General features: G+C 41.6%; 1 pseudogene across 1 annotated transcript; it reads left to right on the top strand.

The window, feature by feature from the left end:
- The first annotated feature begins 1,791 nt into the window (after positions 1-1,791).
- Positions 1,792-41,548, top strand: LOC306956911 (3'-5' RNA helicase YTHDC2-like; annotated as a pseudogene). The gene is made up of 30 exons: positions 1,792-1,990; positions 2,197-2,287; positions 7,348-7,544; positions 9,494-9,693; positions 10,155-10,321; positions 11,801-11,903; positions 13,086-13,242; positions 14,726-14,833; positions 15,449-15,597; positions 17,710-17,845; positions 18,190-18,316; positions 19,793-19,858; positions 21,206-21,384; positions 21,566-21,662; positions 21,745-21,832; positions 21,914-21,994; positions 22,886-22,968; positions 24,055-24,160; positions 24,275-24,394; positions 24,731-25,003; positions 25,458-25,584; positions 26,080-26,285; positions 26,820-27,015; positions 31,031-31,137; positions 31,708-31,991; positions 32,461-32,635; positions 33,735-33,934; positions 38,438-38,523; positions 38,704-38,795; positions 41,385-41,548. The product of its transcript is annotated as a 3'-5' RNA helicase YTHDC2-like (transcript).
- The last annotated feature ends 20,548 nt before the right edge of the window (positions 41,549-62,096 follow it).

Raw genomic sequence — 62,096 nt, forward strand, 5'->3', positions numbered from 1 at the left:
ATGAATTTTGTGGGTTTTTATTCTTTATTCTCCTTAGATCCTCTCAGAGCATCAGAACTGAAAAAAGGGAATAAGCTATGGGAAAAAACAGATGTATGGATATAGACAAAAAATGAGAGAAACAATCTGTGTGCTTAATTTGGGCTGAAGAAAAACTATACCGTTGTTAAATATTGCCTAGCACGCATGCCAAGGATTAATATTTGCTAAAGACATAAACAGTTCAGAGTCTGCATTTGATACAATTAAGAAGGAGTCAGAGGAATATATTCAAACTTCTGTTTTCTGAAACCCTTGGTGTTGTAACATGAGTTAGCTGCCCAGTCCTTACGTGAACATCAAACTCAAGAAAGGGATATAATCAGACAGGTTAGGTGGAACTACTCAAGTTGTAAAGGCAGTAGAGTTAGCCAGTGTGTTTTATTGTCACAGAGTGATCTCCAGATCTGCCTGTGTGCATGACGGGGAGACAGCGTGCCCACAGGCCTAATGGCCCAACAAAAGAAAAGGGGGGGCGGGGAGGAGAGGGGAGGATGTCAACCGTTTACAGGCTGGTTTGTGCCAGTTGTGTGACTGGTGGGGCATGGGACCCACGGACCCTCACCTCGAGAAAAGGGGGAGGGGAAAGGGGGGAAGGGGGAACGAACGGCAGGGAGACGGGAGATGGGCCTAAAAACAGGACAGCAGCAACAATGGCCCCAAGTTGCACCAGAGGATATTCAGATTAGACATGAGGAAAATCTTTTTCTCTCAGAGGGCGGTCAGGCTCTGGAATGGCTGCCCAGGGAGGTGGTGGAGTCGCCATCACCGGCAGCGTTCAAGAGGCGTCTGGATGAGGAGCTGCGAGATATGGTTTAGTAGCTTGTGGTAGCAATGGTAATGGGAGGATGGTTGGCCGAGGTGATCTTGTAGGTCCTTTCCAACCTTGTGATTCCATGATTCTATGTTAGGGAAGGGTTCTTCACTAGAGGGCAGTGGGCTTGGAGCAGGCTGCCCGGGACAGCGGGCATTGCCCTTAGCTGCCAGAGTTCAGGAAGTGTTTGATCCACGCAGTCAGACTGTGAATTTTGGGTGGTCCAGCGTGGAGCGAGGAGTTGACCTTGGTGATCCTTACAGGTCCCTTCCAACTTGGGTTACTCTTTGATTCTAGAATTCTATGATTCTAACCCCTAACCAATACTTAGGCATCTTCACAGATGCCTGCATGGGCACACCGCACTGCTAACCGTATTCAAGATACCAGCAAGGCCCTCTTTTGTGCTCTTTCCCAGTTTAGCAAGGTGGGTTACCCCGGCCAGTCTCAGTGAAGTGTCAGTGCTGACAATAATAGTACTAAAACTCCCGCCCCTCATACCGGCGCCCCTTTACTCCTGAAGGAACGTTTCAGTGATTCTACTCCTTCTGTCAAAAAGCTTCCAGTGCTAGCGCTACGAAGGGCCGAGACAAAAGCCACCCGCAGCCGTGTGGCGGCCTTTCTACGACCTGGGAGAGGCTCTTCAGGAAGGGAACAAAGGCAAAGCAGCCGGCCGCTACCGGCAAAGGCCCTCGGGCCGCTAAAGACCAGGCGCGCCCCCCGCCCAGCACGGCCTGCGGGCGAGAGGCGGGGCGCTACGGCTCCTTACTTGCGCCCCGCCTCGCGCGCTGACGGAACGACGCCGCCCGACTCCGGCGCGCAGGCGCTGGTTTAGCCGTTGCCGGCGGCTCGGATGCGTGTGATTTTGTGGTCGTCGCCGGCGTTTGCGTCGTGTCCGTTCCCACTGACTGCCTGGGTCTCTCTCTCCGCAGCGAGCCATGTCCTCTCCCAGGAGCGCCTCCCCGCAGCAGCACGACGGGGCCGCAGGGTACGCCTCTGCCTTCGCGTCTGCACGCTCGGCCGCTTCCTCCTCCGCGTCGGGCCGCGGCAAGACGTTGGCGGATGCCCGCGTCTGCGAGGAATTGGAGATCGCGTTGGACCTGGCGCTGGAGCGGTTCTTGTGCAGCGATGATCAAGGTGGGGTTCTGGTGGAGGTGTCGTGTCCGCGGGGCGCGGGCCCAAGCCTGCGGGCGGCAGCATTGGTTTGCGTCTGCGCGGGTGCGGTGTCTCGAGTTGCCGCCGTCCTGCGGCGGGAGGACGTAAAGATGAGGGGCTCTGAGAACTGGCGCCTTCGAGGGAGTGTGGTGTAGGTGCTACGTTTGTTTTCTTCGTTATCTTTGCAGAGATGGCGTTTCCTTCGTCTTTTACTTCTACCGAAAGAGCCTATGTTCACCGGTTGTGCCAGTCTCTTGGTTTGATATCTAAAAGTAAAGGGTGAGTTGGCATCCAGTCTTGTTTGCTGCAAATGTGTGGAAACTTAACTGTAAAATGCTGCACCTAATCTAGTGTATCCTGCATTGTTACAGGGCGTAGTAAGTCTGGGAGGAAATATGGAATGTTTATTTGCACTAAGTTACCAAAGGTCCTGGCATGCTTTTTTTGAGGTGGCTTGTCTTGTGGAGTTTGTAAAGTCCTCACGCAGGACTGCTCTGTGTTACCTATGCCACTTGTTACGTCCGAGAGTTTTAGATAGTGCCTGACTACCTGTTGGATAAAATGCAGCATAGAACAGTCTTCCAGAAGAGAGGAAAGGGCTCATAGGCAGGTGTCAATATGTGGCATTTTCCCCCCTTTCATTTTGCCCTCCTGTGATGTTTTGAAGAAGAAATTGATATTTATTGACCACATGAACTTATATGTAAGTGCTGAGAATCCGGTGGCCGAGGAAATTAAGGTGGAAAAGCAATAGAAAAGGGAAAGATGCCCAGGAAGAACCTGGGTAGAGGAAGTGTCATGTCATATCTGACATCTGTATGTGCAAGCTGCTGTCAAACCGTAGTATTGCTGGCTGTTTCTTATTTTTGGTGGTACTGCCTGATCCTTCTTAATGGTGTGTAAAATGCTGATTTTTGGAGCTGTGTCAGGTAGAGCAGACTTAACTTGTGCAAGATTAACTTATTTCTAATTAGTGAGAGAGTAAGAAAGGGAAAACTAAAACGAACAATCCTTTTCCTGCACCTTATTCTTCCCTGACTCAACTTCAACTTCAGTGTTGGTTTCAATTCTTCTTCCTCCTCCGCTCAAGCAAATCGTGTGAATAGAGAATGAAGGCTGCTTTGTCTCCGCCATTCCTCCATGGTTGCTTGCTGCTCCTGCTCCACATGGGGTTCCTCCCATGGGATGCCATCCTTCCTGAATTGGTCCTGGGTGGCCTTCCCCCAGGCTGCAGCTCCTCAAGCACTGCTCCTCCATGGGCTTGTTCAGGGCCTGGAGCCCCTCCTGCACTGACCTTGGTAACTTTAGGGCTGTTTCTCTTAGATTTTTCGCTCTCTCCCAGCTGCTGTTGTGCAGCAGTTTTCCTTCTCTGTAATCCCCTCTCCCAGAGCACACTCAGCAGCAGTCATGGCTCGGCTCTGGAGCTGGCTCTGATCTGACATGGCACAGCTGCTAGTTCTGCTCACAGAAGCCCCCTGCTGCCAAAACCTAGCTGCGTAAACCCAGTACAGTAGTAAGATATCTGTTTACATATGACTGCGTTATGGGTATCTGTACAGAGGCAATTAAGAGAAGGACTGGATCTGTCTGGGGTAGAGGTAACTTTCCCTGTGGCAGCCCATGTGGTGTTCTGCTCGACGCCTGTGACTAGAGCAGGATTGGGCAGTGCTGCTGTGGGATTGCACTGGCAGATTACAAAGGCTCTCTCCAACTGGCAGACTTCTGGTGGGCAAAAGGACTGGGAATTGCCTTGTCCCTGCTCCAGCAAAGCCACCGTGCGTGTGGGAGGCGATGAAGTCATCTTGTGGAAGGGGCTGGGGAAGGCAGGTTGCTCCTGCCTTGTGAAAAGGCAAACCGTTTTGGGACACTGTCTTTGCTTTTGCTTCCCTTGGTGGATGATGTGGAAGGATGGGGACGTGAGGTGTGTGCCTCACGGAGCCTTGAGAGAAACAAATGTGTTTTCTGAGCTAGGTGTTGTAGGAAGGCACTGAAGAGCTGGTGACAGGTCAACTTTGCAGGGAACCAGGTGGGTGTAGCAATGACTTAAGTTTAGGCTGGTGTTGACATTTAGAAATCCAATGCGCTGTTGCTCCCGAGCCAGTATGTTGATGGACGAGGCCGGAGTCATTGCTAGTTCTGCGGACATTTTGAGAGAGGCCCACTGAATGGGAATATTGTATGCATGTATTAGTTAACAGGCAGGGAACAACGGTGAAGAAAAAGCTAAATCTTTATGTGGGAAGTAAGGATGATGAGAGGATAGAGATGTCCTAAGTGAGGTCTGTTCAACGTGTGGGGTGCTAGTGGCCCGGGACAGCTAGTAATGTGTCCCTATGTGATTGTAAACATTTAACGTTGTTATTTTTAGCAGTATTTTCATGAGCGATATTTCCTGATGCAGCCGGTAAGAAAGTCTAAAAGGGGATGTGTCACGCTAGACCTGCTGTTTGCAAAGAGACAATGAGTGGTGGAAGATGTGGAGGTTGGTAGGTGTCTTGTGCGGAATGACCTTAAAATGGTAGAGATGTTGATTCTTGGTGAAGCCAGGAGAGGGACCAGTAAAACTGCTGCCTTGGACTTCCAGAGGGTGAACTTGGAACTGTTCAGGGTACTGATAGAAGGGGATGCTTGGGATTCAGTCCCGAAGGGTAAAGGGGTCTGTGTAGGTTGGCTGCTCTTCAAGAAGGAGATCTTGAAGGTGCAGGAGCAGGCTGCCATTGCCACAAGAGGAACCAGTGGGGAAGAAGGCAAGCATGGATGAACAGGGAGCTTTTCCTGAAGCTCCAGGAGAAAAAGAGAATCTACCCCCTGCAGAAGAAAAAGAAGGACAACTCTAGGAGAGTACAAAGAAGTTGTTAGGATGTGCAGCAAGAGAAGCAGGAAGGCTTGAACTCAACTTGGCTGTTGGGGTAAAGGAGAACAGAAAACTTTTTTTCCCAAATACATTGACAGTAAGAGGGGGCTAAGGAGAATCTCCGTCGTTTAGTGGATGCAGCAGGGATTTGTGAGCATTGAAGAAAAGGGAAAGACTGAGGTTCTCAGTGTCTTCTTTACATATGTTTTTAAAGTCAGACCAATTATCCTCGTGGTGCTGTGCCTTCTGACCTGGAAGTCTCAGATGGGGAGCAGGATAAAGTGTCCACAATTCAGGTGGAAACAACTAGAGACCAGCTGTCCCACCTGGACTGTTGCAAGTCCATGAGGGTGGATGGGATTCATGCGAGGGTGCTGAGGGAGCTGGCAGAGGTGACAGCCAAGCCACTTTCCAGCATCTAACAGTATTCCTGGTCTACAGGAGATGCTCCAGAGGACTGGAGGCATGCCAGCGTGACTCCCGTGTACAAGAAGGGTCGTAAGGAGGATCCGGGAAAGTACAGGCTTATCAGGCTGACCTCTGTGCCAGGAAAGGTTATGGAGCAGATCACGCAGAGACTGCACAGCACGTGTGGGACAGCCCGGGGATCATGCTTAGCCATCATGGGTTCCTGAAAGGCAGGTCCTGCTTGACCAATCCGATCTCTTTCTGTGATTGAGCGACCCACCTGGTGGATGAGAGAAAGGCTGTTGATGTAGTCTGCCTAGGCTTCAGCGAAGCATTTGGTATGGTCTCCCTCAGTATTCTTCTGGAGAAGCTGGCAGCTCATGGTCTGGCCAGGTACGCTGTTTTCTGGATGGCTGATGTCACAGAGTGGTGGTGAATGGAGTTAAATTCAGCTGGTGACCAGTCCTGAGCGTTAGCTGGGGGTTGGTATTTTGTGTCTTTATTGATGACCTGGCTGAGGGCACAGAATGCACGCTCAGTAGGTTTGCAGATGACAGCAGGTTGAGAGGAAGTGTTGATCTGCCTGGGGGTAGGAATGTCCTGCAGAGGGACCTGGACAGCTGGGCTGAAGTCGATGGGCTGAAGTACAAGACCAAGTGCTGGGTTCTGCAGACAACGGTGCAGACTTGGGGCAGAGTTGTTGGGAGACTGTGTAGAGGAAAGGGACCTGAGGGTATTGGTTGACACTTTGCTGAACAGGAGCCAGCAGTGTGCTCAGATGGCCAAAGAAGCCAATGGCATCCTGGCTTGTATCAGAAGTAGTGTTGCCAACAGTGGAGCAGGGAAGGGATCATCCCTCTGTAATCAGCGCTGGCGGCGCCGTACCTTGTGTTCATTTTTGGACCCCTCACTGCAAGAAAAACCTTGAGGCCCCTGGAGTGTGTTCAGAGAAGAAGAGTGAAGCTGGTGAGGGGCCTGGAGCACAACTCTTATGAGGAGTGTCTGAAGGAGCTGGAATTGTTCAGTCTGGGGAAGAGAAGGCTCGGGAGAGACATTATTGCTCTGTATAAGTATTGAAGGGAGGTTGTGTTGAGGTGGAAGTTGTCCTGTTCTCCTGTGTAACTGATGACAGGACTAGAGGGAATGGCCTGAAGTTGTTCTAGGGGGATTCAGTTTGGCTGTGGGGAAGACTTTTCTGAAAGCGTGGTCAGGCATGGGGTTGGACTGCCCAAAGAGGTGGTGAAGTTGTCAGTCGTGGAGTTGTTGAGGAAACATTTGGCTGTTGTACTGGAGGGCATGACTTAGTGGGAAATCTTGGTGATAGATGGGCAGTTGGACTGTATGATCTTGGAAGTCTTTTCCAACCTTGATGCTTCAAATGATTCTGAGTTGGCTTCGCGCAGTTCAACTGCAGATTGCATATCTTGGCTTTTCATTTTTTGTAATTAAACTGCCCTTAATTCCAACCCATCCCTCTTGTTGTTTTGAACAGTGAGAGTGAGAGAAGTGTGATGGGGTTTAACTTGCCATCAGTTTGAAATCTCTGCAGATGTCTTTTAGGTTTGCTGGATATGAAGTTACTTTAAAAAGTATGTTTCTGGATTTGTTTAAGGCTAGGAATATTCATAGAGGGCTGCTTGTTTTTCTGTTACTTGTACTCAGTGATTTTTTTTTTTCTCCCTTACGTGTTTCTGTAAATCAATTCTGTATAATATCTCTCAGTATTGATTGATACAGTGATTGATGGGACTTGCTATCTCATAGACTGTGAAAATAGCAGTCAGTGTTTAAAAGGAAGTTAGCAAAACAGTGTGACGTTATGAGACTGTGAGGTTGTGCTGAGCACAGGCATCCCAGTTATGCAGTATGTCATGCTGACTTATGGTAATAGTGAGTGGTTTTGCTGTTGCGTACTGAAAGCCCTTTTCTTAGAAGTGTTATGCGTAAGATGCTATTTGGACATTTGTTGATCGTGTTTTATTTGAAACTAATCTGACAGCTGTTTTGAAACACTTTTAGTCAAAGATCTTTACAGAGAGTTGAAGAGATTACTTATTTAGAACTTTTTCTCTCTCAGAAAAGGATCGAGTCGATATCTAACTGTCAGGAAAAAGAATGGATCGCAAGTAGCTCATGCAGAGATGACTTGCTGTTTGACTCCCAGAACGAAACAGGCTGTTCACAGTTTAATTCAAAGATTTCCTCTGACAAGGAGAGAACGAATAGAACTTCTGCCGAAGAAGCAGCGAGGAAATGCTTTTGCTGTTGAAACTGGTACGTGCTGTGTGTGATTTGAGCATCAATACTGCTTACGGGAAAAAAAAAAACAAACAACCACAACAGATAAAAAACACCACAACCAAACTGCACACACAAAGTTTTTTTTCCACCCTTAATTCTTAATACAGCATGTTTTCAAACTGGTTTCATGAGGAAGTGTAACTTGGGCATTAATGCCACTCATACTTGAATGTCTTGCCTGTGCTAAGTTGCTTTTGAATCTAGCCAGTTCAACACAAATTTACTTGAAAGGACATTTTTCGTATGTGGGAGCTCCTGCATGTTCTGTAAAGTGGAGCTGAAGAGAGAAATGCTATCAAGGTCACTGTGTAAGAACAGCCTGTGTGAATATAAGGCTGTTTGTTCTGCTCGTGGAAAGTCCTGTTTTTGATAAAATGAGAAATTCTGTTTTGTTTTGTCTTCTGGCAGTAGACGTGATCCCTCAGAATTTACTGTTCAGACTTCTTGATTTCCAGAACATGAAAGAGTTTATCAGAAGGCATACTTCGGATGTTTTCTGTCATTAAAGAGAATCTTTGAATAAGATGTTTGCCTTAACGGCCTTATATGAAGGTTTTGTTATGTTTCTGTGCACAAGGATGGGTGCCGTGCACAGAAAACATGTCTTCTGTAATTCTCTTTTTCACTGGTTTGTGCTCAAAGTGCTTCCTCTTCTAGTTCTCTTTATATGATGTTTCAGTTTCCCAGCAGGTTAGCTATTTGGGTATTCAGGTCTTTTAAACTGTGAGGTTGTGTCTAAACTGTGATTGCTTGGTAAGGCAATACTTCTTGCAATTAAGTATGTATGTCTGTTAATCGTGTTATGAATATGTCATTGAATTTACAACAAGCTTTTAATTCTTCTGGAACAAAAAAAAAAAAAAAAAAAAGGAATTTTAGAATTTGAAGTATCTCTGAAGAGTTGCAGCTGCTATGAATGCTTAAGTCTTGCTTTCTATTAAGTGGTAGTGTGCTGTCTATGCCTAGGGGTCTAGATCAGTCCTACTGACTAGAACGTCATGTAAAATAAGACTGACTTGAATGAGGTAATACAAGACCACAGAGAATGTGGAGGAGTGGATGTGAATCACAGTCAAGTTTTTTTTTTCCCCTCCGAACTTGTTAACAAACCTGTAAGGAGTTGGAAGGGACCTCTGGAGATCATGTAGTCTAACGCCACTTCTAAATCACCCTTCTTTTTAATCCGCCCCATGCTACCATTGGCCTTCTTTGCCACAGGGACACTCTCCTGGCTCACCGTTGACCTGTTGTCCACCAAGACATCCATGTCCTTTGCAGAACTCCCTTCCAGCATTTCAGCCCTTGACTATACATACAGTTACACCCCCCCCAGCTATAGCACTCTTCGCTTGCCCACGTTGAACTTGATAAGGTTCCTTTCTGCCCAACTTTTCAGCCCATCCAGGTCTCACTGAATGGCAGCACAGCCTTCTGGTGTGTCAGTCACGCTTCCCAACGTTGTATCATCAGTCTTGCTCAGGCTGCATTTTATCCCTTTTCCAGGTCATTGATAAAGGCAGCGGAGAAGACTGGATGCAGGATTGCAAGAGAATCCCCTATGGCTATACTGAGAAAACTCTCATTTTCCAGTTGGGGTTTCTTAAGAGTTCTGTTCATTTAACTCTACAGTGAATATTTCTAGGCAAACTGTGGAGTGTAAATGTGATCAAAAGCCAAGAAAATAAGTCTAGATTTGTTCAAAATGTGTTTGGAAGCTGTAATTCCTCTGAACGGTATCTGTTTCAAACGCCGTGGCAGAACACAGTATTATGAAAATTTCTTGTAAATACGTGATGGGTTCATCGCTTCATGGGGGGGATGCATGCCAAGTCAGAAATGTTCATTTCTGTGATAGCTAAGTGATATTGCGTGTGTAGCAGTTCCTTTGTATCTATGGCTAAATTGTCCTGTTCTCTCCACAGAAAACAAAGAAGTTGGGAAGACGAGCGGAAGGCTTAGCAGTGGTATTCCTCAAGTCCCGCTGAAAAGAGGGGAGTCGGAATATGACTCCTTTAGGCAGTCATTGCCAGTTTTTGAAAAGAAGGAGGAAATTGTCAAAATAATAAAGGAAAATAAAGTTGTTCTCATTGTAGGAGAGACTGGATCAGGAAAAACCACTCAAGTATGCTTTCTGTTAAAGTAAAAGATGTCAGTGTTCATGTGAAACTAATGCGATTTTAGAAGATGTTTATGTAAGAAGGGACTTAATTTTGCTAATTTTTAGACTGTTGTTTTCCTGTAGAGTGAGGTGTTGTATTTGAAATGCAAGGAAGTGAATTACAACACCAGGTCAGCAGATAGTTATTAAAAATATAAGGTTCTGCATAATTTTCTGATGAAATTCTAGCTTTTCACTGGCCTAATTTATGTTATTTAAAATAATGGATCTGTTATTGTGTTTAGTTGGTTTTTCTTCTAAAGCCAGTTCTGTATTTAGTGTCAAGAGTAGAATATTGTAAATTTGCAGTTTTGCTATTTGTATAATATTGAGATGTAATTAAGTTGCTTCACTATTTAAGAAGAAAAACCTCAACACCTGTTGCTTCATGCAGCTAACAAGTATTTTGAAACCTCTTTTTATAGATTCCTCAGTTCCTTCTTGATGACTGCTACGAAAATGGAATTCCCTGTCGTATGTTTTGCACTCAGCCAAGACGTTTGGCAGTTATTGCTGTGGCTGAAAGAGTGGCAGCAGAAAGAAGGGAAAAGGTTGGCCAGACAGTTGGCTATCAGATCCGATTAGAAAGCAGGTACTAACAACATTTCTTTAAGGCAGCTGACCTTGTTTTCACATGTATGTTAAAGCTGCAGTATTTTGGGGGATTACAGCATAGAGTGTCCATAGATAGGTAGGATGTGTTGTTTCAGGCAAAAAGATAGATTTCCTTCTACAGGTTGCAGCATCAGGTAGTAAGCTTTCTTATTTAAGAGAATCAGAGGCATATTCGTTTGATTTCTACTTGTAGGGAGAGGGAAATCTCTTGTATGTTTTCAGAACAACTGTATGTTTTCCTCTCCTTTTTTCTCCCCAGTCATAGATTGGAAAGTTCCATAGGCTTTGACAATGTGTAAGAGAACTAGAACACTAACAGAAACTTCATGGTGACGGTTTGTAGCAAATCTGAAGGCAAAGGGTATGACTGGCTCTGTTGCTTATGTGAATGAAGATAACACGTAGCTGATGGAAGAAGAATTGGAGTGTGTCTGTGAAAACTTAGAAGCCTATTAAGAATTTAAAGAGATAGAGAAGACTAATTGCAAATGAGCTGAATGGTTAATATGTGGGAGTATTATAGTTGCTGAATAAGAACAAACCATAGGCCAGATCAAGGTGGAAGAAATACTGGAAGTCGTGTGGAACATCTTAAAAAAAAACAAAAACAAAAAAACAAAAAACAAAGAAAGTTTTTGAGAGATCAGTATTTCCAACACTGTTATTTTTAAGCAATTAAAAAAAGAACATAACAGTAACACAAGTACTTCATTGTTGGATCTTATTAAGTGTTAGATAGCAGTCATGATTTCTAGAAGAGAATAAGAGAATACTGAAGAGTAAGTAATCCATGTTGGGTATGTTCCTTAAATTCAGTAAGATGTAGAGGAGTTTTTGAAGGCAAAGGATGGATGAATTCCAAACTTGGAAAGTGTATGGTAAGTAGAGGGTTCATTTGTCTTTGAGAAAAGAACTGTAGAGTGTGACAGTGAGGAAGTTTTCAGACCTGTCAGTTCTGGAGAAAGTAGTGGCAACAGCTGATTTTCCTTGCACAGCTAATTCCCTCAGTTACTAAAGCAGTAGCTTTTTTCCTCTTCAAGGAAAAACTGATGCGTTTGGAAAGGATCAACTGATTTTATGTGATTCAGTCAAGTGCAGGCAAATGCAAATAATACAGTCCCAGTTGAAAAATTGGAAACTGTTTTTTGCAAAGTAATCTATGCAAATCTTCCACATAGAGATTCTCAGAGGTCATTTTTATTTGCTGATGAATTTATTTAAACATGAATCCTGCGTCTGAAGTTTTGGAATGTAAGCACTAGAATTCTGTGGTGTTCTCTGCGAATAAGGGCGGTTTAAAAACACGCAGTATTGTTGAATTACTTGGTGAGTAACTGTAATCTAATTCCAGTTCTGGTGAGTAGCTGATCAATCCTTTAGTTTTTCATACGTGTGGAAACGGTAACATGCGTTTGAATGCTGCAAGTCTGAAGCATCTTCATGAACTGTTCAATAGGGTTTCTCCAAGGACACTGTTAACGTTTTGCACAAATGGCATACTGCTTCGCACGCTGATGGCAGGAGACAGTGCTCTATCAACAGTAACACATGTTATTGTGGTAAGAATGCTGTTAAATTTCATGTAAGGTGAAGCGATACGTATTGCTTTTGAAATTTGTTTTCCTAATTAAGCGTATGAAGTGTTTTTATTTGGGCAGAATCTGAATTTTTTTTTTTTTTTTTTTTTTTTTTTTTTCCCCCTGTTCGTTCTGAGTATTTTTCTCTTGGAATGTGTACTTTTTTGGTTAAAGTATCTTATTTTTATGCTAATTATAGCATTTAGTTCTAGGATGATGTTGTGAAGGACAGATGTCTAAACATTTCTGTAGGTTTTTTTTGTCATAGAATAGGGAAGCTGCAGGCATATGTGTATGTGACTCATTGTGCATCTGTCAGAATTTCCTGTATCGTGTACTTATTTTTGCAGTACCAGTTCAGCAGTCCACTTGTTAACACAGAGGTTTTCAAAGTAAGGCGTAGTGTTATTTCTGTCATGGGGACTGAGAACTCAGTGGAATCAGAGTATGTAATCGCCTTGAACAATTTCTCCACTGCTGAAAACATAAAAATCAAAATAATTGTATGTACTCACCTGTTTGCTGAAGTATAAGGCTGTTTCATGTTCTTGCTTTCACCTTAAAAAGTGCTTGGCTTCCTGTCTGATAAATTCTTGATGTGTGAGAAAACAAAACTCACCAAGTAAATAATTGCTGTAATCAATTATTACCAACCAAATGCCTTAACTTATGTTAAGCTTTGTACATGACTTAATGGACCTAAGCAACCAGATTTATTTTCTTATTATGTGATATTATGTTGGTTTAAGTGCTTCAACTTTGAAGAGTTGATTAAAATAAGGTTGGTGGGAACTGTGGTTCTTGTCAGTATCTCAGAGATGATAATTGTTCAGAGAGAATTAGTAAAGTTTCAGAAATGCACTTCATAGAATCATAGAGGGTCTGAGTTGGAAGCAACCTTTAAGATCATCTCGGGTCATTCAGCCTCTGAAGTGAAGTTATCTCTTCCTTGTTCATTAACAGCACAGCCTGCTCCAATATTTTTGTGAAACTTTGAGGAAGTTTTTTACTTGAATACTTTCTTCTTAAAAAGCGCTTGGTTGAGCTGGGTTAGAATTCTACTTTTTAATGCATCTTCAGTGAACCGACGAACGATAAATTGTAGTTTTAAAATTCCTGTTTGTGAATGTTTATCTACTGGTTTCTTTTTGCCTTTTGTTTTAGGATGAAGTACACGAGAGGGATAGATTCAGTGATTTCTTGTTAATAAAACTGCGAGATATATTGCAAAACCAGACTAATTTAAAACTAATCATTTCTAGTGCTGCTCTAGATGTGAATCTCTTTATTGAGTATTTTGGAAGTTGCCCAGTAATACACAGTAAGTATTTGTGAGCTCCTGAATCTGAATATACCTCTATACCACTGTCAATGCTGGTTAATCTGGACGAGGTAACATGGACACTGAGTGAGAATCAGAAAATGCTTGTTATTTTTGCTTTTTTTAAGTTTACTGTTGCTTTTTTTTTTTTTTTTTTTTTCCTACATCTGTTTGCAACTATTTCAGAATGAGGTATTTTATTGCTAGAAGCACTGTAAGTGCAGAGATGCCTTGTCTCCTGATACTCAGCTCAAGAAAAGGAGAAGTTCTTAACTTAATGTACTGATGTGCAGGATGAGAAAGTCCTTGAGGGCTGCAAGAGTACAATACACTTCAACTAATTCCAACAAGTTTTAGTTTTTCAGGCTTCATAGATGGCTGTTTGTTACTGGCTAAAGCACAGATGACTGTACCTAGTCACTTCAAAAATGCAGACCTAGGCAGTTTGTTTTTTTTCATGTTTTGATCACATGATTTTCTAAGGCAATTGTCAGCTGTTACTCCTGGTAAAATTTGAGAAAAGATGTGATAGTTTATGTTCAGGTTTGGTAATCTGTAGTTAGATTACATTCAAGTGTAGAAAAGTTGCCTTTGTTTTAATAGCTGATTTGATGGATTTTTAGTAAAGGTAAGGTGTGGGAGATGTGGGTTTTTTCCATTTTTTTCCACATTCCTGGCTTGCAGGCCTTCTGCATGAGTGACCTGCTTCTTTTGATTTTTCAACAATAATGTCCTTGTATTATACGTAAGTATATACAGTTATTCCTGAAGGAGGGAGAGGTTCTGAGTAATTTAAACTCAGCTATGGCAAATGTCTAGCTAAAGGACCAGGAATCTAGATAATTTTTTTCTTGTGAAAAAGGATCCTGTCATGCCTTTTAGAATGGCTTAGAAAACAGTGATATTGAAAAAGAAATAGGGGTTGGTTCTCAGGAGACAAAGACAGTTTGGATTGTCTGGCTGGTCAGGCCTTACTCAGCAAAGAAGGGCTGAGGTAACTGAAGAAACTGAAATGTTGTGTATGTGTCTTGAGCAAAGCATTTGTACACAAAGTGACAAACTTCTTACGGAGTATTGCATTAAAACAATGTTATTATTCTGTTGGTAATCCAGGTGATAATCTTGCAACAAAAATACTGGTTTTCTTTGTCATGTTGATAGAACTTTGATGAATATTCTGTCAGACATGTAGATCCCTTTCCAGAATGCTCAGAGAGCATTGAAGAGTTTAGTGATACATGTTGTTTTTCATTGAGATTTCCCTTCTTAATCTTACTTTGTTTTGTGGCTCAGCAGACTTGAGAAAGCAAACTCTCAGGTATTCTTCAAGGATTTTTTTTCAAGGAAAGTAATAACTCCTTAAAGTTTCTGCTTTTAATTTCTTAATTGATTTTTAAAACATATTTACAGAGAGTCTTTTTTTAATGGAGATTTTCGGTCAAACTAGGGGATATCTAATTTCATTGGTTATTTGTGCTTGCAGTCCAAGGAAGACCGTTTGAAGTTAAAGAGATGTTTTTGGAGGACATTTTACGAAGCACTGGGTACACAAACAAAGAGATGATAAAATACAGAAAGGAGAAGCAGCGAGGTTGGTATACTTCTTAATTGTAAGAGTGGGTACTGAGGCTTATTGAGCATTGAGAACAGTGGAATCGGATGATTCTGTTGTCTTTAATGTATACTATGTAATACTATGATTAGATACCAGCAAGTATCTCTAAACTTGTAAAGTTGACATTATTGAAGTTGATTGTTCAGTTAAAAAGCCTTTCAACGGGGTATACTTTTTGCTTTCATTTTGTAAATGTTTTGCTAATCTGATGGTGTAGATTTGCATGTAATTGTTGCCTCCATGAAAAATACAGAACAAGATGATACGATGTTCTGACACTGGGTACAAACTGAATTGCAGGCAGCCGTCCATCCACAGTGCAGGATTTCGTACATCTTGAACAGAAACAGTCCCTGTTAGTAGCATCCGAATGATATTTTTTACCTTACTCTTAGAGCAGACATTTGCAGTCATGCACTTTGTGTGCCATTAATCATAAAACTTATATTGGATTGGTGTCAGCATTCTTGGTTGGATAAAAGAGAATGCTATAGGTAAGCTTGTGGTTTGATTAACGGTTTTTGTAGCTGCAAGCAACAGATGATTAAAAGTGATTCTGATACTGTTTTGATAACATTTTACACCTTCCAGAGGAAAAGCAGCAAAGCACTCTCACTGAGTGGTGTTCTGCTCAAGAAAGTAGTAGCAACCCAGAATCACGGAGCAGAAAATCTGTTGCAAGTGTATCTGAAGAGTATAATCTGCTGGACAGCAGTGGTGACACAGTTTTTAATGCTCTGGTAAGTTTTTTCTGTGTTGGAAGAAATGTTTTAGGTTTATGTGGTAAATCTTTTAGAAGCTTGTTTCTAACGATATTGGGAAAGTAAAGTGCTTAGGTGGTTTGGGGCCATCTAAGAATTCTGTGTGTGCAGAAGTCTGTGGTATTTGGTGAAGTGCGTCTGGGGGTACTGAGGAAAGTGGCAGATGAAATTGCTGTGTGTCGTCTTTGAGAAGTCATTATGAAATTCTCAGTGACCGGACAAAAGAAATAGAACCCCCATTATTAAAAAGATGAAGGAAGATCTGTGGAACTACCATTCTCTGTGCCTGACAAGATCGTAGAGCGTATCCTTCTGTAGACTGTATTATAGGGCATGGAAAACAGACTACAGGTGTCAGTCAGTATGTCTTCTCTAAGGGCAAATGGTATTTGGCTACTTGATGGTCTTCAGTAATGGGAATACAGCATTGTTGAAATGTGGAGATGTGAAGTTGATGGGTTGGATCATAGAGAGAATAGAAATGGGCTGGATTTTTTAATTCAGATAGTTGCAGTCAATGGTTTGATGTCCAGGTGGAGAGCAGTGATGAGTATTGACCCTCAAAGGCCTGTATTGGAGCTGATAGCGTTTCACATCTTTGCTGGTAACATGGAGAGTGGGGTTAAGTGCATCTCAGCAAGTTTGTGGGTGAGACAAAACTGAGTGGTGCAGTCAACGTGTTGGAGTGAACATTGCCCTCCAGAGGGATCTTGACAGGCTCAAGAGTTGAGACCGTGCCAGCCTCATGTAATGAAATGCAGTAAAGTCAAGGTCCTGCTCTTCAGGTAAGACAGTCCCCAAAATGAATAGAGGCTGGGTGGAGAATGAATTGAAAGAAGCTGTTCAGAAGAAGTTGTATGGGTATTGGTAGAAGAAAAATGCAGCATTAACAAAAAAAAAATTGCAACTGCAGCCTGCAAAGTCAAGCATGGCAACAGAGCTGCAATTGCATAGGTTATATGCATTCATCATTTGAATGTTCGTACAGTTTCTGCAAAGCACCCTCCTATTCTGAGAATTGGTATATGTATTGAAGTAGAGCACTACGCATGTGCTGTGTTAATATGGGATTCTTGCAGGAGGTCTTTGGTGGCTGTGAGGTTCCACAGGGTGATGGTATATGGTCAAAAACGATCATGTGCGGGGTAGGTCAGGTCCGTATTTGGTCAGTAAAGTTATTTACAAAAAACTGTTTCTGATTATCGTATAGACCTCCCCGTGGCTTGTGGAATGTTGAGACTGTTTTTGGGCTCCAGATGTCCTGCTTATCTCAGGAAAACAAACTTGCCTAGATAGAGCGTCAGTTTAGTGAGGATTTTGAGGTTATTGCTAGATATTGGAGGGATGAAGACCTGTTGGGATGCGTCCAGAGACAGCTACAAAGATGAACAGAGGGCTAAAGCACCCCTTTTTCAAACACAGTCTAGGTGAGCTGGTCTTGTTTGGCCTGGAGAAGAAATGGTTACAGTGAGAGCTCAGTGCCTAAAGGGGGCTTACAGGAAAGATGATGGTGGGATTCTATCAAAAAGTACGGAGTTAGGACGAGGCTTAATGCCTTTAAACTAAAGGAGGACCGATTTAGTTCACACGTTAGGAAGAATTTCTTTACTCGGAGAGTGCTGGGGCTGTGTATGCCCCATCCCTGGAGGTGTTCAAGGCTGGGCTGGATGGGATTTTGGGTAACCTGATGCAGTCAGTGGCAACCTTGTGCGTGGCTGGGGTGTTAGAACTGGATGATCTTTAAAATGCATTCCGTTGCCAAACAGTCTTTTGATATTATTCCTGTAGAGTTTCTAGAAGAAGATTATCATGTTCTACATTTTCTTCCTTTTTTTAGAATTGGGGTAAACTATTGTCAAATAGAGCCAAAGTATGCTCTTTCATTGTGATGTTTTTAAATATTTTTTTAGATAAAGTGGTTAGCGTGGTACTGTTTTAAGTACTTGCACAAGATAGCATAAATCCATTAGCTCATAACTTAATTCTGTATTTCTAGTTGTTTAAAAACTAGATTTCTTAGTACCTCGTCTGTGAGAAGAAAGAACAAAAGAAGTCCTTGAAGAGACTCATCATTTTAATCTTGTTTTTCAGGTTGAGAGAGATGCAAGTTGTCTTGAACCATGGCTAATAAAAGAGATGGATTCTTGTCTTTCTGACATCTGGTTACATAAAGATGTTGATTCCTTTGCTCAGGTGTTCCATTTCATCTTAACTGAGAACGTCAGTGGTAAGTTGCTTTTGTTCGTCTTTTTGCACGAGGAAAAAAGAAATCACATAGTGACTTGATTTTCTGTTACCACTTTTCAAGTGTTATTTTTTTCTTTCTATTTGCCTACTTGAAAAATGAATATATTACACGATTCATTAACTGTTCACTTATTTGTTACTGTACTTGTTTGGAAGTATTGACAGATAGGTTAATACTATTTTAAAAATATTGAATTCATGTGAATTGACTGGTGGATGGGAAGAAATAAAATTTTGTTGGTCTAGATCTTGAAAGTCATATTCATGTTTTGTTCAGATGAAAAAAAGTGTGTATTGTTTTTGCTAATTTGTTTTACTTCTCAGTTGATTATAGGCACAGTGAAACCAGTGCAACTGCACTAATGATAGCTGCAGGGAGAGGCTTTCTAAGTCAAGTAGAGCAATTGATCAGTATGGGAGCAAGTGTCCACTGCAAATCATCCAATGGCTGGTAAAAACAAACAGATGAAGTGAAGGATTTATTTCCCAGTATAAACATGAGAACTTAAGACACGTAACAGAACTTTTTAACTCAGTGATTTATCAAAATGCTGTAGGTGGTAGTAAGATTTAATAGTCATAATGATGTAGAGTTTGTTTCATCAGATTGTTTTCCATAAATTCTAAAGCAATTCAGAAGCAGTCTTTAGAATGGTTTATGTTTCCTCTTTCAAGGAACCTGCTATAACCTCTGATTAGGAAAAGATGGTAGTCTTTCTTGATAGATTTAATTACACTCAAAACGCTTGAATATGGTAGTCTTTAAGACGACAGCCTGTAGAGGTTTAAAAAAAAATTACTACAGGGGCAAGGGTCTTTGCAGTGTTATGGCTGCAGGTATGTTGGAGCATGTAAGAAAATCCATATTAATATCTAAAAATTCAGATCTTTATGACCATGAGTTTATATTTAGGAAGCGGGGGGGGGGGGGGGGGGTACCCTAAAACATTGTGTGTGGAAGGGTAAAAATTAGGATTCTTGGTGTCTGTTATTGGAAAAATTAGAGAAAGAAAGGAGTTTAAAGGGAAAACAGAATGATCTGCTTTGTGAAGAGAATGTTTCCCATAAGGCATCAAAAAGTTTGCCATTTTTAGATGTTTTGGAGAAAAACATCTGGGGCATGAATTCTCAAGATTATTTAAAGGAGTTAATAAAAGGATGCCTTAGAAATGCCTAGTTGTGTGCATTCATATTGTGTTTTGAAATAGTGGTGTATTCTGCTCCTTCCTGTTTGATCAGGGCCTGGAGCACCTCCCCTGTGAGGACAGGCTGAGGGAGGTGGGCTTGTTCAGCCTGGAGAAAAGAAGGCTGCTGGGTGACCTCAGTGCAGCCTTTCAATACTTAAAAGGAGCCTACAGAGAGGAGGGGAATCAACTCTTTGGAAGGGTTGATATGTGTAGGATGAGGGGAAATGGTTTTAAGTTGAGGGAGGGGAGATTTAGGTTGGACATCAGGGGGAAATTCTTTACCCAGAGAGTGGTGAGGTACTGGAACAGGCTGCCCAGAGAGGTTGTGGGTGCCCCGTCCTTGGAGGTGTTCAAGGGCAGGTTGGATGGGGCCCTGGGCAGCCTGGTTTAGCATTAAACGTGGAGGTTGGTAGCCCTGCATGTGGCAGGGGATTGGAGATTGATGATCCTTGAGGTCCCTTCCAACCCTGGCCATTCTGTGATTCTGTGATTGCTGTACAGAGGTAGCATTCATACTTGGTCACAATTTGCAGCTATTTAAAAATCATGTAGCTGTTTGTTATACATATTAGACATGTTTTTGCATTTGGGAAGATGTGGATCCATCAGTGAAGGCACTGCTTAAATAATAATGCAGAAATGAAAACAGCGCAGTGTGTCAGCTGTCATCTCATGTAAGGTGCTGCCCATACATATGATTTGAAGTGTCAAATAATAAAGTCTATATACAACTCTTTCAGGATGGCTTTAGATTGGGCTAAGCACTTTGGACAAACAGAGGTGGTTGACCTGTTGGAATCTTACAGGTAAGCTATGGCGGCTTCGCTAAAACAGTTGTTTAATATAGTATGTAAACATCTGTGTCTCCCACCTTTTAACCAGAGCAGTTTAATTTTATATACTCTAAAATATGACCTAAACAACAAGATTGGGAGTTGGAACATTTTGGAAGCATATTTAAAAAAAAAAAAAAAAAAAAAAAGTAGCATTATGGTGATTTTTTTTTTTTTTTTTTTTTTTAAGCAACTCCTATGATAAATATGGCAAACAAACTTCTTTCTGTCACTAGCATCTGTTGTCCCACCTCATCGTAGTTGGAATTTCCATTCCTAGATGAAATGAGTCATCGTAACTTACATAAATGCGTAGGTCACTTTGAAAGTTATGCCTCCTACTTCCATGGAAATGGCAACAGATACGAAGAGCAAATGACACTACTTGGTAGTGCAAGTTCTCAGCTACACAGTTCTATTTTTTCAACACCATTAGCTGATTTGCATGGATGAGCTGATCAAGATGCTCTTCATTTTGAGGTATGGCAGCTGTGCTTGTTTTTTCACCTCACTGTAACCACTGCTGAAATGCACCTGCCCCTGCCTCACTTTACTAACACCCACTGTCTGGTCTCCACAAATGTTCAGCAAGTCGTGAGGAAAACTCTGTTTTCCTCATGGAGTAATTCAACAACACAGCCTTGCATAAAGCGCCGTTTTGTCAGGTTTCCCCTCTGGTGCCATCTGTTACATGGAAGACTGTAATGGAATATTGGCAGGAAGGTTCAACCTCTGCTGCCAACATCTGCCTCTGACCCTGCCCAGTGTAATAAAATAGGGGGCGTTACTTTAGGAGCAGCCTTCATGTGTGGAGGAGATACTGATTCTGTACCATGTTTCCAAAGTAAGCATCTGAAATGAAAATAGTGCTTTTCTATGATGTTTTATTCTGTGTTGTTGATGCATTATATACCTACATAAAGTGAACATTGTATGCCAGTACCATACAGCCAGAACACTAAGGAGCTGATGGTAGGGAAGTGTTTGGAAAATACTCTTTTTAAATGTTTTTCCCTTAGCAGATGAGAGAAAAAAAAAAAAAAAGTGAAATGTTAAAAAGAAAGACATATATATAGTTCTTCTCAGGTTTGCTTATGGTTATGTTCTGATGAAATCTAGGGAAGTTAATGCTAACAGCTGAAGTTCACCTGCTCTGCAGGGTAGTGCTCAAGTCAGTACTATTGTGGACATGCGGTTCTGCTGCAGTTTAGACTTAAAAATGGGTTACATGTAATCTTCTGAGTCTTGATCTAAGCTTGAATTGATGGGTGAATGCAAGCCCAAAGGAAGCAACTGTATATGTATATTTGTATGTTTTAGTGCTTCACTGGAATTTGGAAATCTGGATGAAAGTTCTCTGGTCCAAGCAAATGGTAATGACCTTGGAACAGAGGACAGAGAGTTGTTGAAAGCTTATCATCACAGTTTTAATGATGAGAAGGTGGATTTCGACCTGATCATGCACTTACTTTACAACATCTGCAATAGTTCTGATGGGGGTAGGTATACATACACAGTCTGATGTTATTGCTGTGGATTCAACTTCTGAATGAGTCATTTTTTCAGTAATACCAAATAGGGAAGACCTTCTGGGTAGCAGTGTGTGTGGCACTAACTGGTATTTTTATATATTTTAAGTGAGTGTCTGGTTTAATGTTGTAAATGGATTCTCTCTTTTAGGAGCAATTTTGATATTTCTTCCTGGATATGATGAGATAGTTAGCTTGAGAGACCGAATTATTTTTGATGACAGGAGATTTGTTGATAATGCGCACAGGTAAAACTTCTAGTTTCAATGATTGTCTCTAGTTTTTTCTTTCTTCATATATACTTAAAGGCTACTCTTTGTTTTGCATTAGATACCAAGTATTCACACTTCATTCAAATATGCAAACTTTGGATCAGAAGAATGTGCTTAAAACTCCGCCTTCTGGCATCCGCAAAATAGCAAGTATCAGATGACTTCTTCAGATACTGATCTCCGTAGTCTTTGCTTTTACAGTTACTGTTATGTTTTTCTGCCTGCAGATTCTTTCTACTAATGTTGCAGAAACCAGTATCACAGTCGGTGATGTTGTATTTGTTATTGATTCAGGAAAGATGAAGGAGGTATGACTGGGGGGAAGTAAACTTCCTAAGATTATTTTAAAATAATAATACTAAGCTGTGATTTTTGGAGAAGTAGTGCTTTTTTATTAGCAGTCTAAAAACCTGGTGTGTGTAAAGTAACAGAACTCGCTGAAGTTTTGACATCCCTTTTGTTTATAACAAATCATAAAGATGCAAGAAAGTTGCCTTACGACAGCCAGCTGCTTAAAAACCCTGAAAAAGCTACTGCTAATTAGACAAGTAACTTGTCACTTCTGTGTGCATTTTAAGGAAAGTCCATTAGTTTAGACCTTCATCCTCCTGGAAGTTAGAGAATACCGGGAGTTCCCTTTGTTGTTGTTATTGTATCTGAATAAAGTGTAATCGAATGTTAAGTTTTCAAATGTTTATGATGTATTGAATGCCCCTTACTGGTTACTTGTGAAATAAACATAGATAACATAATTAAAGTACAGTTTGAGGCTTAGTGTATGGAGTAGATTTCGTGGGATATACACGCAGTGAATCAACCAAGTTCTTAATACAAGTATTTTGTGTTTCTGCACGAAGTGCAGGAAAACTAGGACATAATTTCCAGGTGAGGAAATGAGCAAAATTTTGTTGTGCATAATAGCGTATTTTTGCTTTCTGTTATGGTGCAAAGCACAACTCATCATTTCTTGACTTAACCTAGAAAGTTTTCGATTTAGAAAACTGTAGCCCAAAGATGTTGTGAAAGAGGTGGCGTAAATTCACCTACAACAAAGTACTGTAGAATGTAACTGTGTGCCAGAAGGCAGTGGTGCTTAGTATCGGTTTGAGGAGAACATTGTTGTCAGTGTAAGGCATTAGTAATTCTTCTTTCATGTACCCTAGTAAATCTTGATTTTATTTCCTTGTTTTTCTTTTTAGAAGTCTTTTGATGCTCTGAGTTGTGTTACAATGTTAAGAACTGTGTGGATTTCAAAAGCCAGTGCTATCCAGAGAAGAGGGAGGTAATAAATAGTTTGTACATATTTTTATCTTGCAAGCATCCGCTGCCCTGTACACTGAGAATAAAGTACTGAATGTAAGAGGAGCAGTGCTGGGTAACAGTATTATTCTGGTCCGATGTAGTGTTTGACAGTGGCCAGTATTAAATCTCTGCAAAAAAAGGAAGGGTCAGCATATACTTCCTTAGAGTAAGTTCCGGATAGAAATGTGACTTGGGAATTGCCCAAAGCTTTACAGTAGGTTCGTTTTTCTTCCGTGGAGGAATTTGTTCTCCTTTCACCTCGGTACTGCCAGCGCCCACTGGGCCCTATAGATTTTACACAACTTACTTTACTGTGGGAAAAGGAAGGCCTGTTACAAGTTATCCATACTGCTTCATCGCTCTATTAAAGGAGACATTGAACAGTAATGCCTACATTCCTTTGTCAAATGAATTCCCGACTTCTGTTCTTCCCAGTGCTGGGTGAGGGCTAAGTGCAGTAGTGGGTCCTGGGGGACTGTATTTGCTGCTACAGCATTGGCATTAGTCTGCTGGAATTTCGTTCTGCGTGTGAGTGTTTGCTGTTTGTCCCCTCGCCCATTTGTTCAGCCCTTGTTCTACTTCTTACTCTGGTCTGACTGCTGGTTCTTTGGGGCATGTTGAAGGGTTTTGCCAGAGGAAGAAATGAAGATATTCCGTATAGCAAAAACCATGCGATTCAGATTGACCTTGGACTTGCAAAACAAACAAAAAAACCCAAACAACCAAAGAAACAAAAAACAACAAAACACTTTGGATGCTCAGGGAGCACTTGCTTAACTTATTTTTTGTTTTTCTAAATCTTTCAGTGTTGGGGTAAAATCACAATAAATTTCTGTCGTATCAAAAGTGGTTCATGTTCTAGAAGTCTCTCGCTTCACATTTGGCTAAATGACAACTTTATCTTTTTGTTACATATGCTTGTACACTTCTGTTCCATATCTGTGGGATGCTTTTGCGTGTATATGTATGTTTTATGGGGGAATTCATTGTTTTTTGTGATTTTTTGCATTTCTCCTTGATTTTAAAAGATGTTGTAATTAATAGCTTACCATATTTTATGTTCAAGAGCTGGGCGCTGTCGGCCTGGAGTCTGCTTCCATCTCTTCAGCAAGCTCCGATTTCAGAATATGTTGGAATTTCAGACTCCGGAACTTCGAAGAATGCCGCTTCAGGCATGTGTTCTCTTATAAATTACAACTTCAGTGTAGTTATTAGTGTCTAGCCGTGTTATCAATCACAGTAGGAGTTTTTTTGTGTAATCTTAACTTTGGATTTTTAACTTGTAGGAGCTTTGTTTACACACAAAACTACTGGCTCCAGTTAATTGCCCAGTTGTTGACTTTCTCATGAAAGCTCCTGATCCTCCACCAGCTTTAATTGTGAGGAACGCCATACAAATGCTCAAGGTCAGCATAGGTACAGATCTAGGTGGAATCGTATTTGCTTCTGTGCTTTTGGTGTGGCAACATATGTTACTGAGTTTTGTGTTTCTTGAGACTATTTAGTTACTTAAGGATGCTTTGTGTTTTTGTTGTGTTTTCATTTTTGTAATGTTTTGATGTTAAGGGAAAAGAATGCTTAGGAACGTGGTCTCAAACTTCACACAGAGTTTGGCTTACGTTCTTAGTAGTCAGAGCAAGTCTATTTAATGTCTTGTGTTCACATCTTTTCTCTTTTCACTGTATGTTATTTTTGTCTGTGCTCTTCTCTGCCCCACCCGCCACTTACTGTTTTATTATCAGAAAATAGATGCCATGGATGTTTGGGAAGACCTCACTGAACTTGGTTATCATCTTGCCGAATTACCAGTAGAGCCACACCTTGGTAAAATGGTGCTGTGTGCTGTTGTTTTGAAGTGCCTGGATCCCATTCTCACTATTGCTTGCACTCTTGCGTATCGAGAGCCTTTTGTTCTACCTATGGTGGCCTCTCAAAAGCGTGCAGCTATGCTGTGCAGAAAACGTTTAGCTGCAGGAACATTTAGTGACCATATGGTGCTCCTCAGGGCTTTCCAGGTATTGTTTCATCTTCAGAAAGGGTACCAATAATAGCTTATGTACAAAAGTAAATGATATAACATTGGATGTGAAATGACTGACTAGAGGGAGTCCTTAGAGAATAAAGGTTCTTTTTCTGTAGCAGCTTTACTGTCTTGAATTAATTAATAATGTTGTAAGGAAACATTGTACTCAGCTGTACGATTTTATGTTTTTTAACCTAAATTTCAACCATTACCATTTTGAGAGGATAGAAAACAATATAGAGATAGAGAGATGTAGGAGATAGATTAAGTTAATGTAGAGAATTGGGTAAACAAAATTTAGTAATTGACTAGAGAAATGGTTTAATACATTTCAGTTTCAGAATTGTTTTTGGCCTCTTTATTAACATATGTCACTGTATTTAAGTGCATTTTCTTATTTTCAAATTTGTCTATAGATTTGTTCAGCTGAAAAATACTCTTTGTAGGCATGGCAGAAGGCACGACGTGATGGCTGGGAGAGGGTCTTCTGTGAAAAAAACTTTCTTTCTCACGCTACAATGGAAATCATCGTAGGCATGAGAACTCAGTTACTTGGTCAGCTTAGAGCTTCAGGTAAGTAGCTCAGATTTTTCTTAACATAGTTTTTGAATTCAGTCTCGTACAAGTGTATATAGATTGTGACAAGAATAGTATTCACTGATTTTGTTTTCCTTTCCTAATCTGAAATGGACATGTACTTTCTGAGTGTGGTGAAGATGCTAGAGTGAGGAACTGTAGCTGATAACAGAAATAGATGCTAACCTAAGTGAAAGGGCCCTCATACGTCCACATTTCTCTGGTTTTCGTAAGAAATCTGGTATGACTCGTATGTGAAATGTTGCCTTGAATTTTTATGTCCTATCAATTTATTTCTGTAAGAATGAATTACGTTTTGTGTTAGTATGAAACATGAAGAAGTATTTCTGGTATTTTTTTTCTTGTTGCTGTTAAAATTGGCAGTCTGAAAAATGCAGCAAATGCATAGTTTATTTCACCTTTGTCTCGAATTCCTTTTCAGAAACAGAAATATGAGCAAGCAATCCAGTGTAATTTCTGTGTCCTCTTCAGGTTTTGTCAGAGCCAGAGGAAGTGCTGATATTAGAGATGTTAATGCTAACTCTGAAAACTGGGCTGTGGTTAAAGCTGCCTTAGTGGCTGGGATGTACCCCAATCTTGTGCATGTGGACAGGGAAAACCTGGTTTTGACAGGACCAGAAGAGAAGAAAGTGCGATTTCATCCTACGTCTGTTCTTAGCCAGGCTCAGTATAAAAAGGTAATAAATATTACTCTTGTTTTTATGAACTGCAGATTCAAAAATATTCTGTCAAAGTTAAGGAAGTTTTAGAAACGTGCCTCTAAATTCGTCAGTACTTTAAAGAAGCCTGCATGTGCCTGTTTTTAGACACTGTGTTTTTAAAAAATGCTTTTCCTGCCGGGATGATAAAATAAAGCACTGGCTTAGGAGCACTGTTTTTTCACCCGAATTTAATTCACTTAATCCTTCTACTGGGACAAGATAATATGGCACAAAAAAAAGCCAAACAGCCTTCTTAGGAACCTGTTCTGGAGATACAGTAATCTCTGCTGATAGTAGCAAGAAGTTCTGCTCTGAAGCTCAAATTTCTAGATACACGGAGAAACAAGATTTAGCTTCAGAGATGTTTGAATGTTCTTCTGAAGTGTGGTTGAGTTTTTCTGTGTGTATCTGTTCACATATTTATACGTTTAAAGTAATAGATGTGTTTAAACTTATTTTAATTACAAATAGAAGTTAAAACAGCCTAGTCTCTCGGTTGCTCTTGTGCAGATTCCGCCATCAAATGGGCAAGCTGCAGCTGTTCAGGCACTCCCTACTGACTGGCTTATATATGATGAAATGACAAGAGCTCGCAGGATAGCAAATATCAGATGTTGTTCAGTTGTAACACCTGTCACTGTGGCACTCTTCTCTGGACCAGCTAGGTTACCACATAATGCTTTGGAAGAGCCTTTGTCCTTTCGAGGTATATGGGGTTTTGGATTTGGAAAGTTTCAATTGGATATACAGCAGTATGTGACATAGAAGGCTTCTTTCACAAGAATATGCAATACATGTGTTAGTGAATTCTTAAAGCTACAAAGCCACGGTACCTGTAGCTGTTGAAGAATAGTTTTCTGGTTCTGTAAGTAGTGCCTCAGGCACAGGCAAGTAATCTTCTAAATGTGTATGATTTTTCAAAGAACATTGAGTGCTACGTCTTTCTAATTTTGAATGTAACTGTTGAGGCATTTAATTCTTTATGATACTATCAGAAGTAACCACCATCTTGGCCTTATATGCTGCTGTAGGTAAAGATTATGAAACATATGACAAGGATTGGGATCTATATTCTTAGTCTACGGTGATTTTTTTTCTTGGGGTTCTCGTTAAAGGGCTGATTTCTTTGCAGATGCTGATTGATTATAAACAGCAATTACCCTATTACGCTTTCTTTCTGTTACTGGTCATCCGTTCTGAAAAATTACTTTTTAATCAAATATTGTTTCATCTTCCCCATGTTTCTAACTTGAGTTGTAACTGATTGCTTAGATACGTTCTACCTGTTAAGGTGAAGTCTCAGGCATCCCTCATACAATGCTATTGAAGAATGACCTCAGGAGATCTCCTTCTCTTACTGCTGTAATACTTACGAAAACATACCGTATTAAACCACTTATGTCTCTACCGGACAGAAGCAGGTTTGCTTTCATTTGTCTGAGATTAGTTAACCAGAAAAAATGTTGAACACAGGCATTATTAAGTCCCAGATAATATTTGAATAATTACTTGTAAGTTACACTGATCTGAGAACAGTTCAGCATCATGTTGTGTTATGAGTAGTAGAGAAGTAGATTTACAGAACATCTTCCTCTAAGATTTGAAGGTTGATGATGGGTAAATGGGGGGGAAATTATGGAATGCTGCTGCTTAGGGAAGCAGTGGAGCAAGAACTTCAGATTTGTCTCACAGGTTGTTTGGAGGCCTCCTTCAAGAAGGCAGTATGTCTAGAAGCCCAGCTGAAGTGCCTCTGTACCAATGTATACGGTGTTGAATAAGCAGGAGGAATTGGAAATGGTGGTGCAATTGTAAAACTGTGATCTCACTGCTATCACAGAAACACGATGGGATAACTCGTGTAACTGGAACACTATGATTAAGGGCTCTAAGCTTTTCACAAAGGACAGACCAAGTAGGACGGGTGAGTTTCCCTCTATTGTTAAGAAGTGGCTAGACTGTGAAGAGCTGCCTCTGAGAAACAGTCGTAACAAGTTTGAGAGCTTGTGGGTTACAATGAGGGACTCGTCCAGTAAAAAACGTTTGGTGGTTGGGGTCTGTTACAGGCCACATCTGATCACGGAGAGCCTGCTGACAAGGCTTTTTCACTTCAGCCTTGAGGCGTTGTGCTCACAGGCTGTCCTCCTGGTGGAGGACTTGAACCACCCAGGTATCTGCTGGGAAGCAACACAGCCAAACTGCACGTGATTCAGGAGATTCCTGGGGTCCATTGATGATAAGCTTCTGGTTCCAGGTGTTGGATAGACCCACCAGAGGGGAAATGTTTCTGGGCCTGGTGCTCAACGGTGTAGAAGAGATGATTAAAGAGGTTAAGATTGGAGGCAGCCTGGGTTGCAGTGACAGTGCCCTGGTCAAGTTTGAGACCTTGAGGAATGCGGGCCTGGCAAAGAGCACACCCTCGTGGAAGGAGATGTTAAGGCCCATGTGAGATGAGGAGATAATCTGAGACAGACAGCACAGCTTCACGAAGGGCAGATTATGCCTAAGCATTCTGATGGCCTTCTGTGATGGAATGACTACTTCAGTTGTCCTTCCAGTGTCCACCAGTGTAGTCTACCTGGACTTGAGCAAGGCCTTTGCTCAGTGTAATGAGGAGGGGCCTCTTCTCCCAGGCAATGACCAGGATCCGGGGAAATGGTTCCAAGTTGTACCAGAGGAGGTTTTGCTTGGAATTAGGAAAAACTTTTTGTCTCAGAGAGTGGTCAGGCACTGGAATGGCTGCTCAAGGAGGTGGTGGAGTCGCCGTCCCTGGCAGTGTTCGAGAGGTGCCTGGATGAGGAGCTGCGAGATATGGTTTAGTGCTTGTGGTAGCAGTGGTAATGAGAAGACAGTTGGACTAGATGATCTTATGGATTGTTTCCAACCTTGTGATTCTGTGCTTCTATGATTTTGAGATTCCTAGAAATCCTTGTTTGAGCCTGTTGTGTATCATTATGATCCACTTAAATCCACATAGCATCAGTTGCATGAGGGGACCCTCCCTCTGAACATCCAGCCCCATACGGGCAGTAAGGGTGCCAAAAGGTGCTGTGCTTTGCTACCAACCACATCTAAAGCAGCTCTGAACCCTTCATGTTCAGCTTAGGAAAACTTGATTTTCATAGTTAGAAAATCTGCCACTGTTTTAATTCCTGAAGTTAATTTACCAGAAATGCTAACGGTGGGTGAGTAGGACCACTGCTTCCGTGATTTGCACAGGCTTTGGTACAGTGGGTTAACAGGGTGGATCTAGACTTGATGTGAAATGGTATTGGCCTCTTTATAAACCCTAAGAGGGTGGATGCACCCAGTGGTATAAATCTACACTTTCCCAGGATAAGTTAAGTAACAAGCTTTAGAACAAGCTTTTCTGAACTGTGTCTGTGGTAGTTGTCCTTAGATTGTAGAAGATGCTAGAAGTCACTCTGTTTCTGCTCTGTTTTTCTTGCTCTCCTCCTCTTCCCTCAACAGTACTTAAAATTCAGGTGTAAATATACTAGCAGAAGTCGGTCTGGTCAGCTGTGGAGGCAGGACCAACGTGGGCTTTAACTTCAGGGTAGCATTAAGCATTTGTTCCACCTCAACAGAACTTGTTTGAGATGTTGGAAATGGCAGTAGTGTGCACAGAGAACACTTTGATGTGGTAGTGCTTAGTTTGATGTAAGGTGTAAAATTCTGAGAATACTTTACAGCTTTCTTATGTAGTATTTCTGTAGCAACCAGTATTGATTGTTCTGTTAGAAAGGAAAGCCAGTATTGTTATATTAAATTACTTAAATTCATACGTATGAATAGAACAGATTAATATCCTTAAATTGTAGTCACGTAGTCCTGAAGTCTCACAAATTATAATATAGTTAGTAATGAAATAAGGCATGCAGATGATATTATGACATGTCTGTTGTCAGTATTGGCACTGAAAATTGTAATGTACACACTTTCTTCCTCCGCAGACCATTTCATTTGATAGTTTGAGCCAGTTTATTTAAACTAAATAGCAATTTAGAAACAATATAGCAAAATGTTTGTATTGCTTCTAGCTGGAAAATGCATTTCAAAGGTTAGCAGTTATGTTCTGCTTTTAATGACAATTAGCAAGAAGAGATGAAGTACAAAGAAATTTTCATTTATTTTTTTCATTTAAGTTTGATGGAATAGGAATAGAAGTTCATCTATTCTGCCACCTGTTCCCTAGAATTTCTAATTGAGTATAAAGAAGAGACAGTTTTAATCTTTCTTGTGATAGCCAAGGAGCAAGACCCTTAAAGAATAGTTTTTTAATAGAAATCAAGAATTACTTCTAGAAATGAGACTCCATTTTAGTAGTATGTATATATACAAATAGACGTTTATAATTATTTAGGTCTGCTGCTTTCCTAGGAAATAAAGCATACAGCAGTGTGTGATTTTTGCAAAGAGCTTCAAGCCAGAAGTTTGTGTTATAACCTTCATCAATATCAACAAATGGTTATGTGGCTTGAGTCATGAATGTGGGTGCTTACGTAACAGGACCTCAGGAGTTCTGGGTGCTGGAGTTCTGCTGAAGCAAATGCAGGCGAGCAGACTTGTTACTGAGATGTATTCGCAGCAAATAAATGTGATTTTAAAATATGTTTAATTTAGAAGGAAAACTGTGTTATTTCATGCATTATGCTATGAATAGTGCACATCTGATGACGATTGTATGGAAATGTGAATGCTCGTTTTATATCTGTTTGATTCAGGAAATAGGGTAGCTAATGATGACAGTGACAGTGGGATGGAGGACGAAAGATCCAATGTGGCACTACTGAAACTAGATGAATGGCTCCATTTCAAATTGGACTCTGAAGTAAGTAATGTTCAGAGAAGCTGTGAATACTTTAGAAGGTGGAGTTATGACTGGGTTATGAAACATTCAACATTCAGATGCGGTAGTAACGCCATCTTGCAAAAGAGTTCAGAACAGTTTTTAGATAATATGGAAGTTAAATTCTGGTCTTCTAAAATATATTGTCATTTGAATTGTTATGCATAAGAGAATGATCTCCCTTAGAAATTAAGCTCTTCCTTCAAAATCGTGTAATACTTTCTTTTCTCCCTGTCAGTCTGTATTCCTACAGGATAAAAGTGAAAGTGAAAGATAAGTTCTGTAAGTTTACTGTATAATTTTGAATTTCTCGCAGAGCTGATTGAAATGGAAAGTTCTAGTAATGACCTTGGAGCACCTTTTTTCTTCCATTCATAGGAACTGAGTAGCTTTCTTTAAATCTTTTTTTTTCTTCCTGCTTTACTGGTGGTTGAGTATTGCCCTTTGGCTTGCACTCTGTTCATCATAGAATACCAGATGCTGCCTGATAAGAGAGTGTATACCTGTGTAATCTAACTTTCATTAGTGTTTAACAGTTTGTATTCATGACAGGTTGCTGGTTTGCTGATGCAACTCAAACTCAAGTGGCATAGCTTACTTCTGCGCCGTATGAGAGCTCCTTCTAAACCTTGGTCTCAAGCTGATGAAATAACTATAAGAACAATTGTATCTGTTTTAAGTACTGAAGAACAGTTTGCGGGATTGCTGCAGCCTTCAGGAGTTGGTCAGAGGCCAAGGCCTGTTTCTTACAATGAACTTCCTTCAGCACCTACCTGGAGGTCAGCCAGCACCTCAGCAGAAAATGAATTATCTGATGATTCCTCTAATGCTGAAAAGTAAGCTTCTGAAAACTTACAGCTAAAAGAACCCTGTTTTCTATAAAAGCTCCAGTTGTATTTTAGCGAGGCATTAAAAAGGGGAAGGAAAAAAAAAAAAGGAAATAGGGAAGAATTGGTGTTTTCCTGCATTGCTTTGTAGCTATGATTTCACTGATAAAAGTTCCATATGTGTGCCTGCTGTATGACAGTACAGGTAAGAACGTTCATGAATTGTGGTCTCAGAGAGAAAGTAGTAAAAGTAGTAGCAGAAAGTTTAGCATTCTAAACTGATGCGTGATGAGCAGTATGCATTTCTTAGATTTGAAGTGTTTGATATAGTTTGTAATTTCTGTAATGCATGTAGTTATGTGATACGCTACTGTGTATACCTTAGTATTTCTGTGATTGCTTGCCAAACCCTGGTATATGGTAATATTAATATTAATATGGTATATTAACACCATTTGGTACCAACCTCTGTGTTTAGAGTTCTGAGGAAGTCTGCACATCCAGCATTTCATCAGCCAAGGAGATACAAAGAAAAAAATATTTTGTCTTCCAAACGAACATCAGATGAGAAGTCAGATCAGTCATCAGTGAAATCTACAGGCAACAGTTCCTGTCCTAGCCCACGTGCTAGTCCTTCTCCAATGTCTGGAAAGGTAGCATTCCTAAATTACCCACTTTGATATCCACTCTGAATTTCAGAAATAAATTCACTGGTAACTTTCAATAGTGCTGTGCATTACATGGATGAATTAAGATCTTTGTGTTTTGATTTTTAACAGCTGCATAGCACTTTTTTTTTTCTTGCAGCTTTCAACCTAGACTAAATATCCTCATTATGCTAGTTAGATACGGTTAAAATATTGTTTGTACACTGCTGATGTCAAGTCTATGTGAAATAGGAAATCTGAGGTAAAGCTATCCAAAGTAGAAGAGTTGTTCTAAAACTGTATATAATAAGCTGAGAAGGTGTTCTAGATTCTTCTTCTGAGCTAGTACATAATACAGATCTGAAGAATTATGCAGTAATTCTGAATGCGTTGTTTTTGCTTTGATTTCTGCCTCCTTCTGTTTCTGTAGTAGCAGATACCAAGATACTGATTCTCTTCTTTTTCATTTTGTTACCCGCCTTATTTTTGCTCCTTTAATTTGTTTTTCTTGTAATGTTTTCTCTTTGAGCGACAAACACTTCAACAAAGCGTGTGGTTTATGTTGAGGCTGCTGCGGTAATTCTCCCAGTGTGTTTCAGTAGTCAACCAAAGTGATAGTAAACCAATCACTAAGAAGTAAACCTATTCTAAACCTTTAGGTATTGACACAGTGGCATTGGAGGGCTTAGGAATTTTGAAGTCTATCAGTTTTAAAATTTAGTCACTGTGAAAGAGATGGGTGTTTCCTGAAGTACTTGAGGCAACAGTTGAGAAGGATTAATTTCTAGAAGGACACAAGGTGTGTCAAATATCGAAGCGTTTAAGTTAATCACTAGGCTACTGAGTCGTCTTCTTTCTTGCTTGTTTGCTGCTTCTCATGAATACTTGTTTTGAAAGGAGCTTCGAAAATGTAAAATAGATCTGAAATGCGTTTAAAAGGCAATCCATGCAGAATGCATTTAAAAGGCAATCCATACAGAACAAACTCAGCAGTTCCGTGTTTGTAATACAGTCTGGGGGTGGAGAGCAGGAATACCGTGAAAAGATTTGTCCTTATGTTGTAAAAGTTGAAAACTAAAAGTTCATCATATCTGCATATTTCCGGGGTTCCAAGACTTCACCAAGACTTAAGTCTGCTAGTTTGGTACTTTATAATGAGAAGCAGCAATCTGCAAAACCTTGATATTTCTCAACAGAAAGGTGTACAGTCTGTTACGCCAAGTAACGAACAAAAACCAAACAGAGCTTTTTGGGAGAGCAGCTTGGTCTACTTTATTTTCTGTTCAAGGATCTGGCTGCTTTCAGGTGAATTCTTACTTAGTCCTTACTTAATACCAATTATGAGGGGAGTGCAGCAGATGACTCCAGTGTGAAGATTTTTACTTAGGGTTTTTGACTTTCTAGTTAGTAAAGTGTAAAAGCAAATGAATGTGATGGCTAAGAAAAGAGTTCTTCATTCTTCTCTGTAATGTGCCTTCTCAGGTAACTTACCTTATTGCTCAAATAGTGAAGACTGAATGGCATTCAGGCATCTGTCAGGTTGTTTTTAATGAGTTAGCTACATTAATCCATTAAAAAGAAACAAAGGAAAAAGCTGAAGGATTGCTACAGCTACCTTTGCAGTCAAAAGCTAACATTGTAAGTGAATAAGCAGCTACAATGCATTGGCAGTTCTGAGAGACTGATAAGTGACTCACAGTAGGACAGACTTGGATGAAATCTCTCATGCCTTAGCAGTGATTTCTAAAACCTAGAAGACTAGGAAGTTGTGTTATGATTCTTGAGCAGCTTTGTCTTGCCTTCACAAATGTTTAGGTCAGAGGATTGGTCTTCATGACCTTTGAAGAGTACGCAGTAATATTTTGTTTGTTGAATTCTAGTTTAGAGAGATACTTGTCAACATAGAACCTGATTGGAAGTTAAAGACCTGGTGTGGTTGAGTGAATCTGTGTATTAGCTGCATTGTAAAAAGGGCTAAGCTGAACTTTCCCACTTTGGTTTGCAAAAGCCTAATATATCTTTTTCACACAAAACTGTTTATAAAAGCTAGTCTAATGAACAAGTCTAAGTGAATGCAGCTGTCATAGTGATGGCATGTAATGATTTGTCAAAAGCAGATGTACTGTTGGAAAGGAATGTTGGCGTGTTATTTGGTACTGAAAATGATCTGCTGTGTTGGTGCTCTCCTCCAGAAAGGAAATGGAAAGGAAGAGATGCTGAAATCTGGAGTGTCGGTGGTTGATGTTGCCTTACCTCCATTTTTCACATTTTTCACATTCATGAGAATTTGAAATTTACATTGCAGTTAATGTTTTATTGCGTCGAGTCTCTCTTTTTTAAAAAATTTCCATTCCATCTACTAATTTCCACTGAAGTCTGTCTTGAGCTAAATCTGTTTCAACTGCGTGTCTGGTGATTTAATGCTGGTAGGTAAGGAGGGTCAGGCAGAGATCAGCGAGGGAAACTCAGTGCACACAAATCCATGTGTCCCAATGGGATGCACCCATGAGTTCAAAGGGAGCTGGAAACAGTGATTGCCCAGCCACTCTGTCATCTTTGAGAGGTATTGGAAAATGGGGAAGGTGTCTGTGGAATGGAAGAAAGCCACTGTCAGTTCATCTTCAAAAAGGGGAAAGGAGAAGGAGCTGGGAAACTCCAGGCCTGTCACCTTGACCTCTGTACCAGGGAACGTCGTGGAATAGGTTATCTTGAGTACAATCACACAGCATATGCAGGACAAGCAGGGGATCAGGCCTAGTCAGCGTGGGTTCATGAAAGGCAAGTCCCACTTGACCGTCCTCATCATGAGGCCTGTGGACGTAGTCTGCTTAGACGTGCGTAAAGCCTTTGACCTGTTTCTCACAGTATTCTCTTGGAGAAGACAGCAGCCCATGACTTGAACAGGTACACCGTCTAAAAACCTGGCTGGATGGCTGGGCCCAGCTCATGGAGGTGGATGGAGTTAAATCCTCCTGGTTACTAGTGGTGTTTTGCAGGCGTCAGCATTGGACCTGGCCTTGCTTAATGTCTTTGATGATTTGGGTGAGGGATTAAGTAACACCTCAGTGAGTTTGCAGATGACACCAGGTTGGGAGAAAATGTTGATGTGCCTGGGTGCAGGAAAGCACTACAGAGGAATCTGGTTGAGCTGGATCAATGGGCTTAGGCCAGCTGTATGACCTTGTAACAAGATCCAGTGCAAGTCCTGCATTTTGGTTACATTTGGACTCCTTGGTTCAAGAAAGGCAGGAACTTTTAGAGTATCCAATGGATGGCCACAGAGATGATGAGGGGCCTGGAGCATTTCTTGCATGAGGTAAGACTAGAGACCTGAGATACCAACCTGGAAAAGATGAGGATGGGCACAAGCTGGAACACAAAGTTCCATCTGAACGTGAGAAAAAACTTCACTCTTAGGATTGACAGAGCATTGGAATGAGCTGTTCAGAGAAGTTGTGCAGACTTCTCTGGAGGTGTTTGAGACTAGCGTGGATACTTTCCTGTGTAACATACTCTAGGGAACCTGCTTTAGGAGAAGGGTTGGACTAAATGATCCCCTGAGGTCCCTCCCAGCCTCTGTGAATCTGATTTGTGGGCCTTTCCTGGGCTGCATAGAGCTTCGGTTCTATGTCTGGAGCGCCTCCTCCCGTTCTCTTGCACAGGTCTCAGGGCCTGCAGGGCTGCTTCTCTCCCATTTATCAGTCCTCTCTTAGCTGCTGTTGTGCAGTCGTTTTCCCTCTCTTAACTCTGATCCTCTCAGAGCGCAGCTGGTGTCTCCTGTGGCTCAGCTCCGGCAGCAGCGTATCCCTTTTGGTGCAGTTGGAGCTGGTTCTGCTCTCACATGGGACACTGCTTAATTCTGCTTGCAGAAGCTTCCATGCAGAGACCCCTGCTACCAAAACCTTGCCTCGTGAATCCAATTCAGTGTCTTCAAACAGTAGTGCGTGCTGCTAACTCAGGAGTCCAGGGAGAGTACAGCATTATGACTTGCAGAAAAGATGCCAGAAGTGGTAGATGAGCTGGATGTGATTCGTCGTTGTTGTAGTTTTGATTTTTTTGTTTTTGGAGAAAGGAGATAAGTAGGGGAGGAAATCTTCTTGTTTGTTTCCTTTTTTTATACTCTGTGAATGTTTGTCTTTTTTTTAATCTATTCCCTGTTCTTTGGAGAAAAAGAAAACCAAAGCAACTCTGACTTCTGTGTTTGACAAACAGCTACCTTGTATTAATTCCATGTGAAAAATTAACAGAAGATGGGAATGAAAATGCAGTAACATCTACAACTTAACAGAATAGCTAGTGGGCTGTTATGTAATACAGTGTTATGATTGATGTTTTTATGACATTTAAAACTTTGCTGAGTCTTTCAGTGTAATCACAAGTGACTAATAGACTTTGCTCGTGGTCAGATTTCAGAGAGCATCTTTGAAGAGGAAAAAAGAAAGATACTTTTGATTTTTCTAGATTAAACATCTTTATACATCCAGCTGCTTGAGGGATATAGTGAGATCACCCTAAAACTGATTTGAATGCTTAGTCTTCAGTGCAATCGTTATTTAATTCCACAGTTTAAAACTGTGTTTTTCCTTTTGTGTTTCAGTTTTTGTTCCAGAGATTTGCTAGGATGTCTTTAGAGATACAGGCTTGGGGAGGAATGGCTGGAAAGCTGCCTGATGGAAAGGGACCTTGGTGTACCGATGGACAGTGAGCTGAATATGAGCCACCTGTGCCCTGGTGGCCAAGAAGGCCGATGGCATCCTGGCCTGTATGAGAAATGGTGTGGTGAGCAGGAGTAGGGAGGTCGTCCTGCCCCTGTACTCAGCACTGGTGAGGCCCCACCTCGAGTACTGTGTTCAGTGTTGGCATCTCAGCACAGAAAGGACACGGAGGTGCTGGAGCAGGTCCAAAGAAGAGCAGCAAGGCTTGTGAAGGGCTTGGAGAATATGGCCTGTGAGGAGAGACTGGAGGAGCTGGGGCTGTTTACTCTGGGGAAAAGGAGGCTGAGAGGAGACCTTACTGCTCTCTTCCAATATCTGAAAGGTGACTGCAGCGAAAGTGGGGTTGGTGTCTTCTCACTGGTGACAGGAGACAGGCTGAGGGGAAATGGCCTCAAGTTGTGCCAGTGGAGGTTTAAGTTGGATATGAAGAAAAACTTGTTTACAGGAAGGGTTGTTAAGCACTGGAATAGGCTCCAGGGAGGTGGTTGTGTCACCATGCACGAATGTATTCAAGAACCGTTTGGATGTGGTGCTCAGGGACATGATTTAGCGGAAGGCTGTTAGAGTAATATGGTTGGACTTGATGATCTGGAAGGTCTTTTCCAACCTGATCAATTGATTCTGTGATTCTATGGCAAATAGTTCTTCAGACCGAAAGAGTCTTAAGGATCTTTACACAACTGTTCTCTATTTATGGCCGTGATTCTACAAAGAGGCAACCTATCACTTGTTTGCACTTTACTGAATTAAGCTTAGAATAGAGAGAATAATAATCTTTATTTTTAGAAAGGCACAGGATATGTGGTTCAGATGTTCTTGTGTGTAGTGGTGGTCTGTTCAGTGAGAATTGTCTTCTTAAGAAATGATGTCTTACTGTGGATGGAAAGAAAGCTTGAACCAACTGGGCTGATGTTTTGTCTTCTTTCAGCCCTATTTAAAACAAGCAAAATCTTGTGCAGGGAGGTTCCAGTGTATGTCTCAACAGCAAAGAGAATGAGTTCTTCCAGAGAAACTGAAAGTAATCGCCTTTATCTGTCGTGTTCCAGGTAGTTCAATACAGAACAGACTTCTCTAATTCTCTGCTTATTTCTAGGAGCTAGACCCGCAAATTGGAGAGCAGTTGCTACAGCTCTGGGATCATACTACTTCAGCAGGAAAAAGCTCAACTGACAACGTAAAGTAATAAAATAGAAGTAGGCATTTCTTGTATTATTTGCTTTTTGTGATAGAGGAAAAGCTATCTATGTGCAATTTAGCTTGACAGCATTTGTCCTTGCAGCTGTTAAGAGATAAGAGAAGGTAATGTTTGCTAACTGCTTGCTTTTTTTTCCAGCCCTGGGTGTCAAAAATTACTTAAAGCCAGAAATGTGCCTACAGTAAGAAGATGAGGAAGAAGATGGTGCAACAAGGCCTGAAGGTGTTAGTGATGGTGTGCAGCTGGCACTGGAAGAGTAAAAGGAAATAAAGTGGACTGTAATATTTTTCATGTATTAACAAAAATCTTAACATTGTTCACCCGCCTGATTTCAAGTGAATTATTTTTTTCTAAAGTAAAATATTTAGCGTGTAGGTGATTTTCAGAAATAGGGTTAAATTAAGAACAAAATCTGCAATTGTGCTTACTGAGTTTTAAATGGCACAGCAAGTACAGTTTGAACTGTTGAAGTACACAGTTACGTTCAAAGCTTTTTCAGCATGAGTGGTAAAGAAACCAGTGTAATAATTGGTCTTCTGGGTTGTTGAAATTAAATAAATTTCCTTCACTGAAATGAATGAAAGATTTCCTTAAGTATTAGTTGACGTTCCATGTGAGAAATCAATATGTATTCATACAAACAATTGAGCAGCTGGAGAATATAGAAGTTCACTGAAATATGTAAATCAAAGGGAGTGTGAGACTCCTTTGAGAGTTGTCTTGCTTGATGTCTGCTCCCAGTTTGTAGTTTTACACCTTGTTAACGATGAGCGTAGTTTACTAAGTCTCAGTTGCGTGGTAATGGGTGAAAGTCTAGTAGGGCCCCACTGTGGGCATTCTTAGAAGGGGATTTGGGTTCATTAGAAAAATAACTGCCAGCACAGCTTTCTTTGATTACCGAGTTTCTCTTTACAGGTTAAGTTCTTGCTTTGTAAGATTAGTGTCAATTCACTCTATTTGCTGTCAGCACGATGTTTGTAGTTGATGTTAAAATAAACACAGAGCGTTTTCTGCCTCTGAGCCTGCTCTTTTGGTGTTGATGTCTACTGAAGTGTTCCTACAGAGTACAGAATGCTGCATTCATTCTTGCGTGCTGTGTAGTGTCTGCTATGCATACCCAGTTGGTGTTGACTTCACAAGTCTGCTTGGATGCTGGTAAAGCTAGTATTGCCTGACCGGGTGTTTCTGGAGGGCACGTATACAGTGAAGGTGTGAGTCTGTTGTCATGTTCTCCAGTACTGCTGGGCTGTAGCATGCAAAACCACGTGGACTTGTATTGCCTTGTACAGTATTTTGGAGTCCTGTGCACATGAGGGTTAGAACTGGATGGGTAGCAGGAGTGGGATGTGACTGGTCAACAGGCTGAGAATGTGTAAGATATTATTCTGTTAACGTCTGTGTCTCAAAGCTTGCTGGGGACACAGATGGACTCGTTCAAGTCCCGTGCAAGGATTGTGAAATCCTTTGTGTGAAGGACACAGATGAACAAAGTCCAGGCAAGTCCTGGGCAAAGGTTATGAGATCCTTTGTCTGGGGGACACAGATGGGCAAGGCCAGGGGCAACGAGAGCGAGATGAGCTGCAGCTAAATAGCTGTGAAGTGCTCCTTTGTGTGGACCTATCTCAGAATGATGGCCATCTCAGGGGGTACTCAATGACTCTTGCTCAAGGCCCATCCTTGTCACGTAGGCAGGAGAACAAGGAGGATAAAAGAGGAGCTGAAAACCATGAGGATAGGTGTCTGGCAACATGTTCCTCATGAAAAACGGAGGTTTCTGACAACAGATTCCTCATGAAGAATGGAGGATTTCTGGCAGCAGATTCCTCCTGAAGAAGAGGGATTCCTGACGATCAGATTCCTCGTGAGGTGATTCCTGCATACTGTCGAACTCCCCTGTGCTTGCTGCCTGAGTGCTGCTGCAGCTTCAAGGATTGGCTCCTCGACTTCTTCGTCTACCTGCTTGCTGCCCAAGGCCGGCCACTCTGCTTCTCGCCCCGTCCCCCTGCTGCGTCTGCCTGGGACCTTCAAACGCTGTGCAAGGGGACCGCTGCTGGATCCTGCTGGTGACTCTCCCCGCTTTACGCAACTCCTTCTTTTCCATCTTTTCTATCGCCCTTCTTCCCTTCCCCGTCTCCCTGATACGGTTTGGTAATAAACTGGATGGAACAACATATGAACCGTTGTTTCTTAATCTCACGCCGGGTACACAGATATTAAAAGAACCTCATCTCCCTCCTATAAATTGGAGCGAAACATTTTTATTGGCGTAGTTGGCAGGATACCCGCTGTGAGAGTGTTGTCCTTCCAGATATAGTTTGAAACTTTTTTTTTCTGTGTGTACCTCCTGGAGTTGCAAGGAGCGATAGTTTTGAAAATTTAGACGTGAGTCCTTCTCCAGGAAGACCGCTCCGTATTCTGAAACTTTACCTTTTATGTGTGTACCTCTCGGGGACGTATTTTGACTATTTGCATTTTGATTAATACGTGTGTGCCTCCTCGGGAAGACTTCTCTGGTTATTTGGTGACTGAAGTGCGAAACTTGAAGTGATATTTTGTGACTTAAACGTTTGTGCCTCTCCAAGAAGTTTTATTTACTCTATTGAAACCTAGAAAGTGTTGCTTTAGCTTCACGTTTTTTGTGCTCCCCCCAAAGAAAGGGAGGAGTGATTGGAGTATTTGCATTTGTTTAGGTGTGGTGTATCTCCCTGGGAGGAGCGGTAAGGAGTAACTGAGCTTTTGAACACGTGTACCTCCTCCTCCCTTAGTATAGATCTTTCATTGTATTAAGAAATGAGTAACAGTATTGCCAGTATGAAATGTGAAGATGTGTTATTTGACCTTTTAGAAAAGCATGGTGCTCGTCCCTCTTTGTCGGGGTGGACTGGGCACGCCAAAATTGGCATAATTTGCAGAGTGTTTCAGACCGCATTAGTGTCTTACAGAATGAGGCTCGTACGCGAGCTGGAAAAGGAAAGTCGTTTATTTGTGCCGTACTCGGGGCTGCTTTAAAAGCTGCCGTGGAGTTCCGAAATGAAAAGCATTCGGCAGAACTCCAAACCATAGAAGCATTACAGGAATCGGTTAGAGTTACACAAGAATTGGTAAAAACTCTGCAGAATCAAATAGTTAATCTCGAGGAACAATTAGAGAGAAACATAATTCGGCTTTGTTGCAGATGGCCTTCAAGGAACTGTTAACACGTAAAGATACTATCGATACTGTCACCCATAGTTTGCCTCAAGAAAAAACTTTTCCTCAGGAGGAACTACAAGAAATAAAGGAAAGACTAGACACATTAGAAACCCCAATAGCCCCATTACGTCCCTTGATAAAAACAGAATATACCTTCGATAACAGTGAGGATCTAGATCCTCAAATGAATGTTAAGGAAATTCCGTTCTCGGCCACCGAACTAGCAAAACTCAAAAAGGACTTTAGCCGCTCTCCAAAGGAATCAGAAACAGAATATGTATGGAGGGTGAGTCTCACTGGTGGCGACCAGATTCGGTTAACAGAAAAGGAAGCAGAAGGTTATTGGGGACCAGGAGTGTTTTTAACTACTGGTAACAATCGTGCTCCCTGGTCATTAACGCAAAGGGCTGCCTATTGGGCAGGTGGTCTCAACCCTTTAGAACAGGGAGACCCTCTTGCCATTACTGGAACAACTGGCCAATTAGTAGAGAGCGTTCAAAAGGCTGCTTGTCTCCAACTGATGTATGATAGAAAGCTGCAGCCACATCATGAATCGCCCATGATGATGCCCGTTGATCCTGAGAGAATGACCCCTTTAATTAGAGGGCTTCCAGAATCACTGAAACCCATAGGCATACAATTACAAGCAAGGATACAAGCCATGTCACAGGGAGAAAGAACCCGGGCAGTGTTAGAAGAAACTGTAACCCCCAACCATCTGCAGTCAGGATGCAAAGTATGGACATGGGGGGAGGTAGCCCAAGAGTTAATTAACTATGGAAGAAAATATGGGCTGGTGATTTCTTTTCCCAGTAAATCTGAGCCCAGAGGTGTAAGGCTTGTAGCAGCCAGTCTTGCCCCCAGGCCACCTTGCCCAAAGCTCAGTGGGTCTGGAAGGGTCTCATTGCCAGTAAAAACCGGTAGGCGGAATATCTTTCATAGACGTAATGGACTTTGGACTCTGGGCTGGAAAAAGGGTATTCCACGAAATTTGATGGATGGATTGACAACAGATAGGTTAGAGAAATTAGTTAACTGGTGGCCAGAACAAAAGCTCGAGAATCTCGAGGAAAGCAAAACCCCAGGTCCTAGGGCCTCTTTCAGAGAACCTGAAGGGCTATCCAAGCCATTAGAAAACTGATGCCTCCGCCCCTCCCAAGTGAGCGGGGTGGGGGTGGTGAAGGGTGGATGTATTAGAAAGCTCACAACAAAGGGAAACACTTATCGCCTGGGCCAGCCTGTGTCGATTGGCTCAGCTAACCTGAGGCTCGTTTCCCTAACCTTAACGGGATACCTTAACAAATATCCTTGGAAGGCCAAGGACACCGCGAAAAAGGAATATAAAATTAACACTTGCTGGATTGTTCCCTCATTTTTTTAACCATATTAACAAAGCCCAAAAAAAAGGGCAAGTCGGTGTCTCGTTTTATTTTTTCCGAATACTCCTATGGACCTTGACTGAACACAGAAAGGACTCTAATGTTTTGTGACAGAAATATTGAAAATTTGATCATGTTAGAATACTGAATATACCTCTTGATTACATTTTGTATTTTAGTTGCAAAAGTACTATGTTTTGTGTTGTTGTGGGTAGTAATGTTGTATCTCTATTTGTTATATTTATTTGTTATTGGTTATTGCCAAATGTATGGTTGTCTCTTTTCACTTTCTACTTTTTATTCATCATGTAACATTCGTGTCACCGCTCCCGAGGTGTCACCGAGTGGTGTCTGTGGCAAATTGATATTGTGTGTTGTTGCAACTCTTATGTTTGTACCGTGTATGATTCCATGTTTTACTCAATTTATACAACGTGTTACATCTTCCATGTATTTTGTAACTACTTCAACTGATGATGGACAAGTCCAACAGATCAGGGCAACATTTGTAACCAAGCCCAAGAACTCTTTTGTAGTAATTGTGTAACGATTATCTTCCCCTTCTCCCCCTCCTCCTTCCCCCTGCTTCTTTGCTGTCTTTTTATTTTCTCCCTTTTCTTTTCCTCACCACCGTGGAGGGTCACTTGTGCTTTATTTCAAGCAATATCTTTGAGCCACGGGGTGGTGTGAGAATCCTTCTTTGTTTTTTTGGCTCAAAGCTTGCTTCCTGAGGTTTTTCTTTTGTGATAAGACTCTGAGTGACTTGTCAAGGAGGCAAGTGCTGGGTGCTAACTGTGTGACAATCGATATAGCTTTGGGAACATTTGCAAGCCCCTTCCGCCAGAGCTGCTTGCTCTGTAGAAGAGCGGAAGAGAGTGCTCAGGAGTGTTCACTGGCGGAAGGTCTGGCCTGTGGCCAAACCGCTCCAGCTTGGTATGGGAGGCTGGGGGATGATACCATTGTATCCTGCGAAGGCAAGATGCAAGTTGGTGCCTCCCTGCTTCCTCTTATCTGCTGGCAAGGCCAGAATGATAAGAACTAAGGAGGTTCCTGCTGAGATCCCAGAGCCAGAAGCTGCCACCGCAAGGAGAACTGACTCAACCACCTTGGGTTTGATCTGTCACTCAAAGGAGAGCTGACTCGACCACTTTGGATTTGAGCTGTCACTCCAAAGATAGCTGACTCAACCACTTTGAAGCATTGAAAAAGGGCCATCATCACCATGGTCGTCGTCCTTCGTCGTCAATAGAACAACAATGCCCGATGACCCACCACTACTGAAGATCAAAGACTGAACTACGAACCTCGCTGGATCCATGGGGGTGACTATGTCCCTCTTGTTTCCTATAAAGACTCCTTGCCTCTTCTTTCCTATCTTTTCTATTGCCTTCCTCCCCTTCCCCGTTACCCTAATTCATAATAGTGTCTGTCCTCCCCTTCCCCCATTTCCCTAATTAAGATTTGTAATAAACTGGTAGGACCAACATTTGAACCGTTGCTTCTTAATCTCACGCCAGGTATATAGATAATAAAAGAACCTCCTCTCCCTCCTATAAATTGGAGCGAGACAGAGTGGTGCTGCTGTGGTGTGACAATAGAAATGACAGTCTGTCCGTGGAGTCTTGACATTTGTTTGGAAGTCACTGGTGCAGACGAAGCCGTTTTCTTCTTCCTGCCTGCCTGATAACCATGGTCATGCAGGTCTTCATGTGCCCAGGTATTGGAACTGGCCCAGTCTTAGTGGATCGCTGCACTTCCCTGTCTTTAGGATATAGGTGATCTTACTACTCATCTGTATTTATTCCTGTATCGTTATTCAGAGAGAATTACTTATCCCTGAAGATTTTGGTCTAGTAGATGTTACTGTAGTCCTTGGTACTTGGCAAGGCTGCCTTAAAAGTGTTGCAGTCCCAGCCTACAGTGAAGGTATTTTTTGGTAGGTTTGTTTTTTCCCACTTAGCATCCTTTGTTGTGGGTTCCCTTGTTGTTGTATTGTGTTGATACATGTAAGAAATTTCTTCAACCGTCAGCTAAATGGAGAAGTAGGAATTTACAGCTGTTTTTCTGAGCTGTAGGCATGGTTGATTATATCATCTTTCATTACTCAATAATTACCATTTAGAAGAGATACAACTTAAATTGTAGAGAAGTTGGTAATTATTTCATTCCCAAATAAAATTGGAGCTCAAGGAAGACCATACCAGAGATGAATAAATGGTTAGAGAGCAAAGCTTGGGAACTTGTCGTGAAGCAACTGAAGCCTTGAGAAGTCCTCTGTGTGCAGATACTTGCACTGATTTTTAAAAAAGGTTGCTTCTGATCTCCATAATTGTAAACTGAGCACTCTGTAATTGTAAGCATGTCACAGAGTTGTAGGGACTGGAAAGGACCACTGGAGATGATCTAATCCCACCCCCTGCTAAAGCAGGTTCCCTGCAGCAGGTTGCATGGTGAGGTGTGGAGATGTTCTTGAGTATCTCCAGAGGAGGAGATGACACAGCCACTTTGGATGGCCTGCTCCAGTGCTCTGTCACTCTCAGTGTAGAGAAGCTCGTCTCTGTGTTAGCATGGAACTTCCTCTGTTCTAGTTTGTGTCCGTTACCCCTTGTTCTTTTCCGTGGTGTGCAGTGATGGAATATGTATGTGTATATCCAAATAGATATATTTGAATTGTAAAATATCAGGAACATGTGGAATTCATTAGTATAATAAAAAGCTTGGAACTGAAACTGTCTTAAGTTTTTGATAGGGTACCGAGATAAACAATTATGCATCAACAGGTAAACAGCTTGCAGGAATACTTTATGGACGTCTTGTTTCCATTCCTCTCAATTGGCTTACCTAGTTGCAGCTTCTCTAACAACTGGAAGGCTCACCTTCTCTTTGTATTCAAAATCCAAATTTACATATTTATAGCATATTTACAGCATCTAGCACATCTTAGAGTAACTGATGTTTTGAACCGTTGTAGCACACTAATTTCTAAAGATGATTCACTATAGAGAATTACCAGGGCTATATTTTTAACAGTGATTTATTTCCTAATTGGTGAAGTTGTTGTTTCACTGATAGCACCCAGTACAGGAAGTAACGCGAAGTCTCCAGTTGTTTGCCATCTGATCTCCAGGTTCTCAGAGAAATCAGTCAGTTTTGCTCTTGTTATTGACCTAGTAACAAGAAAGAGGAGAGAATGAAAGATGCACAACTGGAGACGTCTGGAAATGCTGAAATGTGTGGGTGTTGTTTCTGTGTGCTGTACTCAAATCAAGAAATAAATCCAAAACTTTTTAGAAACATTTCTTGTGCATAACTAGAAGGAAATTGTGGAAGTTTCCTGCAGGATCTAATACAGTAGCACGGATAAATTTCCTAGCTAATAGTATGCATTATGTTTGAAGAAATCATTCCTTGTAGCAAAATTGCAGGTCCAGGTTTGAGCTGGTTAGTGGATAGAAACTGCAAGTGAAAGGAACTGTGATCTGCCCCAAATGACAAGACTGGGTATGGGGAAATCACTTGTGCTGAGAGCTAAGCTGAAACTGTGAGACACGGGCCTGGTAGCATTGGTGAGTTTGAGATCCATGGCCAGGAGTGTAAAGGTGCTTGCTAACCTGTATGCAAGTGAAGTACTGATTGTGGTGTGCTGTCTTTCAGGAAAAAAAGCCATGAAAAAAGCCAGGGCTATCATGTTGTCTGGGTGGTCATGTTATCTCTGACAGTCTGGAGGATGTATAGGTTATACATTATTATTTTATATATATATTTTTTATATTATAGGCTTGGGGGGTGAGTGGCTTGATGAGTGTGAAGAAGAGAAGGACCTGGGGGTGTTGGTTGATGGTCAGCTGAACTTGAGCCGACAGTGTGCTCAGGTGGACAAGAGGGCCGATGGCATCCTGGCCTGCATTAGAAACATTGTGGCCAGCAGGAGCAGGGAGGTGACACCCTCCAAGCTGCAAGAGCACATTGCTGGCTTGTGTTCCATTTTCCATCTGCCAGGACCTGCAGGTCATTCTCTACAGAGCTGCTCTCAAGGAGTTCTTCTCCCAGTCGGCACACATATGTGGGATTCCTCCGACCCAAGTGCAAAACCTTGCACTTTGCTGTGTTGAACCTCTCTAGGTTCACATGGGCCCACCTTTTGAGTTCGGTGATGTCCTTCCGGCTGGAATCCCTTCCTTCTGATGTGTCAACCGCACTGATGTATCAGCTTGGTGTCACTGGCAAACTTGCTGAGGGTGCCCTCGAGGCCATGGTCAGTGTAATTGGTGAAGATGCTGAAGAGTATGATGAAGGGTATGATTTGGTTGTTTGTTTTCTAAGAAATAGATTGAAATATAAAGAAGTGCATCAAGTGCCCAGAAATGTTGATTTTGAGTTTTTTAGAAAGTGTATCCATTTACATTGTTTATAAATAGCTTAGACAGACTGAATACATCTTCTGCAGCTTTTTCAAATTAAAGCATGCCTTACAAGCATTCGATCTTTATTGTTCTAGAATTTGGATAGTTCCTTGGCTTGGGTTGGCACGTTATTTGTTTAATGTTGCACAATCGTATGATGGAACTATATAGTGCCTAATGTGATGAGCATTGCTTCAGCGGGAGATTCACAAAATGTCCATTTTGTATGTCACTGAATTTTTTAATTCATTAACATGTAGCAGTTGTTTGAAACATAGAGTTCCAGGTCATGTTGGTAGTCACCTCCAGCAGTTCAGTGACGCTGCTTTTTTAAGCATTTGAGTTTGCCGTAGGTTACAGTTACAGGGCAGTTGACTGTGATATTTCAGGGCTGTGCTCTAGAGATCACACAGCTGAAATTGCCCAGGGAATATTGAGCTGTCCTGTCACTGCTTCTGGGATATGGTTGTCCTTTACACTTTTCCATTTTACCTTGTCAATACATGGCAGAAATGGGCTTCAGTTATATTTATCCCATCAGCTGTACCATAAAAACATACATTTCATGGATCATGAGCAAGAAAAGGAAGAAAAGAAGCCAGTGTTTAGAACCGGGAAGATTTTTTTTTTTCAGAGAACAGTCACTTTAAGCAAGCGTATTACTTGCACGTGGAGCTGTATCTGTGCTGTTTGATGAAACGTAAATCTGACAGCACTTTCATTATGTACCACAAATGTCTGTGACTCCAATTTTTAACTACTCTCTGACGGAGGCTTTAAAGCTTTGTGTATGTTATCTTTTGTCTTCTTGTGTTTTAAATATGTTTCCTACTTGTGTGAACTTATGGTGTCATTTTTGATACTATTTTTCTGTGCATGATATTCCTCTTTTACTTTCAGTGTGTAAGGTTTAAATGTACATCTGCATAACCAAATGTTACGTGTTAACGTGTTCTCATCCATCTGAGCAGCTGAGTGCCTGCCTTGTCTAAGCTTTTTGTGGACTAACCCTGACATTGTTGTCTCCTGCTGTTAAGTAGTGAGTTAGCAGTTTACAGCTCTGGAACTCCCAAATGCAAAATCAAAGAAGGTTTTGTATTTCTGCCTGAATGCTTATCATTTTAAGCTCGTGTTACCAACTTCTTTATTTCCTTGTCTGTAGTTGTATATTCTGGTAGGTTTCGTTTCATCACCTTTATGATGTGTGTCAGAAAATGCAATACGTAAGCACTTGCTTTGCCCCATCTGTAGCTCTTGAGTGAGATTCTGACTGAGCTTTGTGAGCCGTACCAAAAACTCCCCATCTCTCATATTACAGAGCAGCCGGAATTTTCAAATCCTGTGTCGTGCCAGTTGAGAACAAAAAATGTGATGGTAGGTTTTCAGAGATCAGGCAGCATTATGAACATGCGATCAGGTGCGTTTGTGTGCACAGAACGCCACTGACTGCGTTGTAGCAAAACTTTGCACTAAACCACACAAAGCATAAATGGAAGTAGAGGGGAGGGTGCCAGAGTGCAGTATTCTCTGACCAGAATCTTTTAGAAATTGCATGTCTGGAGGGTGATGTTCACAATTAAATGCACTGCTTACATGTTTAAATAAAAACAAGTACACCGATGCATATATTGTAATAAACAGGCAAGATTGTATTGGATATAAAATAGGGTTCATACGTTTCTGTAAACAGCCTGCTTTTGTGCTTGCATAAAATTGTGTAGAAACGAGAGCTTTTGAGGTAAGATGGGTGTTGCATTTTTTTCGTAATGGTGTGCATCTATTTTCTTGGCTTAAACAATTCATGCCCCTCACCTATGCTACTTCCTACATGGGAAAACAGTGATACCAACATTTAATAAATCATGGTGGTGTGCTTTTTTTTTTTTTTTTTTTTTTTTTTTTTTTTTCTCCTTGCACTGCAATGGTTTCAGTTATTTACATTGTAATTCAGTAGAAGTTCAGTCTATAGCTTCTATTTCACAATTCTAACAGCCCGGACAGTCCCTTTGAATGCATGCAGCATTACTGACAGTAAGTTCTTCTAGACTCCAATGGACTTAGTTCCAACAACTCTGATGTGGTTGCAATGTCTGCCACTCAGAAGCAAGGTGCTTATTGCACTGAATTTACCCTTGTCTACAACAGCTTCCTGAGGCTTAGAAGTTAACAGAATGAATGACTTCATTCTTTCTGGACCGGTATTAATATTTTAGTTTTCTGCAGGTAGCAGGGGGTTGGGTTAATAGTCTGTTTGTTCCACTGGTGGCATTACTTTATTACTGCCTTACTCTAAAATACTGTTCTGCAACTTGTTGTTTTGGAAAAGAATTCATATATTTGGTGAGGGGGAAATGCTGGAGAGTCTGTATTTTTCTTACCTGTTTTAATAGAAAGTCATTGTAAAGATCGTGAAGCGTTCTGAAGGTTTCAAGTCATCTCGGAAACATCCCCACAAGAGTTCAATACTGTGCTGCCTGTACACTGACTATTCTGTCCAATATGGTGTTGTAAATTCACTTACTTTTGGCCACTTCTCTGAGTTGTTTCTTCCTTAAATTAACTTGTAAACTTTTCCATTTATTATGCAGACCTAAATATGTGTGTAACTGTTTGTTCTTGTAACCAATTTCCAGCTGTCCCACTTTGTACTTCAGTAAAAACATCACTAAAATGGACATGTTTCAACTGTTGCTGCTCTGAGCTCTGGAATTGTACAGCACACTGTTCATAGGAAAACGTCCTAATTTTCCTCTGTTTTAAGCAGTTTATAATACCAAAAGGAAAACAAAATTGCAACAGAACAACATTTTATCAATTAGTACTGCCTGCTCATCATTTGGCATTTTTATTTCAAAAAAAATTGGAAATTATCGACTGTGCTTGGACAGGTAGGTGTTGAAGCTGCATATTTACATCCACAGAATGACTTGTTTATGCTCAGAAAGGCACAAATCTATCTGAGTAAAAATGAAACTGTATCTTATGTATGGTGAAGTCTAACTTAACAACTCTGAATACGTATTTCATTCTCAGATCAATCCTGAGGAATTACCTATTTTGCAGATAGTGAAACTGAGCTATAACATCAAATATAAAGCTATTCCTACTCTGCTAATTTCCGCCACAGTGCAATTAAACACCACTGCCAGTGCTACACCACTGCCTAGTTCTTACTACAGTATTGCCATTGATTCTGTCATCGGTTTGGTCAAACTGCTTAATTTCTGAATTAGATTTTACAAAATACGACTGTAACAAAAATGGGGAAAAGGCATTCCCAGTACAAGCGTGCTCGTTTAAAAGCCCATTCTGACAAAAACTGTACTGCCTTATCTACAGAGCATCAGTTGTTCCTGTAGATGGTGATTTGCTGTATGATCTTGAATAAGAGGTATAGTTGGTTTCAGGCTTTCTCACTTGTAATGCGTGGTTCTGCTCCGCCACTCGCGTGTATTTTGGTCATGAAATCAAAGACATGCACACACATTCCCACATCTTCCCTGCACCATCGCTCTCCATAGCTCACCTTCATATCCCCTGCTAAAGAACTGCCAACCTCACATCAGTGCTGGTTCACTGCCGTGACTCTAAGATGCATAAGGCGTGCATTGCTCCTCCCTTGGGGGTTTCTGTACCTCTTCCATAGGTTGTGCTTCTTGTGCTGAGAAACCACTGGTGGGAGTCACCAAGACAGGAGTCTTTGGATGCTGTAACATTCCATATTGTCATCTGCAATAAATGGGATATTCCTTTCAAGAGTTACACCTGAGCTTTTGAAATGAGTCCATAGAAGCGTATTTGCCTAAATCCCAGGCAAATATGTTTGGACTCTGACATTTTTTGACTACTTGGAAGACTCCATGTTTCTGAATGCATATTCCAAGCTTGGTGTTTTTTTTTAATCTCTGTGGGACTGTAATCCTAGTTCATATTTCTTCACTCTTACCTTTTTAGTTCAGAAAAATGTCCTGTATTTCCTTGAGATATTTAAGGGAGGTACTAATACGGCCTGGTTCTAGCTTGCATGGATAAACAATAGGGAAATGTGTTGCTGAGTGTTTGATCTGCTTTCCTCCACATCGTAACTGATATTAATCCTATTTAAATAATAGAGTGCTAGTTTGAAAGACTGAAATTTCAACTCAGATGAATGAATCCACTTTCAAAGCATGTGTCTTTATGAAGCCATTAGAAACAGTAAGTCAAGTTAGCTTCCCTCCTTTTCTTCTTCAGCGGGGTTTAGGATAAGCTTCTGTATTCTTTCGGGAATTCCTCAGCTCCCAAATGTGCTCTAACGTTTGAGGTACAGAACGATACTTTTTCACATCTGAGGTGACCGTCGTTATGCTAGACCAAGTTTTCATCTTCAAGGACCAGTGATGGCAGATGTAACTAAGTGTTTGAACTTGCCTTCTATTAGAACTTTCCTAGGTTCCCTCAATGTTGTATTTCAGGTAATGGCCAAAGAGGTAAAGTGCAAAATGGCTTTGGTGAGAATTGCAGAACCTTGTAACTGTGTTTTTTTTAAGTCTATGTCAACTACTTTGAACTCAGAGTTTTCCTGAGTTATTTCACTTATTTAGTGAAAAAAAAAAAAAAAAAAAAAAAAAAGGAAAAAAAAGCAACAGCAGGCTCTTTATTTCATAGCCTCTCATGTGTGCAGTGAGTTAGCTGGTTAGGGGTTACCCTTTGTGTGCCAGCCTGCCTTCAGTGCACTGGAGATATCTGATGCTGGGAATGTTCCAGAAGCAACAGTAATTTCAGTTGTGTTCAGTGCCAAGTCCTTCCCTTAATGATTCTTCCACATGACTTAGGGAGTAACAACTTCAGTAATGTTTCCAGGCAAGACACATCCTGTCCTAAGCTAGGGGAGAGCTGTCGTGTTGTGAGGCTGTTGAAGCCAGTAGTTTTTGAAAAGAGCTTAAGAAAACAATTCCATCTAGGGGGAAAAAAAAAAGAAAAAGATGAGGCTTAATGTTCAAGTGAAAAGAATACATGTGCTATTATCTAGAGTACTGTAATTCATTAACACAGTTGTGATGAAAGGAAGTAGTTATTCCCACATTATATGTGAGCAAACAGTAAGGGCTTGTCTGCACAGGGATGTTTTGCAGTTGTGCTATTGGCCAATGCACTGCTGTATTTAAGCAGCTGTAATTATGCTGGTAGAATTCCCCAAGTGAGACTACTTTGACAAAAAGCATGCCCTTTTCTGGTTTAAGGAGTGTTATTTTGGAAGCAATTTGAACTGAGCAAAACAAACAAACAAACAAACAAAAACAAAAACAAAAACCAAACAGCTTTTTGGTTTACTATGAAATAAGAGCAAGTACAAAGTTATACTGAGTTAACTGAGTCCTTTCATCCTGCATGGCTTTCTTGGATAAGCAAAACATAGATAGGTCAGTAGTGTGCTTTTGCCAGTATTCTTCCTGCCTGTTAGTACTGATTTACTTGTGCCTGCTCATATCATAGCTAGCTCTTCTGCTTAGTCTACAGAAGTTCTTTTGCGGAAGAGTTCAAACATACAACTGTAGCACAAAAGCAGCAGAGAGGAGATCAAATCTGACAGTGTTATTCTGACCTGTATTGCTTTTATTACAGGATGGATAATATTTACTTGCGTTAGTGTTCAGTGTTAAATTCCTGTTAACAACATCTTGCTGAAGTGAAAGATACGCATGTGGAAAGCTGTGCAGCTGAAGTCAAACCCCTGATATCATACTTATTTCCTGGAAGCTGTGAAGTCTACTACAGACTAAGCGAATTCTTTCTGATCAAGTGGGGCTGTAGAAAAAGTAGGGGTGAATAAAGAGGCAGTAATATGCAGTGGAAATTTTGTCTTAGTCTATTTTTCTGTATTCCCGTGGATATTTTGGTCATGTGGCTAGATGCAAATATTCTTTGCAATCTGGTATGATTGATTTTTTGCATGTCTTTGGTTAGAAGATGCAGATAATTTTTGATGATTTCTTGATGATATTAAAAACTATGTCAACAGAAAAACTGTGCAAGTTATAGATGAAGAGGCCCATGAGAACGTATTCCATGTGTCCACCACTGAAGAGTGCTCCCCCAGGTACTCATATTTTGTTATCCAATCTAGCTATGTGCTTCCCAAGTCACGGGTTATTGAACACTCCCCCTGGGAAGCCGTTATACAACTCTTCTAAATTTTGTTGTGAGGAGCCCCTTTTTGGAAATTTCATGCAAGTATTTTCAGTTTCACACCAGCTATCATTCTAGCCCTGTATTTTTTAAATCATCTTTAAACTTGCCTATTACATTTCTGTATTTTAATGTCCATAAGAGACTTGTGTTTTTTTTCTCTTGACAGAGTGAAACTAATTGTGAGTGAGCACTAGCCAAATGTTCAAGTTAATGACATTCAGCTTCAAAGCAGTTTCTCCCGGACAATCCTTCTTTCCCAGCCTTTAATCTGCTTTTGCCTCTCTCCTTCTTTCCACACTTGATATTGGTTAAACCGCATGACTGTTCAGAGAGGTCTAAATGCATCTAGTAGCACTTTATAATAGTAGGTTATTTCACTGTTCAGTTACGTAACCTTTGTTTTAGCTCCTTGCACTTTCCTGATAGTGAGGGGGTGAGGGGCATAAGTGGCTGGGAGGGGACAGAGCCCAGAGGCTGGCCCAGACAGGCCAAAGCAATGTCCAATACCGTGTGGCTCAACAACGAAAGCCGGGCCAAAGAAGGAAGAGGAGAACGAGCAGTGATGACATCTGTCTACCGAAGAAACCGTTAGGTGTGCTGAGCCTTTTGTTCCTTGACGTGGCCGAACATCTGCCTGCCTTTCAGTGGGAAGTAGTGAACAAACTTCCTGTTTCGATTTGCTAGCATGAGCAGCTTTTGCTTAAACTAGTAAGCTATCTTCATCTCAACCCATGAGTTCTTGCCCTTTTGTCTTTTGAACTGTCTTCCTCATTCTGCTGGAGAGTGTGAGCCAGTGGCTGGGTAGGGCTCAACTGCCTGCCCAGGTTAAAACACGACAACAACATAGAGAATATCTCATCTTTTGCTATCCAGCATATTTCAGTTTTCACTATTAATGTTTTTTTATCTTCTATTTTATCCTACAGGTAGCAGCTGGGATAAGTTTTGGCTTGTGATCACTTTTGTTTGGCATTTTTTACCACTATGTTGTTGGCAGGTTGAAAGGAGAGAGGATGGAAAGGCATGACGAAGGGAAGTCTCCTCGTTAATTTTGGATTACAAGAGTCAAGATTTTTGTGATCTTTTCTTTTTCAGAAGCTATGAAATACAATCTCTGTTAGCATCTAGCACTTGTCTTGTTACTCTTTTGCCAGTTTCTTGGCTTGTTTTGCTGGCCCACTGGTGAATATTTGAGGCTGCAGCCATTGAATATTCCGGGTCCTTTTAAGAAAAATTCTCAGGAAGCCTCCATTGCAGACATAAGAGAAAAGATGCCAAAATCTGTGTTGGAGAACTGCCTAAGCAAGCAGCTCTTGCTGGAAATGTAGCTTTGGGATTCTTCACATCTACCACACAAGTTACATCCTATAACCCCGCTCTGAGATAGAATTTTCAGACTAAAAGCTAAGGCAACAGTATTGTCTGGTAGCTGCAGTTTCGTGAGTGTTTGTGTCATCTTCCAGTTATATGAAGGTGCAAACACATGATTTTTGAAATTTGTTACTGCATGATTCTAGTTTGAAGAGTTGCTTGCTTGAAGATTAGAGCTGCCAGTTCAGTGGTTATAACTGATGCATTACCTTTGTAAATCAAAGTACTTTGGGGTGACTATTTTACCGATACCAGCAACCGATAATCATTTTAATTTGCATAAAAAATGACATGCATAAAATAAGATTCAGTCCTAATGCTATGAACCGTTTTTGCATGTCACGAATTTCACCTGTTAATTTTTGTGATAACTGCATGTGTAAAAGGAAGTTCCTTTTTTTTGTTGCCCATGAATCTGAGGCCTAGCCTGCTGCTGTAGGAAGCAGGGGCTTTTGTTGTCGTTACTGAAATTGTCAACAGGTGCCTAGATGCACGGTTTAATTCTAAACTCTGTTGTGCTTATTTCTGCTTATAAAAGCACTGCTGGAGAACAGCACTAACACTGAGCTGAAGATTCTGAGGAAAGTTTCCTGGAATGAGAGAACACAACCAGCTACTGTTGCTTACAAGTGAACTGCCTTTGTTTCAGAAAACGTATTTTACTTTCTCTTTTCTTCATTTTTTTATATCATTGTTAATACGCACAAGTATGGACGTCATTTATATGATGAAAATTTTCATTTGTTGTTTCTCGTTTCTCAAAGATCGTGCACACACATTTCCTTGGCTTGCCTTACCTTTTGCAGTTACTTCATCGGAGCTTTTCGTATTCGACTGCTGACATTAATCTAGCCAGAAATAGTTTAATGCTGATTATCATCAAAAGGGAAAACAGGGAATACTGCAAGGAATTTTTATTTCCTTTGTTCATTTGATTTTGTTGCTGTTGCTGAAGAGTGTAATTCAGATACTTGTTTTAGAGCCCCAGGACAATTGCAAGAAGATTTCTTTTTCATTTAACAGTGTCGGCATTTTTCAGGTTTTTCTTTACCCCCTGGATAAATGTAGCACTTGCCATGCCTTTTTCCTGCTTCGCCTTTTCTTTAGCTTTCCTAAATCAATAACCTTAATGGCAAGAAGGTGGCCAGGGAGAGAAAGTCATGGTTTTCTTCAATTAGTTATTGTTCATAAGTGGCTGTGTTTGTATAAAATCCTGTTTTGGACACAAGCAGCTTAGTGTTGTTGCTCTGTCTCAGTGACGGGTCTGTCTGTGTGCCTATCATCTTATTCAGTTCCAATTCTTATTTTGAGACTGAAGCCTTTAGTAAAGCAATTCTAATCCTGTCATATACACTGACCTTAAAATCAGTTGATGTTCTTTTCCACTAGCTCAGGGACTTAAGGGCATTTCACCATGACAAGAATAGCACTCTTTTCACTTCTTTTGTTCTAGCTTTCTTGAGTGAAACATAGAGGTTGTCCCTTTCTGAAAGATAAAAAATCTTACCACAGACCACCTTAATTGTTTTACAACAGCGGGAGCGGTAAATGAAGCTGGCTCTAGCAATCCATACATGTTGGGGGATGTTTGATAAAACCCATCTATGCAATTATAGCTATTGAAAAGCATTTCTTATGAGTTAGTTCAGTGTTCACAGTGATAAAATACACGGTGCTTGGCAGAAGACAGTGCTTTGGAGTTGAAAAGCTGTAAGGGACAAATGCCCGTGCAGATTTAGGTGAAGATGGAACATTGGCCGCCACCAGTGCTTCAGAAACTGCACACAGAGGGAGCTGCTGGGGACTAGATGCACTGACATGGTACCCCTGACAAATGTGTATCTGCAGCCTATGCTGCTCCAGCAAATAAATGTGCCAGGGATACATCAGTGTCTCTGTGTGGGATCTGGAGTACGAATAGTGGGTAGTATTAGCTTTGTGAGCTTGTGTTCAGGCTGTGCTCAGATTTCAGTCTTCAGTCTTTTCAGCTACAGCCTTTTCTTGAGATTTCATAAGCTATCAGCAATCTGTCCTGAGTTAAGGCTGAAAGTATTGCTTTCCTTGCAGGGAGCTGTTACAGTATTCTTGCTGTTTTCATTGTAGAAAATAAAGAGCAAGAAGCCAAACGTTTTGAAGTAAATGAAGTAAGTGATGCTGCTTTCAATTAAGCTTATAGATACGACCTAATCTTAATGGTCTTTTAACCATTTTAATGGTGCTTAGCCATGTAACTGGTGTTTTTTCTCTGAATAGATTCTGCCGTGTTTGCCTTCATGAAGCAGAATTTGTATTTCAGAGTTATGCAAGATGCAGGGACCACAGGATATTTCTAAATAAACCTCTTGTCCGTAGCACTGTAAACACTGAATTCAGGCCAGACTGCTCAGGGGTTTGGTGATGACTGGAAGCCTGTAAGGATGGGGAGTGGACAGCATCTGTGGGCAGGCCTTTCCACTGTGTGACAGTCCTCACTGGAGAAAGGTTGTTCTATGTAACCGTAGGAACCTTCTCTGTTTCAGTTTACTTCTGTTCTCTTTTCCTCTTGCTATGTACCCCAGCAGAGAGCTGGTTATATTTTCTTGATGACGTCTTCATATTCTCTGGCAGGCCAATACTTGATTCTCCGAAGCTGTGTCTTCTCCATTATGAACAAACTGAGTTCTCATAGCCTGTCCTCAACTGCTCCAGCCCCTCAACCGTCTTGTTGGCCCTTGGATAGACTTGTTCAAGTTGATTAATAATTCCTATGCACTGCGAGGCACAAAACTGAAGTGGGATAAGAAGAGACGAGCAAAGAGATATGGGTAATCACTTCTCTCTTTGTCAGCCTTCATGTTGTTTCAGTCCAGGATGCTGTTAGACTTCCATTATTGCTGTGATCTGCAGCTGACCCTTCCATGGCCAACTTTCCTCCAGGACTCCTAGATTCTGTTCTGCAGAGCTGTTCCCCAGCCAGTCCATCCCCAACAGGCTGCATTGCAGTGTTTATTTTTCACCGTCTGTCAGACGCTGCATCTGTCCATGTTGAATTTAATGACTAAGAGCAGTGCCAGCCCTGCTCTTAAGTGAAATAGAGCTTCGTTAAGATTACCAATAATGATAAAGAAAAATTGGGTTAAAGGAGGAGCAAAAGATAATAAATTTTTACGTGATAGCTATTCCATTAAAATATGGCAGTTTTCAGCCATTGTGCTGCAGTGTGGCAAGCAGATGTGAATGATAAAGAGAAAGGAAATGAATGTACCTTTTAAAACTGAATTTAGGACATAATTCTTGGCATCACATATGTGGGGGAGCTTCGCCTGGCAGCCATAAGCCGCCACAGCTGCTCGCTTGCTCCCTCATGGTCATGTCACCTGGGAAGAACACAGGGATGCCGCCCAGACTTGCAGACATGGGATCAGGAAAGCCAAGGCGCAGGCGGAACTGAACTTGGTGAGGGATGTGAAAAACAATAGGAAAACTTTCTACAGGTATATTGGCCAGAAGAGACAGGCCAAAGCGAGTGTACCTCCTTTGGTAAATGTAAAAGAGCTGGCTTCAAGAGACGAAGAGGAGGCTGAGTACTGAATAAGTTCTTTGCTTTGGTCTTCACTGCTGGCCAGGATTCCAGTATTTCTCATGTCCCTGAGCCCTGCATCCCTAAACCTCTAGGTGGGGACCAGGGCGGTAAATCCCCCCTCACTGTGAGGGCAGAGCAAGTCTGAGACCGCCTCATGAGACTGAACGTGTACAAGTCTATGGGGCCGGATGGCGTGCATCCCAGGGTTCTGAAGGAGCTGGCTGAGGTGGTTGCCGAGCCGCTGTCCATCATATTTGAAAAGTCGTGGCTGTCAGGTGAGGTCCCAGATGACTGGAGGAAGGGTCACGTCACTCCCATTTATGAGAAAGGCAGCAAGGAGGACTGGGAGAACTACAGGCTGGTGAGTCTCACCTCTGTGCCTGGGAAGATTATGGAGCAGATCCTCCTGGACAGCATGCTTGATGACATGAGGAATGGGTGTGTGATCTATGAACAGCAAGAGCGGCTTCACCAGGGGAAGGCCACGCTTAACCAATCTGGTGGCCTTCTATGATGGAGTAACGGCGTCAGTGGACAAGGGAAAGGCGACCGATGTCATTTAGCTGGACTTGAGCAAGGCCTTTGACATGGTCCCCCACCACATCCTTATCTCCAAATTAGAGGGATGTGGATTTGATGGGTGGACACTCGATGGATAAGAAACTGGTTGAAAGGCTGCAGACAGAGGGTGGTGATCAATGGCTCTATGTCCAGGTGGAGGCTGGTAACGAGTGGCATTCCACAGGGGTCTGTCTTGGGACCGGTGCTCTTTAACACCTTTATCAATGACATCAAGGATGGAATTGAGTGCATCTTCAGCAAGTTTGCTGATGACACCAAGCTGAGTGCTGCTATGGACATGGTGGAAGGAAGGGATGCCATTCCAAGGGACCTCGGCAGGCTAGAAAGGTGGGCCTGGGTGAACCTAACGAGGTTCAACACAGGAAAGTGCAAGGTTTTGCACTTGGGCCGGAGGAATCCCAGGCATCCACACAGACTGGAAGGAGCAGTCCTTGAGAGCAGCCCTGCAGAGGAGGACCTGGGGGTCTTGATGGATGAAAAGCTTAACATGAGCCAGCAGTGTGCTCTTGCAGCTCGGAAGGCAAATGGTATCCTGGGCTCCATCAGAAGAGGGGTGGCCAGCAGGGACAGGGAGGGGATTGTCCCTCTACTCTGCTCTTCTGAGGCGCCATCTGGAGTACTGTGTGCAGGTCTGGAGCCCCCGGTAAAAGAAAGACAGGGAGACAGAGAGTTGTTGGAGAGGGTCCAAAGGAGAGCCACAGAGATGATCAGGGGACTGGAGCACCTCCCCATGAAGACAGACTGAGAGAGCTGGGCTTGTTCAGCCTGGAGAATAGAAGGCTGCGAGGAGACCTCATTGCAGCCTTTCAGTATTTAAAAGGGAATTATACAAAGTATAATATATATAACAGTATCCCAGAGAGGCTCTGGATGCTCCATCTCTAGAGGTGTTCAAAACCAGGTTGGATGGGGCCCTAAGCAGTTTGGTCTAGCAAGAAATATGGAGGTTGGTGGCCTTGCCTTGCCAGTCTAAACATAAACATACCAGTCTAAACTTTCAAACAACAGCTCCCGAAAAGACCCAAATGAGTAGCGTGGAAAACAGTTCACAGCCAACTGTGCTGAAGCAATGCTCATCACATTAGGCACTATATAGTTCCATCATACGATTGTGCAACATTAAACAAATAACGTGCCAACCCAAGCCAAGGAACTATCCAAATTCTAGAACAATAAAGATCGAATGCTTGTAAGGCATGCTTTAATTTGAAAAAGCTGCAGAAGATGTATTCAGTCTGTCTAAGCTATTTATAAACAATGTAAATGGATACACTTTCTAAAAAACTCAAAATCAACATTTCTGGGCACTTGATGCACTTCTTTATATTTCAATCTATTTCTTAGAAAACAAACAACCAAATCATACCCTTCATCATACTCTTCAGCATCTTCACCAATTACACTGACCATGGCCTCGAGGGCACCCTCAGCAAGTTTGCCAGTGACACCAAGCTGATACATCAGTGCGGTTGACACATCAGAAGGAAGGGATTCCAGCCGGAAGGACATCACCGAACTCAAAAGGTGGGCCCATGTGAACCTAGAGAGGTTCAACACAGCAAAGTGCAAGGTTTTGCACTTGGGTCGGAGGAATCCCACATATGTGTGCCGACTGGGAGAAGAACTCCTTGAGAGCAGCTCTGTAGAGAATGACCTGCAGGTCCTGGCAGATGGAAAATGGAACACAAGCCAGCAATGTGCTCTTGCAGCTTGGAGGGTGTCACCTCCCTGCTCCTGCTGGCCACAATGTTTCTAATGCAGGCCAGGATGCCATCGGCCCTCTTGTCCACCTGAGCACACTGTCGGCTCAAGTTCAGCTGACCATCAACCAACACCCCCAGGTCCTTCTCTTCTTCACACTCATCAAGCCACTCACCCCCCAAGCCTATAATATAAAAAATATATATATAAAATAATAATGTATAACCTATACATCCTCCAGACTGTCAGAGATAACATGACCACCCAGACAACATGATAGCCCTGGCTTTTTTCATGGCTTTTTTTCCTGAAAGACAGCACACCACAATCAGTACTTCACTTGCATACAGGTTAGCAAGCACCTTTACACTCCTGGCCATGGATCTCAAACTCACCAATGCTACCAGGCCCGTGTCTCACAGTTTCAGCTTAGCTCTCAGCACAAGTGATTTCCCCATACCCAGTCTTGTCATTTGGGGCAGATCACAGTTCCTTTCACTTGCAGTTTCTATCCACTAACCAGCTCAAACCTGGACCTGCAATTTTGCTACAAGGAATGATTTCTTCAAACATAATGCATACTATTAGCTAGGAAATTTATCCGTGCTACTGTATTAGATCCTGCAGGAAACTTCCACAATTTCCTTCTAGTTATGCACAAGAAATGTTTCTAAAAAGTTTTGGATTTATTTCTTGATTTGAGTACAGCACACAGAAACAACACCCACACATTTCAGCATTTCCAGACGTCTCCAGTTGTGCATCTTTCATTCTCTCCTCTTTCTTGTTACTAGGTCAATAACAAGAGCAAAACTGACTGATTTCTCTGAGAACCTGGAGATCAGATGGCAAACAACTGGAGACTTCGCGTTACTTCCTGTACTGGGTGCTATCAGTGAAACAACAACTTCACCAATTAGGAAATAAATCACTGTTAAAAATATAGCCCTGGTAATTCTCTATAGTGAATCATCTTTAGAAATTAGTGTGCTACAACGGTTCAAAACATCAGTTACTCTAAGATGTGCTAGATGCTGTAAATATGCTATAAATATGTAAATTTGGATTTTGAATACAAAGAGAAGGTGAGCCTTCCAGTTGTTAGAGAAGCTGCAACTAGGTAAGCCAATTGAGAGGAATGGAAACAAGACGTCCATAAAGTATTCCTGCAAGCTGTTTACCTGTTGATGCATAAT

This window comes from Tetrao urogallus (genome assembly GCF_951394365.1).
Source record: "Tetrao urogallus genome assembly, chromosome: Z".
Taxonomy (NCBI): domain Eukaryota; kingdom Metazoa; phylum Chordata; class Aves; order Galliformes; family Phasianidae; genus Tetrao; species Tetrao urogallus.